Raw genomic sequence first — 71091 nt, forward strand, 5'->3', positions numbered from 1 at the left:
TTTTTTTTCTAGAAAATATTTTTTTTGATGAAATAATTGAGTTCAAAAGATAAGGGAAAAAGAAATCCGGCGACCCAATCAGATTTGGACACGTGGCAGCCCATTAAATATGTCAGTTTCTCTCTCCCTCTCGCAGGCGCGTCACGTGCCTTGTCTGCGCGTGGCCTGCACGCGCCTGTTGGTGGCCAACTGCAGCTCGACACGTGGCACACCGCAGGTCCCTCAACTTTGTTGAGCTTCCTCAACATTTCTCCCCTCCCTCTCTCCTCCACATCACCCTCAACATTCTTCAACAACCACTACAACATCTCAACAATCCTCAACACAATTTTTCAACAACCATTGCTCATGGTCTTATAAAAGTATATTGGTTGAGAATAAGTTGTAAATCGAGTGAATCATTTTCCAAATACACTTTCTTCTTTGTTTGTCTCCGTGAACTTCTTTTATCGCTTTATTTATCGTTTTTCTTTATTTAAATCTAAATAAAACACATATCATGTTTAATACGCTCATCCAACATCTAGCTAGTGACAATTATACGTAGCAACACAATCCCTGTGGAGACGAAAAAACCCGATACTATACTACGATTGAGTCTTAAAAGGGATTTGATAGCAGTTAGTGGAGGAAAACATCTTCATTAAATATCCTTTCATCACATGTCGTGAAAACAACTTCGCATTTTACACGACTTGTTCAAGCGGAAAACATGCACCCAGTAGCGGAACCAAGCTCGCGATGTGACCCAGAGTTACCATATCAAACTAATGTTTGGATCGGATACTCGTCGGATACGTGTGACTTGACGCGGAGAACATGCCATATATCGCGGAATCAAGCACACGCTTAACGAGTCTGTTATTGCACCTTCGTTGTCTGATATTTGCACAAAACTTAACTATTTCCAAGTCCTTACATTAATGAAAGGCATTTTCTTACTTAAACATGTTAAAAACATCACCCACTTTCAAAAAGGTTCGAAAAAGCTCGAAAAAGCTTATGAAGATTAGATTGGGAAAAACCAAACATTGTCACACACATCACAAAACAAAAGGACAGCGGAAAAGGGAAAAGCAAAACACGAAATTGTCAAGTTACAACGCTAAATTACTTGCAGGTTAAGAAATTCAGGTAGCTTCTACGTCACAGGCGGGTCAGGTACCTCCCCATCTATTAGAGCATTGACAAGTGCATCTCCATCCGCCACGAACCTCAGGAGCTTCCGCCAGATGCTTGCCACTCCAAACAAAGAGTTTTGACGGGACTATCTCGCCATCTTCATCATTGTCATCTTGGAATAAAGACGCGCTTCATCCTCATGCTTCAGACTCGGCGTCTTTCGGGCATGTGGACAAGTCGGATTCTTCCCATACATGATGTCATTCATCCAGCTGACGACCTCAACAGGCTTGGACGATCGCTTTTGTTTTAAGAAATTTAGGTGGTCGCCAACTCTCCAACCAACTTAACCTTCTCAGCGGTCAACCCATCAACCCGACCTGACAGTTTACTAACAATCTTCCTGGAGCTCACATCTGCAGCCACTTGAGCCTTCACACTGGCCTCCAGGTTGCCTTGCGTGTCGCGAATCAAGTTCGCATCTTTACGTGACACTTGACGTGGAAATCATGTCAATCTCGTCGGGCGTGCGTTGAACGGCTAAGGCTAGATGCACGTCACTTGGCGTGGAAAGCATGATGCATGTCACAGAGGCAAATCCGCATCCTTACGTGACGCTTCACACAGAAAGCATGTCACATGTCGTGGAATCAAGTTCTCGACGTGACACTTATGTCACAAAACTTACGATATGTCGCGGATAAAAGCTCACGCTCTTGCACGGCTCGCGATGTGACCCGGAGTCACCATATCAAACTAATGTTTGGATCGACTACTCGTCGGATACGTGTTACTTGACGCGGAAAAAATTATTCATGTCGCGGAATCAAGCTCACGTCTATAAAGTTCAGTGTTTCACTTTCACAGGGACCAAATCCAAATATGAAGAACACAAGGTTGTTCAAAATGGTCAAGTGCCAAAAACATGACACCCGTCACCGCTCACATGACACTCGTCATACATTCCCACATGTGACACCCACCACACCAAACAACCGTTGTTTGCCGGCTTAATCTTGCCATCTTCATCATTTTCGTCTTGGAGTAAAGACGTGCTTCATCCTCATGCTTAAGACTCGGCGTCTTGTGGGCATGTGGACAGGTCTCGACCCATAAGGGCGACTTTGGCGGGTCAGGACCTGATGCTAAAGAGTGGATTGTACCACACGGATGATTTGGAAAGGGGAAATAGATCGTCTCCATCGATTGGGGATTTGGCACATGGCCCCTGCGGGCACGCGAGGAATTGACAAGCGTCAGGCTTATGGACAGGACTCGCCAGGGAACCGAGCTGGTCAAGTCAGACGCGCTTCGTCCTACCGCCTATGGACTCGACGTCTTGCGGGTATGTGGACAAGACTCGCCCAATAGCCTTGGCGAGTCCTCATGAGCTGACAAGACCACGAAGACCTAACCTGACGAAGGATAGCGAGTATACGTGTTAGGTTATGTATCCAGGGCTCCTTTGGGTTTACATCCCTTGAGGCCCAATAGACTAAACATCAGGCCCATATGTAATATTCTAGGTCAGGAGTCAAGCCCCACTATAAAAGGCTTGACTCCAATGGAATAGTACAGGTTCTCTTTACTCTTTATTCATTGTCTATACGGCGCTAAACCCTAGGGGATAAACCCTTGACCGGAGAGGTCAGGTGTCGTGTAAGAACATTATGGAATCAATAAAAGGAGTGAAGGGAATTAATATTGATACGCTCGGTTTCTTTCAACTTTCTATGGTAGTCAAATATCTTTAGCATACATTTATGCGGCGAGTTAATTACATTAAAAGTGTATGGTTTCACTGATTATCTTACAATGACGGTTCGCTTGTATGTTAGTGCAAACAATTAACAAAATAAGATAAGTTAGTTGAAATTTCTATATTTTATTTATTAATTTATTTCCATCTCATTTATCTCAAATGTGATTGGATGATAAGTTATTTAACCCAAGTTTTCACATGGGTCATTTAGACAATTCCAAACTTAACCGGTGAGTTAATTAGATTAAAAGTGTATGGTTGACTCAACAGTTAATTAAATTCCATTGTTGTCTCGAGGTCTTTTAATCTTATTTTACTACTTAACTATATTATATATGTTTGTTTGCCTGCTCACTTCACCACAATTAACTCAACTATTGAATATTCAAACTATGAATTTCTCTTTAGGCTTAGTTGTCTACTGGGTCCTTTAGATTCGATAATTGGGAAATAAATCCTATATCAGTTGAGTGATAGAATGTACTTGTTTTTAGGTCGAGAAACAAGTGCTTCCTACTTACTCTAAGAGGATCATCAACAAAAAGAATTTGATTTGTATGATAGGCTTCAATTTGTTTCACCTCTAAAAGGTTATTCACCATCTCTTAAAGTGGTTCTTGATCCTTACCCTTCAATTTTAATGTGCCTTTTTGTTGGCCCAATATTTTGGCCCAAGAAAGAAAAACGCATTCAGCCCAAAACTCTCGAGGAAGTCGAATTCTGACTAAAGAAAGGAAGAGGAAGTTGCACCAAGTTAATGGGGCGGCAAAACTCGACAACAACAATTACTGCTAAACACAGGCACATGTAACACGTGCCACATTGACCAAGTCAAATTCCCCCCACGATGGTCGAAAACATGGCCAGGAAACGGTTGGAGCAGTTGAAGCACACGATCTCCACCACCATGCGCAGAACTTCCGGAGCAAGCATCAGATCGTGGGAGAAACCAGACCCACTAACCTATCCATTGAGAAAAAAAAAAAACCGTCAAGGACACGCAGAGCACGAAACTCTATAAATAGGAGAATCCAATTCAGAAAGGGGGTTGGCAACTGAAAGTCTGAAAAATTCACCAGAAAGCTCTAATGTCCGCATCAATGAGACTCAAGGAGCAAAACGTGATGATGGAGGAGTACGTTGCAGAACCAACACTTTAGTTTCCCTGCATTTCAGCTTGTTGATTTCCAGTTCTTTTGTGTAGTTTGTTTGTCGAAATCTGCAGTTCATGTAGTTTTCATGTTATTTTAGTTTGTTTGACTGTTTTGTAATCGACTCGTATTCAATAAAATCCAGTTTCATCTGAGCTGCTTGTTATTGTCGAAAACACATTCATGTACACACAACACTTTGGCAAAGCGTTTTCTCAAAAGGACCCTGAAATCTAAACTTCCTTTAGTCGAACTAAGAGGATATTTGTTTACCAAAAATCAGTGTAAACAAATTGGCACGCCCGGTGGGACCATTTTTGTGAAAACTAAGTTTTACAGAAGCGTTTTGTGTGTTTTGTTTGCTGCATGCTATTTGGTATTTGCTACTTGCCTTGATTGTGATTTATATGCACCTGAGAAGTGGTAAGACTATAAGTATGGCAAGCAATCGAGGGAGGACTTCCCCTCAAGGGTCTAACGTGGGCAATCAGGGTAGTCCCGGGGGAAGTAGTGGTAATAATAATGAAGAAGTGTCTACTGGAATGGGGCATGGCACCACTATGCCAACCCAGAATGTAGCAATTTCTGCAGTTGCAGAAATGCCTGTATCTACATCAGTACAGGCACAAATTGTTCCAACAGTTACGAGGGAAAACATGCCTTATGGTATGCCTACGTCTATGATGCAAGGCATACAAGGCACGTATTCGACGTTCCCTGAAAATGTTCCCCCATTCAGCATACCCCCTTTTGGGGCAAATGGAACAATGCTAAATTTGGGGAGTCGAGTTAGCCCTTCTATTCCTGGATCTAGTTCACAAATTTATTTATCTACAGGTATGAACACTGGTTCACTTCAAGCCATTAGGCAGCAAGTAGATGATAGTAACCATGAAATGGTTAACATGTTATCTCGACAGATAGGTGAGCTAATCAACCCTGTGCTCCAAAATAATAATGTCAATAATCAGCATTTGGCACGACAGATGGATCGTTTGGCGACAGCCCTGGGGGCACCAGTCGAGATCCAACCGGCGCCAGGGATTAACCAAATCTCGTTGCCTAACCATGTCCCTGCCCCTGTGCGCTATCAGGTGCCGCAACACCAAGAGATGAGGGCAAACCCTTTGTACGAGGCAGTGCAGCCGCCATTGCAAAATGTATATATGGTAAACAGGGAAGAACACGCTGATGGTGTGCAAGAAAGAATTCGACACCAGAACGCTGGGGGGCAACAAAATGTTGCTGCTGTGGTGGAGCAACTGTTGAACCAACATGGTTTCAACGTGGGTTTCGCGAATAGACCCCATTTTGTGTCAGCCTTTACAGAGGAGGTTCTCGAATCAGAACTTCCTCGAGGCTGGAAGGTCCCCAAATTCACTAAGTTCTCGGGGGATTCAGGAGAGTCCACTGTAGAACACATAGCCAGGTACCAAATCGAAGCAGGAGACCTAGCCATCAATGAAAATTTAAAAATGAAGTACTTCCCGAGTTCTTTAACCAAGAAAGCATTTACCTGGTTCACCACCCTCGCTCCTAGGTCAGTCCATACATGGGCTCAGTTGGAAAGAATTTTCCATGAACAGTTCTTTAGGGGAGAGTGCAAAGTAAGTTTGAAGGATCTGGCTAGTGTTAAAAGAAAGCCAGCAGAGTCTATTGATGATTACCTAAACAGGTTTAGGATGCTTAAATCTCGATGTTTCACCCATGTCCCTGAACACGAGCTAGTTGTCTTAGCCGCTGGTGGTCTAGAGTATTCCATTAGAAAGAAAATCGACACTCAGTATATTCGAGATATGTCTTTACTCGCAGATAGAGTGAGGCACATCGAATTACTAAAGGCCGAAAAGTCCGAGGAAAGGGCCAAGACTACTAAGTGGCCAAAGAAGGAGAAGGTAGCGTACATAGACGCGGATTCAGTATGTCAAAATCCATGTGTCTATCGAGAAGTCCCTGCAGACGTCGATTTAAATGATGTCAATCTGGCTGAACTTCAGCCAGGGGATCCTTATGTTTGTAAAGCATTGAAACCACGTGAAAACAAACTTGGGGAGGAAAACCCCAAGAACACGATTCCTGCTGTGAAAACTTATACTTTTGATGTGACCAAATGTGATGCAATCTATGATATACTTGTGTCTGATGGTTTGCTTGTGGTCCCTAAAGACCAAAAACTTCCTTCTCCTGAACAAAGGAAGGGGAAGAAATATTGCAAATATCACAACTTTTTTGGTCATTGGACCTCACAATGTGTTCGTTTCAGGGATCTTGTGCAGGGGGCATTGGACTCGGGAAGGCTCAAGTATGACGAAAAAGCCAAAAGCCAAATGAAGATTGACTCCGACCCACTGCAGGTAGCTGAAGCCAACTACGTGGAACCTTTCTACATTGGCATGGTTGACATTTCTGAGAAGCTGAATCTGGGCCTGACACTCGATGAGGCAAAGGAGGAAAACACGGCTGTCGAAGAACCAGACGTCGTGAAAGAGGTGAGCCTAGAGGAGGTTTACCCCAAGGCAGGGGAAACTCTTGTCGAGTTTTTGTCACGAAGCAAAGATAGCGAGAAAGAGGTCATGCTTTGTCCTCGATGTAGTGCCGTTTTCGACAAGTCAGCAGCTAAAGCCTATCAAGATTCTGAGATGAAGAGGCATTACCAGAGCAAAATGCCTGTGTCTAGAAGGTTGAAGTATCCCCACGAGGAGTGGGTTGAGAGGGATCAAGAACTCGATGGCCACAAAGGCCAGAGGTCAAGAATCAAGGACAAGACTTATGTCCCTGATGCTGGTTTGCCAAAGAATCAATGGTTTAGGCCAGCACCCCCAAGACCAAAACCATACCCCAAGTGGCAGAAAATCGACTTAGGCCAGGGGTCATCTTACATCAACAATTCTCGTGTGTCGCGGAACTATTCCTATGGCTCTGGGAATTATTATGCTCCTGAGCAAATGACTAGAACTCAATTCAGACGTTTCCTGAGGAAAAGAAAAGCTGAGAGAGAAAGAGGTGGCAAGTTCCGTTCATTATGGGACATAAAGCCAGAAGACAACCCTCACAAGGAACCTAGTGTGGCGTCAATCATCAACCAGCTCGACCATGCTATCAAACAGGGAACAGTTGTGCCCCCAAACCCGGCCAAAGAAAAAGGGAAAGATGTGGCTGAGGACGAGGATGAAGACATGCTCGACGATTTCGATGATAGCGATGGGGAAGATCTCAACATCATCTGCATAGTGTCTATCTTACCCGCTGAATTCGACAGGATCTCGGAGGTCACCGAGAATGAAGAAGACTACTACGACGAGGAGGAGCCAGATGACAACCCCTTGTGCTACTACGTGATGCAAAAAGGATCCGTCGAAGACGAAAGAGCTATTTTCCAGAGGCCAACGGAGCAGATGAAAAGCCACTTGAAGCCGTTATTCGTTTGGGCCAAAGTCGACGAAAAAGGAGTCAATAAAGTTCTTGTCGACGGAGGGGCCACGATCAATTTAATGCCTAAGTTTATGCTCAAGAAGCTAGGCAAAACTGAAGCAGACTTAATCCCTCACGACATGGTCCTTTCCGACTAGGAAGGGAAGACAGGTTCTTCTTTAGGAGCAATTATGATGAACATAACCGTAGGAACGGTGGCCCGTTCCACATTGTTCATCGTGGTGCCCTCAAAAGTCAACTACAACCTGCTATTGGGGAGAGAATGGATCCACGGCGTGGGGGCAGTGCCCTCAACTCTGCACCAACGTATTTCCATTTGGAAAGCAGATGGAGTCGTCGAGAACGTGCAAGCAGATCAGAGCTACTACTTAGCGGAGACAGGTTACGTCAGCAAGAAAAATTTCGAAAAGAGTTTAGCCACAATTGCTCCTCTAGACACAGTGGCCTCTCAATATTTCAACCCGTATTCGGAGTACTCGGTGACGTTGGATCCCATCAGGGGTTTAAACCTTAATGAAGCATACAAACCTGATGCCATGAGTGGATGGCACAGCGATGAAGAAAAGGATGCCACAACTGAGTGGCAAAATGAGGTTAAAGATGATTAATTCGAGCTAGCTCGAATTTCGGCTTACGCAGCCGAAAACAGAATAAGGACGGCCTTAGAGGCCGCAAGAATAGCCAAAGAAATGGCTACTGACGAAGCCAATGCCTCAATTCTTCCTGTCGAAATGACATCTCAGGAGGAGGCAAAAGCACAGAAGGATAACACGTGCATAAGGAAAAACGAGCAGAGTGTCGATGAATGCGAATTCGAGGACCTTTGCAATTTGAGGCTAAATTGCATCTACGATGACGGCCCATTAGGCTTCGAAAAGCCAGTGGTCGACATGTCCAAGAAAATGGAAGCACAAGACCCTTTGGAAGAAGTGGACCTGGGTGATGGCTCAGAAAAGAGGCCAACATAAATCAGTGCTCTTATTGACCCAGAATTAAAGGATAAGATGGTGAAATTACTCAAGGAATTCAAAGACTGTTTCGCTTGGGATTACGATGAAATGCCTGGCCTCAGTCGAGAATTGGTGGAATTGAAGTTACCCATCAAAGAAGACAAGAAACCAGTCAAGCAATTACCCAGGAGGTTCCATCCAGATGTGTTGGTAAAAATCAAGGAAGAAATTGAAAGGCTCCTTAGGTGTAAGTTTATCAGAACGGCTCGATATGTGGACTGGTTAGCCAACGTGGTTCCAGTGATCAAAAAGAACGGCAAGATGAGAGTTTGCATTGATTTTCGAGATCTTAACGCTGCCACTCCAAAAGACGAGTATCACATGCCTATTGCTGAAATGATGGTGGATTCAGCTGCTGGTCATGAATACTTAAGCTTGTTGGATGGTTACTCAGGCTACAATCAAATCTTCATAGCAGAAGAGGATGTGTCGAAAACAGCTTTTCGATGTCCTGGTGCCTTAGGGACATACGAGTGGGTGGTCATGCCATTCGGATTGAAAAACGCTGGCGCGACCTACCAAAGGGTAATGAATATCATTTTTCATGATTTTATTGAAACTTTCATGCAGGCTTACATTGATGATATTGTGGTAAAGTCCCCATCAAGGGATGACCATTTATCTCATCTGAGGAAATCCTTTGAGAGGATGAGGAAATATGGCTTAAAGATGAATCCCCTTAAATGTGCTTTTGGTGTTATTGCAGGTGATTTTTTGGGTTTTGTGGTGCACAAAAAGGGCATCAAGATCAACAAAAATAAAGCTAAAGCCATTCTCGACACAAGTCCACCAACCAGCAAGAAGCAACTACAATCGTTATTGGGGAAGATTAACTTCCTAAGGAGATTCATTACCAACCTCAGTGAAAAGACCAAGTCATTTTCTCCGCTTCTTCGACTAAAAAAGGAAGATGTGTTCCGCTGGGAGGCAGAGCACCAAAAGGCATTCGATGAACTCAAGAAGTACTTGTCCAATCCACCTGTAATGGTACCACCCATCAAGGGGAGGCCAATGAAGCTGTATATTTCTGCCACAGATGAAACCATCGGGAGCATGCTGGCTCAGGAAGATGAAGATGGCAACGAAAGAGCCATATTTTATTTAAGTAGGGTGTTAAATAGCGCAGAAACTCAATACACTATGATCGAGAAATTGTGTCTATGCCTGTACTTCTCTTGTGTAAAGTTGAAATATTATATAAAGCCAATCGATGTAATGGTTTTTTCTCATTATGATATAATAAAGCACATGTTATCCAAACCAATCTTGCATAGTCGAATTGGTAAATGAGCTTTGGCCCTAACCGAATATTCATTAACTTACACCCCATTAAAAGCGATTAAAGGGCAGGCGGTTGCTGATTTCTTGGCAGATCACACCATGCCTAGAGAGATCATAACCTATGTGGGCATACAGCCTTGGAAGTTATATTTCGACGGTTCCAGCCATAAGAATGGAACTGGAATCGGGATGTTTATCATGTCCCCGCAGGGCATCCCCACTAAATTCAAATTTAGGATCAAGAGTAATTGCTCGAACAATGAGGTCGAGTATGAGGTACTGATATCAGGCCTCGAGATCTTGCTAGCTCTCGGGGCAAAGAATGTCGTCGTGAAAGGGGATTCTGAGTTGGTAGTAAAGCAGCTTACCAAAGAATACAAGTGCGTTAGTGAGCATCTAGCCAAATATTATGTGAAAGCAAGCAATTTGTTGGCTAAATTCGACGAAGCTGGAATAGGACATGTTCCTAGAATAGAGAACCAAGAAGCCAATGAATTGGCGCAGATTGCTTCTGGGTATATGATAGATAGACTAAAGTTAACAGGGTTAATCAAGATCAAAGAAAAACTGAGTCCTTCAGATCTCGACATTATGGTCATTGATAATCTAACTCCTGACGATTGGAGAAAGCCAATTGTCGAATACCTGCAGAACCCAGTGGGGTCAACTGATAGAAAAGTCAAGTATAGAGCTCTAAGTTACACCATTTTAGGCAACGAGTTGTTCAAAAAGAACGTCGACGGCACACTGTTGAAATGCTTAAGCGAAGACGACGCATTTATAGCAGTATCAGCTGCTCACGATGGCCTGTGTGGTGCACACCAAGCAGGGGCCAAAATGAAATGGATTCTATTTAGACAAGGTTTGTATTGGCCAACTATCATGAAAAATTGCATCGAGTACGCAAAAGGTTGTCAAGATTGCCAAAAACACTCAGGAATCCAGCATGTGCCAGCTAGTGAATTGCACTCTATTATCAAGCCATGGCCTTTTAGGGGATGGGCAATAGACTTAATTGGCGAAATTCACCCAGCTTCATCAAAGCAGCACAAGTATATCATTGTGGCAGTCGACTATTTCACTAAATGGGTCGAAGCCATCCCACTACAAAACGTAACACAGGAAACGGTGATCGAGTTCATACAAAACCACATTGTATATCGATTTGGATTGCCAGAGTCCATTACAACGGACCAAGGCACGATGTTTGTGGGACGCAAAGTGGCAGCCTTCGCAGAATCTTGGGGCATCAAGCTTTTAACCTCGACCCCTTACTACGCTCAGGCTAATGGCCAAGTAGAAGCAGCCAACAAAGTCCTAATAAGCTTGATCAAGAAGCATGTGGGTCGAAAACCAAAAAGCTGGCATGAATCTTTAAGCCAAGTCCTATAGGCTTACCGGAATTCACCAAGGGAAGCGACAGGAACGACGCCTTTTCGACTGGCCTATGGCCAAGAAGCCGTATTGCCCGCAGAGGTATACTTGCAATCATGTCGAATTCAAAGGCAAGAAGAAATCCCAAGCGACGTTTACTGGAATATGATGCTAGATGAAATGGTCAACCTCGACGAAGAAAGGCTCTTGGCACTAGACGTCTTAACAAGGAAAAAGGATCGCATAGCTAAAGCATACAACAAAAAGGTTAGAGATCGATCTTTTATTACAGGGGATTATGTGTGGAAAGTTATTCTCCCAATGGATAAAAAGGATAGAGTTTATGGAAAATGGACCCCCAGTTGGGAAGGGCCATTTACAGTCGAGAAAACGTTACCCAATAATGCTTACGTGATTAAGGAATTGGGCAATCAGAGTCAATGTGTTACGATAAATGGCAAGTATTTAAAAGCATATAAGCCAATGTTGCACGAATGTAAAATCGAATGAAACATGAACGATAAAATTGCCAAATTATATTCATTAATCGAAAAACGTTACAAGTATGGCAAAATACAAGTAAAACTAGAAACCTAAAAAGGAAAAATGGCTCTGTATCCGTCATATTTAGCTTGCATGGGTGCTAATCGACCCACCAGCGCCACCATTTGGCCCTCAAGTCGAGCCTTCTTTTGACGAGCAACCAGGTCTTCAAGGGAGGCTGCAAGAATCGCGACAACTGACTGAACAAGACCTTCAGGATCTTGCTGATCCAAAGAGGCCTGGAGAAAATTGAATTTCTCCCTCCACTCATCTATTTGGTGTTCTTGAAAGAACACCATTACTGAAAGTTCCCGGAACTCTTCAAACAGAGGCTTGGCCTCCAAGAGAAGCCCCTGGAACTCCTGAAGAGGAATTCTAACGCGCGCAACGATTGACCTATGAAGCAGTTGATCAATGAGCTCTAAAAGCTCATCAAGGCCAGCAGAGGAGTCATACAGGTTCTGGAAAAGGTTCTCTTGGAAAGCCAAGTCCTTGATACGACGAAGAATTAGTCTGCTATCCATGGTGAAGAATGAAAGGTTCTTGGATCGCAGAAAGAAGGGAAGAATGGAAAGAAAATAGTTGCTATTGAAAGACGAGTAGAAAACTGCTTCATTTATAGTAGGGAAGTAACAAACAGACGTATTAATGCAAGCATGCAGTTACCAAAGCGTCAGCCAAACACGGCAAGCCACGTCAACCACTACCACAAGTGAAGGAAGTTCTTGAGTCGTTGAACAGAAACGTGATAAAAGCGTTATAAATTATCGTGGTTTTCCAAGAAACTTGGAAGCTGAAAGGTTAGATTAAGCACCAAGTTAAATGGTGAGGCTTAGCAATTCAATGCAAGGAGTAATGTAGCGAAAGCTGATTCAACGATAAAATGCAAATCGAGAAATAAAGCATGTCGAGCATTGCCAATACAAAGTCATTCATTAATTAGAAATCGAATAGAGTTACAGGATAGGAATGATTGTTACAAAGTTGGCAACAAATGCCATAATAGATCCATGGCCATTACAATAAAGCAACAATTATGAAGCCTAAATTCTCGACTTGAAGGCTTCAAGCTGAACCCCAGCAGCAGCAATCCTACAATCCAAGCTTTGCTTCATACGCTGTTCTGCTGCTACTTCTTTAGAAAGTTGAGATGTCGAGAGCATCACGCTCGTGCACTCAGCAGCCAGCGCATTCAGTCGAGAATTCACAGCTGGGCCTTCATCAATCAACATAGCCTTTTGCTTCTCGAGTCTGGCTACCTCCCTGTGAAGCTCATCCAGTCGAGCATCAACACTCGACAACTCAGCTGCAATGAGAGTCCTCCTAGCAGTCAGCTTGAGAGCCTCTTCTTTTGCGGGCAATAGGCCATTGGTATTGGAAACCACTTGTGCCTTTTTAGTTTCAATAGATTGCTCCACTGCAATGGCTTTGTCAAGCGTGGCCACAACATCGACCACGAGAGTTTGCAATTCGACGAGAGCATCTGCCTGAATTTGATCAAGTTGTTGGCTTAAGAGGAAGGCAAGCAGTTCTTTCACTTCTTGGCCTAATTGAGGAGTGACTCGGACACTGCCAATGAAGCCAGTATCGAAAACCAGCCCTTTTAACTTAACAAGAGCCGCTTCAATCCGGCTATCATCAGGCACTCCACCAGACTGAGCAGTCTCAGCAATTTCAGCTTGGCGCGGCGGAGACTCGAGATCCAAAGTACCATCAAAGAAGCTCTGGAAGATAGAAAGAGGATCCTCGACCAAAAGAGCACTGAGCCTTTCACTAGAAGTATGAGAAGAAGCAGCCGTCTTAGAAGAAGCTGAACCTCCCTTAGCATGAGGTGAGATCAAAGCGGCTCTAGCATCTTGTTGAAATCGCTGAGGAGAAAGTCGAGGCTGTTGAGGGGAAGTTTGAAGCTGTCGAGGAGAAGGTTCGGAATGAGCAGAGGCCAGAACATCAGCCTTGGGTGGGGGCATTACGCCAATCACTTGGTCAGGCTGAATGATTGGATCCTCACCACCCTGCACTTCATCTTGCGGCATGCTTTCTTCACGAGCAGGGGAAGGCAGGTTCTGCATATCCTGTGGAGGAAAATTAGAAAGGTTATCTCGACATTCTTTGGTATAATAGGGTTCACAACCAGGATGTTGCCAAGCAATTGGTTTCGAGTTAAAATAGAATGTCAGTTTGTCCCACACAGGGTCTGACTCAGTAGAGTCTAAACTCGAGCTAGAGGACTCTAAACCGCTTGAAGAACTAGATAGGGCAATTGGCGGAGGTTTAGAAGAAAACCACGTGGCCCGAGGTACAGCCATTTTAGACATGCCAACCCTCTGAAGAATCAAAGTAAAAATGATTGAGAAAGAGGAAAAGGAAGCAAATTGAAACAAGATGTGAGCTAATGATTCACCTTAGGGCCAGATGCTCTGAGGGGACTGGAACTGGTTGAACTCTTAGAATGGTGGGAAGAGGAGCTGCCAGATTTGCGACTAGACCTTTTCCCGGAGGTCTTCTTGGCTTGAGCCATCTCGACAGGAATTGGTGTAGTACCTTGAAGCAGAGGATTAGAAGCCTGCTCATCAACACCTTGTTCAACACCTTGTTGCACTTCCTCACGTTGACTGGCTGATTTAGCCGGGGAGGGATTTCCCACAGAAGATTCACCAGCGCCTTTAGCCCTCTTTTGGCTCGCAGAAGTAGTTGGGGTGGCTCCCCGTTTTCGACTCTGAAACAAAAGCAAATGATCACAAAGATATACACGTCGAGTAAAAGTCAGAGTTTCACAAGGTTCAGTATTACCTTAGGAATCTTGAGCTTATCAGCCAAGGCAACATCATCATCATCATCATCCTCCACTTCGACAATCGCAGAGGCCACCCGAGGAGAAGCCTGAGGGGTCGGTCGAGGAATTGGTTCAGCTACAAAAAGAAAACAAAGGAGGATTAAGCCATAAATATCGCAAAGATGCCAGGTCGAAATGATTACCTTGACCAATAAGCGATTTTATCGATATGTGGTTGAAGATTTCAACCGGCACATGGAGAGGATAATTCCATAGGTAACGCTTGGTCCAGGTCACCCGCTTCCGAGGGGGCAGTGCACTGTGGTAAAAGTTTTTGATACTTACATGATCAACCCACTTAGGAAGCACTACCGGAAAAGCCAAAGCATACTTACAAGTAGGCAGTGGTGGGAACCTAAAGCCAGTTTTTCGAATAATAAAAGAAAGGCCGTCCTCATCAGAAGGAAGGCTCAATCGGGTTTTCTTGGCTTTAGCTTCCCACATTCGCCTGAGAACTTGAGCTGCTTTGGCAACCGTTTCCTGAAGTCGAGGACCCGGAAAGTACACTACACCGAAGAATTGTTGAAAAGCGTTGATCTCAGATGTATGCATACCTTTGGTTTTCTTTGGGGCCTGCCTCTGCAAAAGAAAAACGTTTGTTATGCGCTGGAAGCAATCCTCAATTGGCGTCGAAATATCATGCCAATAAGCAGACCACCACGCCTTAAACGCCTGGGTGACGTAAAAGGATGGAGTGAAACTGAAAGGACTAAGACCAAGTAGCTCCTCATTGTTATAGTAACCAATGGTAGTGTCGAAAACACTACGTTTGGTGATGGTACCAGGATAGAGGATGAGGGATTTGTCGAACAAGGTATTGGGCAAATCTTGACTCAGCCCAAACTGTCGAGACACAAGCTGAGGATTGTAACCGCAAAGAGTAAAATCATTACTGGCGAAGTTGATGGTTAACACCCTGGGAGACAATATAGTCTGCCAAAGCTCGACTTGGTGTTGAGAAAGGTTCTCCGAACCGGGAAGATTAGGATATGAATTCCTTAGCCACCGAGGGCCGTAAGAGGGTTTGTGATACGGTGCAAAGCTCGAGCGGAAACGTTTCAGCTCGAAAAACATGGTGAAATACTTCTTAAAGTCAAACTCGAACGTGGAGGCATCATAAGGAGGGGTGAGAGCTTCAAGCCTGAAAGCGTCGATCCTTGTGTTAGACACCACAGGAGGAGAGTTCTTGGCTGGAAGAGATGGTTTGAAAACCGCATTCATCCAAAGCTGAAGAAGCCAGAAAGGACCAGCTGCATTCAAAGACGCCACCTTAGGATCTCGAATATCGGCGATTGCTTCATTGATCATTTGGTAGAGATTACCGAGCACGAGCCTAGCCATGGCGATAATTCGACCCTCGTGCAACAGATTGGCTAAAGGAAGGAGTTTAGCCGGAATCCTCAAAGATTTGGTGCAGAACACATAGGCAGAAAGCCAATACAGTAGAAACGCGACATGCTCAGCATCGGAGACTTCACCATTCTCGACATAATGATCTTTAATAAACTTTCTGAAAGCAATGTTATCTGTCGGAATGGCGATAGGATCAGTGGGAGCAGCAGAAGAATGATAATCGTCACCCACCACCCAAAGGCCAGTGATGGCAGCAACATCGAGAAGAGTAGGAGAAAGCATCCCAAAGGGGACATGAAAGCTATTGGTGGACCGCTCCCAAAAGAAAAGAGAACTCAGAAGCATGGCAGGGTTGTAAGTAATCGGCGACCTCGACAACTGGATGAGGTCGAAAATGCCAGTCACTTTCCAATGCCCAGACTTACTGGCCTCCACCCTGTTGAGCCATCTCAGATAGGCTCCTTCACCAGCAGATGGGTTAGGAGGCGCAGACCTGAAAGCCCTTTTGGGATCTTTCAGAAAAGGGAAGCGGTAAGAAGGTTGGAATGCAAAAATGAGCTCATCCCCACGAATGCTGGGGTGAAAATGCTCGTAGTCCTCAGGGAGACTGTTAGGCCTGCCCTTCTTCGCCTTCTTCAAAGGGCCCAAAATGGCACGTAAATTGCCATTCACAGAAATAGGAATAAATACCTGGGATTTCAAGATAGCCCGTTTCTCCACGTCATACGGCGGATCTGGAATGGGAGTGCGCTTGGCTTCATTCATCTCACAAGCAGCAGCCAAAGGGATGACATTGTCAGAACCAGAACCAGAAGCCATGGAAATGTTCAGAGAATACACCGGGAAAACAGAAACCAAACGATGGAAGGCGGTCACAAGCAAAATCAGGCAAAAGTTTGAGTGTTCGAAAGCTTGAGGATTTGAAAGCGTGAGTGATTGAAAGAACGGTAAAGCTTGAAGAAGGCCAACAATGGCGTATTTATAGGCAAGCGAATAGTCGGACGTGAAGCTGCATTACAGGGTGATGCATAAATTTTTTGAAATCCAACGGTTATTTTATTATATAACCGCAAACCCTAATGAAAAGGCTAGGAAAAGGCCATGATTACTCTAAAGTAGAGACGGCACACGGCAGACGAGGTCAGACGTCAAAGCCTCTGATTGGAGCAAAAGTCAAACGATTGGATCTCTGATGGGACTTGAAATCAGAAAAGGAAAAGTCGCGAACAGCCGTCAAGCTCCGTCGAAATGCACGGGCGAAAAATGCTTGATCTCTCCAAGGACTGGTAGTCGAGAATCAACATTTTTGGGGGGCATCTGTTGGCCCAATATTTTGGCCCAAGAAAGAAAAACGCATTCAGCCCAAAACTCTCGAGGAAGTCGAATTCTGACTAAAGAAAGGAAGAGGAAGTTGCACCAAGTTAATGGGGCGGCAAAACTCGACAACAACAATTACTGCTAAACACAGGCACATGTAACACGTGCCACATTGACCAAGTCAAATTCCCCCCACGATGGTCGAAAACATGGCCAGGAAACGGTTGGAGCAGTTGAAGCACACGATCTCCACCACCATGCGCAGAACTTCCGGAGCAAGCATCAGATCGTGGGAGAAACCAGACCCACTAACCTATCCACTGAGAAAAAAAAAACCGTCAAGGACACGCAGAGCACGAAACTCTATAAATAGGAGAATCCAATTCAGAAAGGGGGTTGGCAACTGAAAGTCTGAAAAATTCACCAGAAAGCTCTAATGTCCGCATCAATGAGACTCAAGGAGCAAAACGTGATGATGGAGGAGTACGTTGCAGAACCAACACTTTAGTTTCCCTGCATTTCAGCTTGTTGATTTCCAGTTCTTTTGTGTAGTTTGTTTGTCGAAATCTGCAGTTCATGTAGTTTTCATGTTATTTTAGTTTGTTTGACTGTTTTGTAATCGACTCGTATTCAATAAAATCCAGTTTCATCTGAGCTGCTTGTTATTGTCGAAAACACATTCATGTACACACAACACTTTGGCAAAGCGTTTTCTCAAAAGGACCCTGAAATCTAAACTTCCTTTAGTCGAACTAAGAGGATATTTGTTTACCAAAAATCAGTGTAAACACTTTTATATTCTCATCAAGGTCTTAGTGGAGAAATGAAAATTTAAAAGATGTGAGTCCTTAACTTCAAATTTGTTCAACATTTCTTGTTTGAATAACTCATTCTCTTTATGTACTTTCTGAACATTGAATTCAATGTGCCATGCATGTCTAGTGTATCTCCTTCAGTATTATTAGCGAACAGGGAGAACAAGTACTACAGTAATCAACTTTGTTGTCAAGTGTAGATAGAGAAATTTGCTAATAGTTGACTTCTATCAGTATATGTAAACTTAATGTCACTGAGAAATTTCCATTCACTGTTGTATGGCATATAGCCTATCTATGAAGTGGCTAAAATTTTCATCTGTATCCAGCATGCTAATCCTTACATACTTTGGGCTAGCCCCAAATTGTTTCCCACTTCTTGTCAAAATCTTATGTCCTCGAAGGAAGCTTTCACAGTCTTCTATATCTCCCTCACACCTCATCCATGCAAAGCCTGCAAAATAAACAAGGAAAAATCATTTCTAGACATAAAACTAGCTTGTGGACATGCATTAAATAGTGAATTCCCCAATCAAATTTGTCAATTGATTTAGGATTTGGGTACCTTGCCCTAGGGGTAATCCTACATTCACACAGGAAAAACTAAGTAGTGCGATCAAGATAGCGGCCCGCTCATATACATAAAAAATGGACAATAGAGATAAACTTAAAATTTGAGTCGTCTGATTTTAATTGAAAGACTCAGATTCCTTAAGTGCGTAAATTTATGGATTGAAGGGAATGCAGATTCATTGATTTAATTACCTGGTTGAGGTTCTGTCACTTGGTCAAAAAAGGTGCAGAATGCAGGTGAAAATTGGGGCAGACTGAACAAACCACCACCCTCAACTGCTTCTCTCAGCAGCTTCCACCTTTGTGCCATGATCTTAAAACTGTACTCGAAAAATGATTCCCCATCTTGAAAATTTTCTTGTTCGCAGCTGTCAGACACTGTTTTCAAAACCTTGGCAGCCCTGAGTTGAGAATCCTTGGAGACACCAATTGTAGCTAGCTCTATGAATTTAGTCATTTTCTTTGCTACCTCTCTGTCTTTCACAAGAGCCCACCTAGCAACAAGTATAATTTGAACTTCGAGAAAATTTATCTGATCTATTAAATTTGATTTTTTCATATAATGTTCTGGACTATTCAATCATGCAGCATAGTGTTACTTGATCACTAGATAATTTAACTTCTATGGGACTATTATCATAGTCAAAAAAGTTATGAATGATAAATGTTTTTATGATGTAATAATACATGATTAAATTGTGTAAGTATATGTTTGTTTAGGTGTTGGTGCAGACGTAACTTCTAGAATTTGGCACGTTGAGTTCAACTTGAACGTAGAAGCAAAATTTTGACACATTGAGTTCAACGTGGATTGGAAAAGCAAAATTTTGCAACGTTGAGTTCAAAAAAAAATCTAAACACTCACTAAATTTTATTGACTCTAGTAAAGTAGTGGAACTAGTGATTTTTACACTAAAGTACACTCCTATACTAATCATGCTAAATGGCTCTCCATATCTTTTTTAGGAATTGAAATCTTCTAGCCTAATTTGTATCGCAATTTATTGTCCTACCAATCAAATTTTGATTTAGCTTCCTCATTTATGTCTTTTTTAATTAACGAGGTAATATTTCATTGATGAAATAGGAAATTGAGATACTGTTTTTGCACATAAGATCTTGATCCATTCTTTTATGTCATAAAGTTTGAGCTGATTTATAAAGGGAGTACTTCATAATTCATATGAATAATTGAGGAAGACAGAGTACTATTATGATGAGCTTACCCTATGCGCATTCCTGCATGACCAGTACTTTTTGAGACAGTGAAAAGAGTAAGGTCATGATCTGAAGGGGATGATATTGGAGTGTACTGAGGCCAATAATAGGCAAGGTCATGAACCAATATTCCCTGGCTTCGGTTAACCACCGATCGCCTTGTATATCCATCAGGGTTATTCGGAGAAGTAACCAGCTCAATGTAAGGACCATCTTTGTCAAAACTCTCTGCATCACCATCCCATTTGTGAAGACCTGATTTCTGGTAATCTACCATTAATGGGTAGGACTGCAAGTAATTCACCAATTCAATGTTAAACCATGAACTGGTCATGCTAAAAACGGTTAAAATAACACACTTCAGATTCTCCAACATTTTCCTAATACTTTAAAAAGTACTAAATAAATATATGTATTTAGGTCAGAGGTTTGTAGTACTACTAGAAAGAAAATTTAAATCATCAAAATCAATCATCCTAATAATCCTACTAATTATAAATAAAAGGAATATTAAATCCTTTTTATGTTCTTGATTCATTCAGTACAGTTAAATTTGCCATTCATATAAAACCTGTGTACTGAATTCTCAGAAGGTGCATTTTTTATTCTTTTCTAAATAACCAAGGTAGATAACCCTTTATCCCTTTTTTCCATTTTTGAATTGTGAGAATGACCATCTAGTTTGTCTCGGTTCACAATGATTCACAATATCAGCTCAGCACATGCCACTGTTGAGCACAAGTGTTCATGTGATCAGGTGCAGGCATGCGAGGGTATGACAGTCAGAGAGAAGAAGACATTGATTATAAGACAAACAACAAAGGACTAAGTACGTGTTTGTATACTTTTTTAGTGCAACGTAAGCAGACTTTCATCCTAATACATATAAAGAGTTTTGTTAGCAAATATCTAGTCGCACTAATACCAACTGGTATCCAATCATAAACTAAAAGATGAGGGAGATTATGTAATAAGTACATGAAAACAGGAAGATTTGCCTACCGAGCTACCGTGTACACTAGCCTGGTCTAAACACCGGGATTTTCCTCACTATTCAAGCCCAATAAACACAAGGCTTAAGGGATTGGAGGGTTGTGTGCCTACTGAATTAGCGCTTACAGTAGCATGGCCTAAACCTCGGGTTATATTCCTCAAAGTAACCCAACTCAGGTCCCGAGACACACTTTACTGTAAATCAATCACTTGGGGGCGCTCGAAGCCCAACAAACATGTACGTCATATATGAATTCAAAACCCACTTAACCCCCCCCCCCCCCCCCAAAAAAAAAAAAAACCCCCCTAAAATCATTATGTGATTTAAAGACCTAACAAAGCACCGCAAAGATAACACCTAAATGACAAAAGCCCAAGAGACACCTTTAATCTTATAAGAGGACCAAAGTTAAGGGGGTTAAGACATCTTCACTCTTACACTGATACTGAGAGTTAGGCGGTGTGTTTATCACTGAGTCTCTCCGAGGTGAACAAAAGATATGCTCTTTTAGTTTCAATATATTTAGTGCTCGTCTTATAATTAATTACATACAATACTTTAGTTAATTAGCACATAAGAGAAATCGCTTTAGCATCAAACAAGTTCAAAGTAGAGAAAAAAAAAAGATGATATTTGCATGTGACTGACCGAGTAAAAGGGTGCGGCAGATACAACACTGATTGGTTGAGCAGCATGTGGCGAGGACAGAGCATAAAGAGCAGCCAATATTAGCTGAGAAGAACCGGTCCCAACAACAACGTGACGACCTTCTGTGACTGCATTGCCCACCACTCTATGCAACCTCAACACTTCCTTCTCAAACTCCCTCTCCATGAACCAGCAAATGCTTGTTGCTCCATCAGAAAAATAGCTCATGGATTGCCACCCCGGAATTACTAAAGTCGTCTTCTCACCCATTCTTCGCCAAAACCCTTCATACATTGTTGGATCTCCACTGCAATGCATAATAGTAATAATAACTAACATTAACAAACTTTCAAATCTAATTAACATCTAATTATCTAATTAGACACAATCTCAGAATAATTGGAAACATGACCATATGATTAAAATCTATAGCTGTAAAGGAATAATATAAAATGCATGTATGAAAAGAAGTACTACTAACATTTTCAAAATAATATCCTGTCCTTTAAATTATCAATTTGTATCATTACCAATAAAGTTGATACTAATTTAATTGCACCATACTTTATATTCAATCAAGCATATAAGATGCTGCATTCGTGTCACTTCTCAGTTCTCACTGCAAAGTGTCCAATATAATATAATCGATCCATGTATATGTAGGGCACGAACTGAGATCAGAATTCAGAAACAACGTGGAGTAATCTTTCTTTTTCCTAGGAGAGTCTGAAATAAGTAGGGTAGATTGCAAGAACAGTGAAGCAGAGTGGGGCATGTAAGGAAAATGAAGGAGGAGAATTGAACCCTCTGATGAGTTATTAAGGACTGATCATGGAGCATGGGTAAGGTCATGGGAAAAAAGAAAATATCAGGGGAAAAATTGGCGGGTCCATCTGTGTCATCCAAAAATTGATTGGATTAGATAGATAGGTGGGCATCAGATCAATGGGCTGTGTCATCCTCAGCTAAGGAAAAACCGAAGTAAGAAAAAGGTTAATTAGACATGGACTTCCATAATCCATTCCCAAAAAAAGGTCCCACCTAATAAGTGATGGTTCGAGAATTCTGGGTAGGTCTAACTCTATTTCAAAAGCCGGTTCATAGTGAGGATTGAGCCGCGATATGCATTAAACTCTTTAGGAGATCTTCACATTGACTAAGAGAAAACAACATAAATAGATTATACACAACATCTTTCAACAAAATTCACAAGATTAAACGAATGAATTATCTCACTTTTATACTCATCAATACTTTCTTTTTCTTTCAACATAACTTTTTACTCACTTAATCATCTATTGCTTAGTGCGGTGACTATGAGACAATGATTAATCTCATAGTTACGGATTGAGATCGTGGGATTGGGATTGGGATGATACATGGAACAACACCACCAATAGGAAGCAGAAAAGGTAAAAGTATACAGAGCTACACATTTGAGTAGGGATGTCAATGGGTACGAGTGAGCATGAATAGTATATACCTACCACCCGCTCCACATGTAAAAATTTATATCCATACCCCGCTCCATACCCACATGGATATCCATTTAGTGGGTTTTAACCGGATTTTAAACTATCCGTGGATATCCATGAGCACTCGACACTCATGAACATAAATGAATTCACATATATTTGTTCAAAAGAAAATTATGTTAAATATAAATTTAACATTGGACTTTACTGTCAATCAATGTGTAAAGGAAAATACTTCTTTTCTACTCTTTTTTGGATCTAAGGGCTTCTTTTTACCATTACCATTGTATAAGTTTACTTGAAAAAGTACTATAACTTAAACACAAATTCATTAGATATTTAATATACATCTATGTATTTACATATAAACGATATTTTAGTATTGGCTTAATTGCAACTTTGGTCCCCGACGTTATGCCACGATTTTGGTCCCTCACCTAATTTAATTACATAAATGGTCCCCGACGTTGTAGGTCGTGTGCAACGTTAGTCCTACCGTTTATTTCTTAATGGAGGAGACTTACGTGGACGTCTAGTTGGAGAGAAAAAAGAGGTATGAGAAGAGAGGGAAGCACGTGAGTATCGCGTGAACTCACGTGAACCTTATATGAACCCATTATACCAAAATCTGAAACCCTAGGGATATAAATCGTGTTACCTTCTTCGTTCTAGGGAGGTCAGGGGTTTGGGTATAATGGGTTCAGATAAGGTTCACGTGATACTCACGTGCTTCCCTCTCTCCTCATACCTTCTTTCTCTCTCCAATTGGACGTCCACGTAAGCCTCCTCCATTAAGAAATAAACGGTAGGACTAACGTTGCACACGGCCTACAACGTCGGGGACCATCCATGTAATTAAATTAGGTGGGGGACCAAAATCGTGGTATTGGTAAACGTCGGGGACCAAAGTTGCAATTAAGCCTTTAGTATTTTATATATCGGGTGAGTATCCACGAGTATGGATACATCAATATCCGTACCCGCCCCATTAATAAATGGATAGTGAAAATATCCATGAAATAAATCCGTGGATACCCGTGGACATGGGTAATTTTACCCATAGCGGGTTTTTATCCGCGGGTATTCACGGGTGTGGGTAATTTTGACATCCTACATTTGAGTGATTCAGAATCGAGGCGGCGAAAGGTTGTAAAGGTCTCTCGTTAAAAGTAAGACTTTTGGTCAATGCAAAAGACCACCAAAAAGGCACATGACACCCACCAACTTCTTCGGTAATAGCTATTCATTCTTCTTCCAAGAAGATCTCTGATATGCTAGTAGTAAAGAGTGTATATATTGCTATGCCTTGTGCTCTTAAATCCCCTAAAACAATACCTACGTTTTTAGTAATTTGAGACTCAGGACTACCTGTCCTTAAGGAACATCATATAACTCCTGCTCATGCTTATAATACATTTAAACCACACAAACAACACATCCCAACCAAAATTCTAAGGTATGAACTGTATGAATCCTTGTTCAAATACTAATATGTTGCTCAAAATGTTAATTTCCATCTAATATGAGACTTGTTACACTTGTGAATCTTTTCCCATCCATGAGTATTAAATCCTGACACTAGAGCTACTTACTACTGCTATTGAATATATTGAAGAAGTAAAGAACTAAAGCAAAACAAAGAACTGAATCTTTTTTTTATCCGATCCATCTACAACAAAATGTTGCTTTGTTTATAAAGCTTAAAAAATAAGGGAAAGAAACTAGAAACTTGCAGGCACTAAATGTAGTGCTCACATAGAAAAAGATATAACTCACTCTAATAAAGTCGAATAATTAAAGCCTCTTCTTTATCACATAACCCATCTTAATTTTATCACATAAAGCAACTTGATCAGTTATGTCCTACATTTTTTTCCTCCATCCCTTCTTTATCTCATCACCCATCTAATTTCGCACTTTCTTTCTTCGTTCTCTATTTCTTTTCAAGCCATGCAAAATAATATATAAAACAAGTGTCCTAATAGAATAACTTTAAAGGGATGTCTAAATGATCGTAACAAAGTTTTGATTAAATCACTCTACACTACATTTATAATAATAGTAGCTTTTAGCAATAAAGGTACGCAACAGGTAAAAAGTGTTGTTTAAATGTGGATTAGGAATCAATTCATATTTGTTGTCATAAAAGGTTCATTTCAAGCAATAAATTTTTTAACATCACTAAAAAGGTGTTTTTTATCTAACAATAGGGATCAATTACTACATAATAATTATTGTATTTCCCTCACAATATGTTACATTTTCTCACAGTATTACCATAGAGTACAAGAAATTATTACAAAATTAAAGAGAATATGTAACACCAGAACATGAGAGAGTCAAAAATCATTGCGTAAAATTTATGAAACATTTTTTATGCTATGGCTACACTTACACTTTTTAGCTGGTGTGAAAAGTAAAAAATGTTTTAGTGCTAGTTTTAGGTGGATCAATAATATTTAAGATAAATAAATATAAAAATCTTAGCCTACTTATTTTAAATTTCATTGAACCATGTAAAACTAAGCAAATAGCTTCTACCCCTAGAGTTTGATTCCTTTTTGCTTGTGTTGACACACAAATGTTCATTTTTCAAAAAATAAATTATTAGGAGATAAAAAATTAAGAGGGCAATGTCACGAAATGTGCGCTAGGTGGATCCCGATTTGACATTAGAAGTATATTGAGTTTTCAAGGTATGGTTCTTTCTACACCCGAAGAAAAAAGTAGGGGCTCTACAAGTATATTGAGTGAGCATGCTTTAAACTTAATTTGTTATCAGATTATGCATTGCAGAATCACATTATGGGTTTAAGTCTCATTGATGTAAGTGTCATTAGGCAATCTTTGAATGTTAATCCTTCCATTGACCAAAAAAAAAAAAACAAAACCCACCCGTCAAGGAGGGATGAATGTCACTCAAAACTAGGGTGGTTCAACTCAAACTTTGTCTAAATTTATTTAGACGACCCCAACTTTAAATATTAATGTTATAATTAGTAATGTTATCATAGAGAATGCTACCAACATATTTTTAAATATATATTATCATAATTGATTTATTGTCAAAAATAATTAATTAAATAATCTTACAAAAATAATTAACAAAAATAATTTAACATTTTAAATAAACTGTTTTAATCAAAAAACATTAAAAATTATCCCTGACGCTGGTCAAATGTCAATAAAAACTGCCCATACATGGTGCTACATTTAGTCATTTATTTTAGGGAATTTGGTTTGGCACCCCACCTATTGGGTTTCGCACCCCACTTTATTAAAAACGGGAATTTAAATTCCGATTTTAATACGAAAAAAACGGAAATTAAAAAACCGTTATGTATTTTAGCATATGTGACACATTTTCAACCGTTCATTGCATATAAAAAACAAATCGGAATTTTAAATTCCGTTTTGAAAACGGAAATTAAATTTCCGTATTGAATACATGGGGTGCCAAACCCAATAGGTGGGGTGCGAAACCCAAATCCCTTTATTTTAGTCTCAAGTCTCAACTCTCAACAGTGTAGCAGCCTAGCAGGAGCTAAGCTATGACTAGCGTAGTGTCTAACTCTAGTGTCTAGCTAAGCTAAAGACCAGGGTGCTCTCTATGATATTTAATTCAGATGTCAAAAGCTTATTAATATCATAGATGGTTTACATCCTCTTATTAATATTCATTGATCTATGAAGTTATTTTTTTATCCCTACCAGTATTTGTAATTCCGGTGAAGAGCTCTCATTATTTCCCCCAACAAATACCGACCCTCCAACTCGGGAACAGAGAGCTGACAAAATACCATCATTAAACACGATGGATGGAGTGTCCCTGTTTGCATCACTATTTTCACAACTAACCTAACCAAGTCCCAATATGCATCCAAATATTATAAATATACTTCTAGTAACCAATTAAAGATATCCTTTTATGCGGTATAAATAAATATAATAGAGAATAAGTCATTTTTTGAATATATTTAAATGATTTTTTTTTGAAACTGATATTTCTTCTATTTATTAGTTTTAAATCAAACATATGTTGTCAACTTGAACAAGATTACCTCGTAGTAGACACATGTCTTAAAAAATCAAACTTGCTCTTTGTTCTTAAATGCAACTTTATTAGAAATTTATTAGTTTCATCAATAAAATGATTTCTTTTATTACGTCTCTGTTTTTTTTTTTGTTTAAATCACAGTAGAGCGTATGAGTTGTCCCTGTCTTTACCAGGAACAAGAGCAGGAAGCAAAGCACAATGAACGACGTAAGTACTGGCCCGGCCCCCTACGTCAAACAGAGATGACCATTCTCTTTCACAAACATAAAAGGAAAAAAAGATGAACAAACATTTCCCTTTTAAAAAAAAAACTAAATAGTGTAAGTGATTATAAAGAAGAGAAACACTAATTTTCTGATGTATAAAAAAAAGGAAACACTTGACTTATATTTAGTTTTAATTTACTCCTGTAAAGCAAAAGCATTGTTTTCATCAAATTGCCAAAACATATATGTGAGATTATCTTATAAAAAACATCTTTAAATTTGGGTTACATCTAACTCTATGGAAAATATAGAAGTTACTCCCCTCTTTATAAACAGTTATTTACTTATATTTGTTAGTTGTTACAGTTATTTACTTATATTTGTAAGTAATGTGAAACTTTTCAACCAACAATCAAACTGTTAAGTCAAAGAATGAAAAGATATTTGTTTACTGTGGATGTGAAGAAGAGAAAGAATAGGGGGGTAGTGAATAGTGATGAGTATATGCTATGCTCAATAAAGCTGCTCTCACCCAAACAACACTAAAATTAGCAACCTTAATGCAGGCATTTAATTAATTTTCACATGATCAGAGAAAGGTAAACAATAACAAAGAATCAAATCTTAGCTTGCACTTACTGGTCAAGGTTGATTACTCTATCTCTGGCTGAGCCATGATCTGCACGAGTAGAGTTGACAACTGCTGAAGCAGCCAAACGCGCTTTGTGTATGAGGTGATTATGCCCCCTTTTCTGCAAGCAACACCAGTTGTTATCTTGTTCACCCACACACAGCATTTTGAGGATCAAACTGACATTCAAAGCCAAAGACAGCACCAGAAAGTGCCTCAAGCAGAACATGGTTTTCAGTTTAACGTTCACCATCTCAAACCTACGCAAAACACAGAACAAACTTTGTGAGGAAAAAACAGCTGAGGAAATTACAGGTCTTTGGTTTTATACTTGCTTTGAAAACCAGTCAACACAGATAACACTTACCTGTGATTGAAGTATATGGCAGCAATTAAAGTGTTTGGTGAAGTTAAAGCTTGTGGTTCCTGTTTGTCAGGGCTTAAATCCTGAAGCTAGAACAGTTACTGTTCTCTAATGAATGCATATTCTAATACCTGTTCAGAGTAAAACTAACTGCTGAGAAACTGAAGAATTTGTAGGATTCTTCTTTGTTTTTGTCTGGTTTCGTATGCCTAGCTTGGCTTCAGAAGAAGTGATGGAGAGTGGAACTTTTGAGCCCATCCACCCTTCAAAGTACTCAGAAACACTCTGCGGGTTTGGATGGCAATGGACAAACCATAAAATCGTTATAAAACCAAAAACATCGACACAAATTAAAAGCAGAAACTTAAAAAAAAAATTAATATTTAAGGGGCAGTATAATAAACAAATAATAAGTGGACTAAAAAAATTATTTTCCTATGTCAAACTGGTCAGCCACGACGACCAAGTTCAGAACTTTCACTCTTCTAATTAACTAGTTTAAGATATAGTTAAGTTGTTAAAATTAGGGTTAAGTCCACTTAAAAAAGACTAAAATATCAAATGTCACCTAAATGACAAGTTGACAAACTATCAACTGTCTCTATAATGGATTAGACGTCCACTACATATATAGATTTGACTGAATTATAACCTAAGCACAATTCATTTTTTCTCTTATTACTCTTCTGAAGTTGAGTTTACTTGAGTGTTAGAATGTGTTTTACATGAATCATCATCATTGTAGATTTTTATTGCATGAATATGCACTAATTTGCATTTACCACCGTGCGGCACTACATTTGATTAGATGTTGGTCTAATTAATTTTTCATAAAATCAATTGGTGTCTTCTATCGATAAATTGTAAATTCATTCAATTATCGTGTTTGATACACACCACTAAATCACGTAAAGACGTCAACACATGTTGAGTAGAAATTTTATTTTGTACAGTTTCATAGGAAAGTTCAATTTCCAAAAACCAATAAGTTTTTTATTTTGCGAGAACTCCTTCTCAACAATAAAGAAGTTTCGAGATTAGAATCCATTATGAGTAGAAATTTTATCATAAGATTTTTCAAAAAAAAAATTGGTAAAGCGAATGGAGATTGACACTCAAATGCTTTCTTTTATTAGAGCCATTAATTCCTTAAATTGCAAAGTGTTATAGGAGTCGGTAAGACCGATTGACTCATTCACTGGACTTACCCTTGGACGATCACCCCCTAGACCGATCGCTCACTCTATCGATCACCTCAAGAGTGGATAGCGCCAACTGGGAAGAGGATACAGATTTCCTCAACCATCCCACCGCTGAGTCTAGACCCCTGCTGCAGGGGCTAGGAGTGCAGCTCCAGATCTAGCTACTAGTTACTAGGAGCCCCTGGCCGTTGGATCTCTGAGCACAGTAGAGACCTCTGGGAGATTCAAAGTTTGATTTTACTCTATCGTATTAATGCAGCGTTGCATTCTTAGGAACGTGATATTTACAAGTTATGTTTTCTGAGCTTTATTCATCCATCAACCATGGTCATTTTACGCGCATCTCCATCACCATCATACGTTTACACCACTCATTCATTTTTCATTAAAATATGAATTTCATAAGATAAAGTTAATTGATAAGTAAAGTAAAATCTAAAGATGTAATATTTACCTTGAATAACATGATAATAATCTATTAAATTACTTAATACGGGTACCATACCAAAAAACAATTCAGAATACCACATAATTTACCTTTTTTGTTTTTATTCCTTCAATATTGATTTTAATTTTTCTTTTAATTGATGTAGTGCAAATGCATGCTAACTCGTCCTGTTAAACTTGTTTTGCAGTTTGATTAAAATGAAAAAAACTACTCACATGCTACCTAAAGAATGACGTATATTACTCCATGGTGGAAGTAAAATACTCACGCAGTATCATCTCATCTCAGGTGGGGTGGTAATGGCAGTGGATCCATTAAAATGGTAATATTATTAAAGTTGGTACTAGTAATGTTCTTCCTAAATTTGAGTTAGAAGACGCTCTCAATTTCTTGTGACGCTCTCAATTTCTGGTGGTGGTGCACGGTCTTAATGGTTCTTCCAACACGGTGGCATATAGCAGACATGGTAAGGGAACATACCTGACTACCTGTAAAGGAACTCTGACGTTTAAGCCAATATTAGATCAAAGAGATAGATAAATTCAAAGTCATAGAAGAACAATGAATTAGTAAAAGAAGTAATGTTATGTAATATGAATGATCAAGCGTGTATTTATAGGCATCATGGTGTGAGTAACATTCGATACGTTGTGCCTTAAGAAGTCGTTGTGTATAGCTTTTGAGGTGATGATTACCATTGAGTATCTTTTCCATTGTTAATAAATGTGTTGTAGTTCCGCTTGTTAACTATTGGATGAGATAAACCTCACTTTGGTTGTTCCAACTTGACCAATATGGTGTGTTCACTTAACTGTGGAACATTTGGACCGTCTAGGACGATATTGAGCATTATGGTCATTGCTATTGAAATATGAAGTGTTAAAACAAGACGTATTAATCTATCAAGAAGTGGAATCACTGTCGTTTATCTAGTTTCAACTAACACTTAGTAAAACTCGGATAAACTGGTTTTCCTAAATTAAAATCTATGGAGACATTTGAATGACAATGTCTTAGCTCAAACTGTAATTTCTTTTTTTTTCCAGCTCGGAAAAATCATCTTCATAACATTTCTCAACAAGCTTACATATTTTCTCGTTATCCAATGATTTAAGAATTTTCCAAGGATTTAAAGTTGAACTAAGTATAAGAAATTACGTTGCCTCAACATTAAATCTTCTATTTAGTTCAGATAGTTGTAAATTAATTGTTGAATAAAATATATTTATTCTACAAAGTTTGTGAAGGATGACAATAGAAAAAGTTATAAAAAGAGACAATGAGTAATATGAATTTCCACAAAAAAAATACTTATAATCGGTAAAATACTAAAAAAATTTGGGGGATGTGGCCCCTGCCTAACCCTGTTGGATACGCCCTTGTGATCGTATCTCTAATCACTTCATATTTCTCTCCAATAGTCTACATACACGTAAAAAGTGGTGTTAAAATGAAACTCAAGATGTAATTTGTTAGGGAGTCTATCTCATTACTATATTAATGATGAAATTAAAAAGAACAATGTTGTGTGAAGCCTAAACAATTTATTACTCGCCAAAAAATTCAGAAATTTTACGCAAGTTGTGAACAGTGAGGTCCAGCTTTGGGCATGAAATTATGAGAGAGTTTCATGCCTTTTGCTGTCACTTTAATTAAGCCACTCTCCTTTCTCCTTCCATTCATTCTTTCCCTCTCAGGAATTAAGATGAAAGGGATAACACAACTGCATTCCTAGAGAACAAAGGGCCTGGACCTATAGCAGATCTTGGGTCCACCAAATCAGCCCCTCTCAATGGAGGCGCACAGGCCCTGGACCAATTTGATTATGGCCACCATTGAGTATTGCAAGCTCAAGCACGCCAATCTTGGCAGAATTTTTTATTGAAGAATAATTTTTTTCCAAAATATATGATAAAATCATTCAAAAGTCATTTATCTAATAGTTTAAGATTTTTGGATAATTAATTTATGGCATGGTATCAGAGTCTCTGTGACTAAATGATCTAGAGTTTGACTCTTGTTGCTTTTTTTTTGAAACTTTGTTGCTTTTGTTATTCTAATAAAGAGTGGAATTTAAGTCTATGGTAAGTGAGATTGTGCTTTATACATGCTTTAAACCTAAGTGAGCTCTTACGTTAGGGGTATGTTAGAAATATAATATAAAATTATTTAGAGAGAATAAGATTGGAAAAGTAGAGAGATGAAGAGAAAATGAGTGAAATTGAAATGTGAATGAATAATAATTCTTTTTAAATAATCAAACTTCCCGTCACAACATATTTAGTTTCACGTTTAAATCTCTCAAGCCTACCAATAAGGACACCTTAGTTGGGTTTGATGGATGTGAAAGTCTTTTCCTCCAATCATACTCTTTTATTTCCTTAAAAAATGTGGCTTTTTTCTTTAATAGAGAATATGATAAGAAAAGTAGAGAGATGATGAGAAAATGAGTGAAATTGAGATGTGAATGAATAATAATCCTTTTTAAATAACCAAATTTCCCGTAAAATATTTAGTTTCACGTTTAAATCTCTCAAACCTACCAATTAGGACACCTCAGCTGGGTTTGATCGATGTGAAAGTATTTTCCTCCAATCATACTCTTTTATTTCCTTAAAAATTGTGACTTTTTTTTCATTGAATGTGTGGTAATGTGAATTAAAAATTTATCTAAATACTCACTGAATGTGTGAAAATACTGAAGAATTTCTAGATTTGATCCCGACACAATACTATCGAAGGAGAGACAAAGAGTCTTATATGTGATCATGACTAAATCTCAATTCCAAAATTGTGGTAGTCCAAAAGCGACAAAATAGCGGGTGGTTTATACCAAAGAAAATCTGTGAACCCAAGAATTGATTTTAAAGATGCAATTAATTTGAATTGAGTTTAGGTTTAACATTGGTGCCATCAATACGGGTTGCTGTCTCCTCCCCAACTCCCAACCAGTGGTCCACTATCTTAGACATTTGTGAAATTTAAACTTAACATAACAAACAAACCCTTTGATTCGGTATTTGTTTTTAACCATCATCATGTTCTTATTCTCAAGTTGCTCACACGCCTTTACTCTGTATTCTATAAACTTCAGTTCCCATACTCACACTGGGATCCAGCATGGCAAATTGTTACTTATTCCACTTGGGGTACTCTAGCTCAAACTTTATTTTAATGGCCTTTGAATAGTTCTTTAATCCAGTGACACTGTACAAGTAATTAATTTAAAATATACAATGTATTCATATGTAAAATGACTAACAACTTACAAATCGTGTAAAGATGATACAAATATCGTCTGAAATCTAATGACATCGAAGAAGAAGCTTCAAAAAAGGAATATTGGTCACAAACAACACTAGGCAATCATGGCTCCCTTGAGTTGGGTATGTGACATCCTCGTTGTCCAGTCAAATAGCTACTGATTAGAATGCTTTATTAGCTATTGGGTTAATCTCACGTGGCTAATACATCTGGCATGAGCATAAACATTCTTGAAAAAGGAAAAGAGAATACATAAAGTGGAGTTCAATTCATGAACTCAATCGAAAGATTCATTTCATGATTAATTAGTTTATTGAACTCATCTTTTCAGAAATTCAAATATCATAAGAATATTCCTTATTCCACAAACTATGCAGTTGTTTTTATTTCTTTAGTGGAACGTGCATCTTAGTTAGACTTTGCATCATGAGATTCTGTAGCCACTTATATGGAAGGCGTTGAAAAGAAAATCCAAAACTCCTGTGTTTTCATTAATTCAGAGAGCACCACCCATGTTAGTGAAAGTTCTTTTATTCCAACAATAGGAAATGTTCAAAGATTTTATATTGATCACCAATATAATCCACATTCTCATTTTCAAGCACTTTCAGAGAGACTTTGAATCTTTGATGTCATCTTTTTCTTTTTATATTGGCCTTGACTTTAAAATTCTACATTAAAGTAATAAAATTTCCAATTAGTAGGTGGGTTGAAATAATGGTTGGTTCGGTACTTTGCCCCTTAAATAAGTGATTAGTAATTTTAATTTTAATTCTTGTGAATGAAAAAAATTTATTGGTCTGCTTCTACCACTTAGTACGTTGACTTGGGGTAAAGAATTAATCTAACCACTATTGACTGGGAATATTAGTAAAGAAAAATAAAAGTAATAAAGTTTCCACTCCTATTCTTCATGACTTTGAGCCGTATTAATGACAAGGACAACCATGTTAAATATCTTTTCCACTCCTATGATTAAGATTTAAGTAGCAGTTCAATTAGATCTCTAGAATTATATTTTAGGCATAACCAGTGCCATCATCTCGACTGGCTAAGGTAAGTATAGGTAAGCTGTAAAGAAGACCTAAACTTACAAGTGCCTAATTTTTTGGGTCCCATTACATCAATGCATCAAATTGACATGTTAAATCACTTTCTGCCAAGTGTAAATCAGTGATTAAGATTCAAAGCTTTCTACTTTTCCACGGTCAAAATGGCAAGAAATAGACCATAGATTTCCAGAACAGACAAAAAGGATACTTGGATAAAAAACCAAGTTGGGTTGTTTTTCTTTTGCCAATTCCAGATTTTGATCAATGACATCAAGCCAACCCTTCCCAAGACTAAGGTAGAGAGACACATGATGCTTCTACCATGTTTGGATAAGTTCTCTTTTTCCAAAATCAATTCTGAAACACAGAAATTACTTACAGAAATTTTCCTTGAAATTGATTCTGACTATAGAATCAATTATATAAGAATTTCCAAACATCTAAAACTGTTTCCACTCAAACATTGTGGGCATGCGGCAAGGTCAGTTCACTGGTTGCTTTTGATGTGTTGAGCAGAACACTGCAATCTGAGCACTTATTTATTTTGCATCCACTAAAAACAAGTTCTTAGTGAGTTTCATAGCAATCTCGCACATTGAGCAACAAACTATTAACAACTCAAATATATTACAGTAAATATAACCTTGGGAGCCAATTGTCTCTATGTGCACCCCAAATGTTGAGGTAACTATCACATTCACACAGGGCCGGCCCAACCGTAAGTGAGGCCTAAAGCGAACTTTAAAGTGAGGCCTAAGTGATGAATTTTTGCTTACAAAATTTTTTTTATTAATTATTTTATTTAAATTTTATTTTTCGAGCTTTTTGAGATGCAAAATCATTTTTTAAATTATCACAATCAATTTGTATTGCATCCAATTCCAATTAGTTAGTACTTTACGGTCCTTTTATATTGTAGAAAAAAGAAATTTTTATTGTATCAAAACTCAACATAACCATGAAACCATCACAGCAAAAAGGTTAGAGTGTAACTACTTACAATAAAGGAAGTTTTGTCTTCCTATTGATCTTCTCTAGTTCTTCTCAATGGCTAATCAAAGAAAAAATAAGTTATGGAGGAGTATTCTTTTACAAAGGATATGAGAGTTTGAGAGACAAAGACTTTATTTTTTTCCCTTTGAGGCTTTGAGAAACTGAGAGAGTGACAGAGAAAGTAGAAATGTTATTAGGATTTAATTGAGAGAAAATGGGAGGTTAGAGAATAAAAGGTGAAGAAAAAGATTAGGTAACATCAATTAAGAGCATTTCCAATGGTAGTATCTAATGTTAAATACATACTCATATGAGTATCTATTACCATTGGAGTACATATTCAATTCCAACATGACAAAAATGAGTATGTGAGAATAGATACTCTACACTAGACCTGAAAAATGAATTTGTATTTATTACAAGGACTTACAATTAATATAATTAGATTAAAATGGAGATAAATATTAAAATATATAAATACGATTTTTTTTACGTTAAAAATATACAAATGTGATGTTGATTGTGGGATCCATTATAAAAACTTTTAAGAGTTGTTGGGTTGGAGTAAAAAATTCATAAAGTGGTGTAGATGACGTGGCACTATGGAGAATTATAAAAAATGAAGTGTAGATATTTTAGTGAGTATGATGAATGTAGATGCTCTAATTGTCGATTAAGACTGCTAATTTCTAGTAATTATCAATAAAGGTTTTTTGAGAAAAATTAGGGAAGAAACTACTAACAAAGTGGCAGGTAATGGTGAGTAATAGTATTTTTTTTAGGCCTTATTTGTAAAAATATGAGGCCTTTTTTACTTTGAAAAAAAATATTTTTTTTAGGCCTAAAGCTCTTGCTTGGATCGCTTGACTCTTGGGCCGACCCTGATTCACACCTGTCTCATCATGAACATTAACTGGTCTAACACCCCCTCTAGCAACCAAAAGCCAATAAATGATAGCCTCACTAGTCACTACTACTTGTCTCATTAATTTGGACTCCTGCGCCCTTAATAAAGACCAATTCCTAATTAAAAACTGCATTGTCATATTTTCATCTTTGAATCTCAAAATCAGTAACGTTAGTAAATATGGATCTGCCGATCAGGTAGATATTTCTGTCTCAGTTCTGAACGTTATTAATGTAGCCTGAGGTATCCGTCAGTCAAAATGTTGTTTAGGTTGATTCTAACTTACAAGTCTCACATTGCTTAGATTGGTGAAAACAAAGTCCAATACTGCATATAGACTCTAATCCTTTGTTACCAATGCATGAGCACCATTGAACACTTTAAGCTTGCATTTTTTAGATATGGTCTAAAGTATTTGTTTTAGGGAGTGTGTACTGAGGTCATAATTGTGCTCCTGCTTTTAATTTATCTATCATTTCCCAACAAATATAACCAAACAACAGAAAAGTAAAGCTTTGTTTTTTATAAGCAAAACTGTGTTCATTGCTAGCACGGGGGTGCTAGAACCCAGATACAATGAGAACTAAGAAAGAAGCTTAGTATCAATACAAAGACAATAACCAGAGTGTTTATATGGACAATACTTAGACTCAAACAACTTACTTTTAATTGTTTAGGGATTTACATATACTACCAGTCACAAAGTTTTTTACAACAATCTAATGTTGAATAGGAGTACCATGTGTCTACAAGAGTCTTCTTGACACAAAATCAAGGTTTAGAATAAATACTCAACCACAGACAACCTTGAAGAACCAGGCCATGGGACTTGGAGCTTCACCATGCTATCACCATAATCAAATTCAACAAGCTCTCCATCAATCTTACAACTGACTGGCTTCTCTGATGCAAATACCTTCATTTCTCCATGTCCCTTCACCCCAATCCTCACCAAGTTGTCCTGTTTATCAAATTCCACTGACAGAATTGATCCCCCAGAATTGAGCATGTTAACCAATCCAATGGGAGCAAATTGGATTGAATTTTTGGGCAGCACAACCACAGGAGAAACGGTCAATAGCTCAAAACTAAAAGGCTCAAGTGAAACTTGCTCACACTCTGTGTACTTGAGGAAAATCAACTTGTCATCCTTAAACATGTACACAGCAAAGACTTCTACCCCTTTGGTGCAAATTGGGTTTTTCCCTTTGCTCCATTCAATGTCTTTAGGACTTGCAAAGCATGTCACAGAATGTGAGCAATCAGAGGCACTCTTGTTTCGCCGCGTCTCAGGGCACCACCCTCCTCCTTGGCAATTGAACAAACCCAAAACCCCACTATACTGCAATTAGCAAAGAAAAACACAAAAATGAGACTAAAGGTTAAGACTTTAGTGTAGTCAAAATCGGCTCATATATTTCGACAATATCAGATAGCAAAGATAAACTTAAAATTTATGAAACCTCATAATCTAAATTCAAATACTGGCAAATTGGATTTGAGTTCTCTGTAGTCCAGATTAGTTCATATATTTCATCAAGATTAGCAAAGATAAACTTTAAGAGTTGTCCAGTCTTGATCGAACAGCTCACATCCATTAACTGTGTGAATTGATGAATTGTAGGGAATACAAATTCAAATTACTAACAATAATATGACAAGGCACAAATAGGACTTATATTATCTTACTTTGTTGAGGTTCCAAATTTTAAGCATGGTTTTGCCATCATGTAAAGGGTCTTCAAATAAGCAATCTCTGGTGGGAAGTGCATAATGTTGGCACCTCAAAATGGAGCCATCAGGCAGAACCAGCTTCTTAAGCAACTTGAAGTTGTGGCTCCCGACAGAGTCACTTACATAAACCGGTCCGCCAGAAATGGCACGAGAAGCGGCATGGAATTCGGCGCATGCATGATCAGATTGGAACATATCCCAATCCGGGTGGACAAAGTTTCCCATCCACAAGCTGTTGTAGGCGCAGTGCACCATGTGACACCCTTGCAGCCAATACGTGCCGTTTGGATCTCCGGCCGGGTCAGTGCACCAAAAATCATCCCCTGCATGAATGAATGGATAAATCTATAAACACTGATTGCAGTCACAGCAGTATTAGACACTCACAAGTCATTGTAATTAGTAAGGACTAAGGAGATTGAGTTAGTTATTCGGTTATTGGTTAGTTACACAGTTAGATGCTAAGTTAGTTATTCATGTGATCAAAACAACACTTGTATATATTGTTTGAAGATTTACCAACTCGTCCAAATGATATTGTTTCTGTGCCAAGGAACATGAAATCATTGCACTGTTGCATGCTGGAAATAACACCGTGGCCTTTGAAATGCTTCCTCACCGAATCAGTGAGTGCTTTGTAGTATGCTTTCGCAAGTTCAACACGACCACCATATTCCTCTGAGACCATCTCTAGAACCTGTCACATGAAAATTAATAAAATAGTAATCAGTACTCTTTTTTAATTGCACGAGAACAAAATAAGTAGTACTCTGATCTGATTTTCTGAATCTGTCTCTCTGTGTCTCTCTTTCTGATTCTCAAGAATTTTAAATGGTACTCTTCTAAATCACACTAAGTAAATATGGAGTTAAATCATCCTAATTTAGGTGGTCAAGTAATATTTTGACATTGTTTTGAGAAATTTCAGCTCATGTCACAGTGCTAAAATATCACTAACGACCTAAGGCTAAGTACTTTGGGTGATTTACCGAAGCTCTTCTTAAACACATCAAAGTACTAACATCTGAGATGCAGCTCATTTTTTTCTTCACCTCTCTCGGAAGTCATACGAAAAAATATTGATAGACATATACTGTGACATTCTTTAGACATATTATTTTATGACGGTTTTTAACCGCTAAAAAGTGTTGTGGTGGTTAAAAACTATCATGAAGTCATATGTCTCAATGATGTCTCATGAAAAGTGTATGTCTATGTATCATTACATTAAGTCATTACTCATCATTATATTACATCTATTTCCTCTTTAATTTTAATTTGGGTGTCACAATCATTCTCCTAAACTAAAACACGAAAAACTAAGGGAGTTGACGAAGTGGTTCAACACTTCATCATTTAAGCAATTGGTTTGGGGGTTCCATTCCAAACTCTTGTGAATGGAAAAAGTTCATTGGTCAACCCCTACAGCTTAGTGCGCTGACTGTGTGGCGGAAGATTAATCTCATGGTTATCGTTTGTGAGGATACTTTGACTAAAACATAAAAAAAAAATATTAAAACCTGAATAACAACAAAGTGTCGGTCTAGTAATAACCAAGTTAGACCCTTGTAAGAGTGTTAACACAAGCTCGACCCCCGCAAAAGTCATTTTTCCGAATAGGTGAGAACATCGGTGAAAGACAACATAATATAGCCAGCTTTATATATTTTCTGGGCCCAAAGCCAGCTCCATGTAGATGCCCAGTCCCGAAAAAACATTTATTTGATTAATCCATTCAAATAAAAAAAAGTCTGAATCCCTCATGTTATGCCTCTCGGCCCAAAGGTTAGAGCCCAAGCTCACCTCACAAATATTTGACTTTGCTATAGATGTTGTCATGTTGCCAAAACAGAAATATTTATCATGGGAAAATCTCTGGCTTTGCCAACCAGTTGTACTACCCTTTTGGGTTATGGGCCTGGCCCATGTTATTAATGATATGCTTACCTTTGACAAAAAAAAATCATGGGAAAATCTCTAAATGGGGGATTTAATTGAAGGGTATTTTTTTTGGTTACATAATTGAAGGGTATTGAGAGGATATTAGATTAATCAATACAAATACAAATATATCAAAAAAAATTTAAAATACCATGTAACTTTATAAGGTCATTTCCTAGCTCAAAATAAAGATTTAAAATTTCATCATTTTATAAGACGTACAAAAGTCTTTCCTCTCAAATTATCCTCTCTTGCTCCTCACCCGATTAATTTAATACTCTTCATGACTTAATATAGTTACTAAACAAAATATTTGAAAAATGACAATAAATAAAATACATCAATTAAATGTCTCGGTAGTCTATATTCCTTGAAGTTTTTTTATTCAATAAATAATTTAATTGTGTTTTGTTGGATTTTCATTATATTGAGAATGTGTAGAATGATCCTTTTTATATATAAAAAAATATAGAAATAAATTATTATGATTAGATCGAACCTTAATAAGTATGATCTGCTTAGTTTGCTGACCCTTACATTTACAATGAGATATTTTCTAAGTCCAAACACAAACTGATGAGCATCCAATTTAACCATTCTCGTTTTTTTTAAGGTCCACTTAAGATTTAAAACTAAACTCATTGTAGGATAACTTAAGTGGTAGGAGCTAGGGACATATGGGTTGGGTTGGGGGAGGTCCAGAGATCGATTCCTGGCGGGTGCAATTTATCTTTCCGATGTACCAAAAAAATAACAAAACTATATGAGTTTAAAGGATATGCACCGTCGGTGTAAAATAGTTTTACACTGACATCCAATCAATGTTTACCACGTGAAAGGGAGAGTTACATTCATTTTTAATTTTAATTAAAATAAAAACATATTTACTTATTTGGCGGAATTCAATTGGATTGGCGGAATTCAATTGGATGTTTACCCCTCAAAGTGTATATCCATTAAATTCAAACTATATACACTAAACCGTGGTAAATTCTCCCTTTCAATTGAAGCAAGCTTTGAATTGACTTTCAACAACATAATCAAGCTGAAATAGATATGTGTATCATATAGAATTGGATAAACTCGAAGACTTACATGCGTGACGTCAATCTTGACCCCATCAATCCCCACTGATTGCAAATGCGAGTGAAGTCCCTCGTACAACATGTGTGCCTCTTCCGGTGCCACAAGTCCGACCCCATTCTCCACAATCTTCACCACCGCCAAATCCGTCATCATCATCTCCGCCCCTGGAGAGAGCTTCGTCGCCACCACCTTCGCCTCCGGCATCCCTTTCACGCCGGGCCTAATCCCACCCCAGTATCCACAAAACGCATGCCACACATAAACATGCTCCAACGCACCAAACTCCTCCTTCAGCTCCCTCACAAAACCACCCATCCCTCCTCCGCCGTACCCCTTGAACTTGCGATTCTCTTCAAAACTCACTAGCCTCCCCAACATCTGCTCACCCGGCACCGAGCATTCTAAGCTTAGCCCGCCGTGCTCCTCCGTTACCGGCTCGTCATCGCGATAAAAGGTTTGCCAACCGTCATCGATGATCACAAAGCCCGGAGGGCACCCACCTTCCACTAGGCCCTTCACACCTTGCCGCACTCCATCAGGGTGTACCTATTAGAAAGAGATGACAATAGATAGACAAATGAGAAATGTAATATAAAAGGAGGTCTAGAAAAAGTTATCTTATGTTAGTTATGTACACCTGAAGTGACATGATGATATGTGAGGTGATAAAAATGTAGAAAAATTAAAAGAAAAATTAAAAAAATAAAATAGAAGATAAGGTAAAGTGTGAATATATCAAAACTCAAGTCTACCCTCATAAAAACCGCTTCAAGTTTAAAATGGTATAAAATTGGATCGTGGAACAGGACATATTTAGTTCACATTCTCTAGATTTTCTGCAAATTAATTTTAATAGGTTCATTAAATTAATCTCTTTTTAGCATCTATTGTAGATTGCGAATGAAAGAGTATATAACTGAAATATTTTACTACCTTGAGGTAGAAGGCATCCCAGGTGCACCACCCGAACTTGTCCACAATAGCCGGTGGAGTTTTCTCTTCTAGAAGCCGGAAAGTTCCAAGATGAACTCTGATCACTTTCATTGCTTCGTTCATTAACTCATAAGGGTCATGGTGAAGGTGAATATACAGGGCGCTTCTGAAGGTTGATTCAGAGACGCGCGTGGAGCCACTTTCCATGCAAATGTCCACGTAATCATCGGAACCTGGTTGCAGAGAAGCTCTGAAAGCTCCTTCGATGAGTGGCAAGAGGAGGACGTAGGGACGGCCCTTGCCGGTGTCATTTTCCAAGATCATGAATTGGGTTTCGTGCTCCACGTCGCGGCCGTTGGTTCCGGACCAGTGGGTGCTCCACCAGAGCTTGAAACGGAATATGCTGCTGAACCTGATTCCCTTGAGCTTGCCCATGGAGACCACATGCCGGCTTCGCGGCTCGTCGGTATTGAACCCGACGAAGCAGCCGGCGGTGATGGTGTTGTTTGAGGGAGAATCGTGGGGAGTGGTGCAGGTGGTTATGTTTGGTGGGACTTGAGTGAGGATAGGGTGGTTGTTTGCAAGGAACGTTGAGGCTTCAAGTTTTATGGAGAGAGGTGAGTTGTTAGCATGGTTGAGTCCCGTTTCTTTGAGGGTGGTGGTTAAGCTTGGCGCCATGGAGAATACTGATCTTCAATAAGGGAGGTTTTTGGGCATTTGGTCAATCAGCGGCGAGTTGATAATAGAGATGGAGCTGTACAATTAAATAGAAGATTAGACTGGTGATTTTTCTACGTTCTTTCTTCAAATTCAATTCACATAAAATATTTCACTTTTCTTATCACATCTTTCAGTTTTTTCAGACATAAATAAGAAGAAAGTAAATGGTGTCACATAAAATAAAATGAAAGAGTACAAATACCAATATTCTCATAGCCACTAAATGTGAGATTAAATTTTCATCTGACAATCAATATATTATACCGTAAAAGGGTGGTCTTTTTCTGTCCATGAGAGTTGAAAATTGAACCTCAACCACTTACATAAGGAAAAAAGTGTTGATGAACCATTATGCGCGATTATAATTTAATCGCTATTTAATTTAAGTGAAACTGCATATTTATACATAGTAAATTAGTAATATGATAATAATTTTGGTACCACAAGAATTCACAAGGAATGGATGACATTCAAACCTTACGTAGTACGCTGATTTTTTCTAAATTTCTTCACACTTCTACGTGGCCTAGAAACTTCCCATATAGCTTGAAGTTAATTTGAACAAGTCCATTTAAAATTTCAGATAGATCAATTAATTTTTTTTTTATACATCAGAAAATAGATAGATCAATTAATATTACGCCAACTACCTCAATACCTCTGGTATTAACGTAAACACTTGTACAAGGAAAAGTGATTAACCGTGAATGTAAAGATATATTTTGTTGTAAATGTATTTTAAGAATCTTGTTAGTTAAATATATTGAAACGTAAGCTAAGAAATTAAGAAAAATATATATATGATAATTTCTTAAAAAAAAGTACATGAGTGATAAGAGATTGATTTTCAGACAACTGAAGAGACTTCGGGAAAGTGTTTAACAGATAACGGAAGTGTAAAGGATGAAAAAAAAGGAGGCAAAGTGATACACGTGTGAATTGAAAGGTTACGTGCATCAGAAACAGATCAAGGTAGAGGATAGAGTTTAGAAGCCTGTCACGGCACATGCTACGCGAGAGTTCTAAATGAACCCAAGTTCCAAAGCTCAGTATTTTAAGTTTTTTAGGCGGTTAAATCTCTTTCAATAAATAGCAAAATGTCAACCGCCTAAAGATAATGGTAAACTGTTTCTTGTTAAGCAAATGGATAGCTTTTTGTTTCTAACATGTTTCATGTTTAATTTACTGTATTGTTCATGAAAAAACAAAATCTTTATGGGGCAAGGTCGAGGGGAAACACCAAGAAGATCTTGGACACCACATCTTAACCCAAAACCTTAAGGGATTAGGTTATAAACTCTCCTTCTTACCTTGATTTCTCCAATGTGGGACTTGACTCTAACACTTAATTCCAACAAGACAAACACCGCTCACGCAGGCCCAGGTCATCATTATCTCACCTCCACACAACTACAATTTCTTGACAATTCAAGTAATCAATGATTTACCAAGACAACCACACGCATTTCTAACCAAAATTTCCAATTTATTAAAGTATTGGCATAAATATCTAAAAAGCTATGATCATCATCCCCAGCACCATAGAAGCAACGACCGTTTAAATTCCATATGGACAACTGAGATAAGTCCTTGTGCACATTCACAATTGCACATTTGACACAATAACATACAACTATCCATGAAAACTTGAATCAACCGCTCCCGACAAAATTTTATTAGTCTAGTTAGTGATATTAGTTAGCGTCTTCCGCAGGTATCATCTCACCATTATCTTTCCCATTAGCTGCTGCTTCTGTGCTCCCGTTCTCCATGCAGCTTTCTTGTTGCAACTCAGCTTTCAGTCTTTGGATCTCCTGATTCTTCTCTTCTAATTTCTCTTGCAACATAAAAAGCTGCAGTAAAAAACCACTTAAGTTGGTTACACACGCTATTACCATACACAAATAAACACGAATAAAGCAGTCAAGTTAATCCGAAGGAATCCATTACAGTTTTCTAAAGGTGTATTTTTCAATATACATAAGCGTTTATCTATTCCATATCAGTATTCTGGATGTAATAGAAGTTTTGTTGAGATTTTTAAACATTGATTAGTAAAGAAGAAACAAAGAATAATGGCAACATAAAACATGCAGTGAAAATTTCAAATAACATTAAAATATTTAAATAAGGATAAGTGAAAACCGTTTCATGGGATCTGTCCACATCATTTGTCAATCCACCCAAACGCTTCTGCAAACCTGTAATAAAAAATTACACAAATTGCTGGTGCATGGAGAAATAACAATAGAGTAACAATTGCATGACACTTTAAATTTAAATCCCCCCAGTCTCCAACCTTATAGACAAACAGATCAAGGATTCCTCCCTAGCAAACATTTAACATGTCAGCACATTCACCGATAACAATATCTCAAGTATACTACTTTCAACTTCAGGTGTTCAGTGTTACAGTCTACATAATATATATTAATTAACTACACCTCTTTAATTAATGAATAAGATAACGTGACACAAGAAACTACAAGATGCCAAAACTTCACACGATGAAATCACTTAACAACTAACCTTCAAATTGACTTCTGAGTTCTGCATTCTGGTATTTCTGCAATGAAAGTTTCATTGCCAAGTCATGGATCTGCAGACCAAGAAAAAAGAAGCAAAAAGAAGACAATATCAGCACAAATTGAGCAACAACTATATTGGGCAACATTCAGCTTTGTAGTTGTGTAAATGTTAATATGTTCAATGTTACCTCCAGTTACTATATACCACAAACTTTTTTTCCCAATCAGTTCAACATGTTAACTTATATGTATTCAAAAACATGGTAAAGCAGGATAAGGGAAGAAAACCGACTCCCAGATGAATGAGTTAAAAGTAGGGGAAATGACAATTGGTAATTGGTAGCATATAGTAAATAAGATAGCAGCACCTTGCCCTCAGAAGCTTGATTCCCGATCTCCTCATTTTCCTCTTGCAGGGTTCTACATTTTGCCATGAGTATTTTCCCCATCTTGCTTTGGGGAGTAAAATTAACAGCAGCAATGTTATCCTGCAGCTCCTTTACTTTTTTGTCCTTTTCCTCAACTAAATTCTAGATGATCAGATGAGAACACTTGTAAGAAACGCTCAAAGGTGTAATCACCAATGTAAGTGATATGTCAATAAACTAATAAAATATTTTTCTCATGTATGAAGGAAATGAGGACATGTAACATATAAATGAAATTAAAACTTCAAGAATGTAAAAGAATAAATTTATCTTAAGCCACAAGAAAAAGCAATTAAGATATAATAAACCTGCGCTATAAGCATCAACTTTAGACTTGCCTAAAAGGGAAACACATTCGAGAAGCATTATTAAACACCCTCTAGATTGATTACAGAAATTTGAAAGCAAGTGTTACTAGATGCCAGCTGACAAGCCCATTTATACATTTCATAACACCCTCCAGCCTCGAATTTATCTTCTGTCCCAGTGCTTTGTATATCTGAACTGCATACTCAAACTAGGAAGCTTGTCTACTATCTTCTCTACTTCTCTTTTCTAATAGAAGACATTATGACATCTTTGAACCATTTTGTTGACCCTATAGATGGGGAAAGGCTTTGGTGGTGGTTGTTTTTGTTCTATTTCACTTTGTTATGTTCAAAGTAATAAAATCTCTTAATAAGTCCTCCCAATAAAAAAACAAAGATGGAAGTAACACTGAAAAAATGCTTTCTTCACAAAATGTCAAGTGATAAACTACAACTGGAACAATTTCCTTGGGGAACCTAAATTATTAAACATAATCCCCTCTTCCGTATGTGATAAAAGACTAAACTTGAAGAACAAACCTTTAATCGTATGAACTCTTCATGAACCGCTGGATCCAGTAACAACCTCCTTGCCTGCAATTATTGCACAAATGAGAACAAAGAATCAACAGTGTTCTAGATATACACTTAAACAATCTTAATGTAAAGATTACCTGCATTGATGCTGGCTTGAGTTGAGCTTTCAAGTCCCGTACAGCAGACTGAAAAAGATTTAGGCATTATAAACTAAAAACAATAAATAAAATTTAAAATATATACTATTAAATTCTGTAAAATGCAAGTGGCTTTCAACTTTCTGATCAAGATAACACTTAGGTAAAAATCATATGACAAGGTTAAATTGGTAAGAACAGAATAGAACACTTTTCAGATTTTCATGATTTTTCTTGAACTTTAACAGAACCACACCCTCCCCTTATTATATTCTCTCTCAAAATTTTATTGTTGGGCAGTGCAAATATTATCTAAATGCCAACCAAGTACATAAAAGATATTAAACCATTCATGACTCAGATTTTATAAATCTTCATAGCAACTTCAATTAAAGAAGCATTGAAACCTTATGAGCCTCGTATAAACAATATTTTTGGGACAAAGAAAGTCTTTTTTGGTGCAAACAAGAGTATCTACCGCCGGCAACAATGACTAATCCCCTCACCGCAGGATAAAGAAAACCTTGTTTGCATAATTATTTAATGTTATAGATGTAAGTGAAAGAGGAAGAAAGAAAGACCAAGTCCACCCTAGATTTCTTTTTTATTCTGTTCATAGTATATTTTCTCTAGGGGGAAAAAGGAATTTTCTCTAGCCTTCTGGTAGATGCGAAATAAATACAATAACACATGCACATGCTATATAGAGCAAGAACCTCATTCTCAGAATATTACTAACTACCTACCTTCAACGCTGCTATCTCTTGTTCCCGTTTTGCATATGTTACAATTAATGCAGCTTCCTTTTTCTTTGCCTTTTCAAGCTGACCAGCATAAAAAGAGAATGTGATCAATAGATTAATATCAAGTATAATGAATCAATTTGAAGCAATGGATGGAAGATTGGATTCTGAACCTGGTCTCTTAAAGACTCTTCATTTGACTTAAGAGCTTGAAAATAATTAATCACCAATTTGGGAGCTAGTGAGTAGAAAGAAGAAATAATTGCTCAGGTATATAAATTTAAAACCCAGAACACAACAGTAAACAGAACTAGATTGTGAACAATTAGTACATGTATCATTTGCAATAAAACAAGTATAAACTAACCAGGAGGGACCCCAGCTGGTATGAAAGGTTCATTCTGAAATGAAGTGCGCCACTTCTGAATCTCAGATCTTGCAGCATCAAGTTCATTCTAGAATATGCATAAATTCAGTAAACGTTCATCGGAAATGAAAAGATATAAATCAACCTATAATTTCATATATGGAACTTTGGGGTACCTAGAATACAGCACAGGACAGGGATCCATATGACACAGGAAAGAAAGAAAGAAAGAAAGAAAGAAAGAAAGAAAGAAAGAAAGAAGGTACAAATCAATCTAGACTACCATCTATGGAACTTTGGAGTGCAGTCCTACAAAGCACTGACATGCGACAGATATGATACGACACAACACAGACACATCATACAAATTTTAAAAATTATAATGGCATGATGCTGGCAGTAAAAAGAAACTTAAGATGCTATCAATAGTCTAAACTCTAAAATGAAAATAAAAAACATAAATCTCAAATAAAAAGGACACTCCACTCAAACAGCTTAGGCTCAGCTATGAGGAATCTCTAATTTATGATGGGTAGGTTCTACAAGCAATTGAGCATTCTACAACAAAGCATTCATAGTGGTAACATAAGAAATAAATAACCACAAAGCCAATTTTCCATGTGAGCCATACACGAATCCAACACTTAAATCATATGAATAATAACCACAGCCCACTTCCCTATATAACATAAGTTCAAATTCTCAGAACAAACAACATCCATTCACCATTGTCAAAGGGAAAACGTACCTGGCATGCCTCAAGCGTATCCTGACAGTTCTGAAGACTGCAGAAAGCAAAACCCAGCAAAAAATTCAGTCTCAAATCAAACAGTTCACAACAGTCTTAAGAGAGCATAATAATTCGTTAATAACAAACATTCGACAAAACACGAGAAATACCTGTCACGGAGAGTCAAGATCATTCCAGTGGTGACACCAGAAGAAGCTTCTTCACCATTCGGTTTGACCTAAATGACGAAACACCACAAACAATTGTTCATATTTTGAGCAAACCATGACTCAAACAATTCGATAGAGCAAGTAAAAATCATTGATTAACTACCAATTTCACCTTCTTGTGATCCTTATCGAAATCTCCACCATCAAATTCAGGAGATGACCTCTTGTTACCTACAACATCCATTTCATTTCAGCACAATCAAACAACAAAAAATCTGCAGAAATTCGCATATGCGTTTGATAACAAGCACAAAACCTGAGCGCGCTCCAGCAATTTCGCCGCCAAAATCAAACTCCTGTTGCTATGAGAAAGAGCAAGATGATAAGAAAATCACGCGTGAGAGAGCAAGTAGCGAGAGATGATGATAATGCAGAGACTTACTTCTTCGAATTGAGCAGGGGAAGAAGCCATCGTCGAGTTGAAACCCTAGAAAGCTGAGTGATGCAGATGCAGGGAAGAGAGAACGAATCGCAGTGGCGAAATCGAACCAGAATCAACACTGTTGTTCTGACGCTTACTTCTGCTGCTGCTGCTGCTGCTGCATGTTGAATCTGCGAGATTTTCTGGATTATATAGCTCTTCCCTCTCCCTCGATTCTTTTTGGGTCAATAACATGGACTCTTTATTTTCTTAGGCCCATTTCCCATTTGTTCAGCCCAACCATCATTTCTATACATTTTGTTTGAATAAATGGCTGAATTTGAAATTGGTTTTCATTTATATCACTCCTTAGTCCTTACACTAAATAAATATGAAAAAAATCATCAATGATAACTAATATGATTGATTAAACATAGAGATATGATTGGGAATAAATAAGTTGAGGATCTTTATTCACAAAACCTGAGGGGCAATGTGGGCTTTGTGTAAGCTCTTCCACTTAGGACTCGATGTTGTATTTTTTTATGGAGACTCGTAAAAAAGCAGCTGAGATGTAGAGGATAAGTGGAGGTGGTGATTTGTGTGTTTTGTGGAAGGAGAAGGTTGGTGTTCAAGTGCAGTCATTTTCTCATAATTTTATTAATGCCCACGTAACATGGGTCTTCTCTTGCTAAGATTGTTAGAAGTCTCACATTGGCTAGAGATAGAACATTAGATAGTCTTTATAAGGGTTGTGCAAACCTCAACTCTTGAGCTAGCTTTTGTGGTTGAATATAGGCCTCCCAATTTCTAATAAAGATCATTGATTCATTGTGATGTATGGTTTTCAAAAGTCGCAGCATAAGGCATGGGAAATGGTTAAGTTGTTTGACATGCGCAGATGGTGTGCCTTGCCTTTGTTGTGGCGATTTTAATGATGTGTTGTGCCCATCACACTTTTTATGAATTAGATAAAAATGGATTAGTTAACCCTCCCCCCCTGCAATTAGCAAAAAAAAATGGATTACTTAAAAGTGAGCTATAAATAAAAAGGCTTAAAAGCATTTCATGCCCCTGATGTATCATGATTGTGCAAAAGTCGCCCCTACTCTTTTTTCGTCTACGTTTGTACCCTTCATGTTTCTAAAAAGTGCACCGAATGCCCCTCCATCACTCTAGAGATGGAAAAATATGGGTTTTAATGTAGTTGGGGATGAAGATGATGAAGAAAATGATGAGACAATGAAGATGATGATGAATGAGTATGATATAAATAAAACTTTGGTCATGATATAACAAATTGGTTGTGTAGCTCAACTGGTAAAGTGTGTGTTTTGTTAGTTCAAGGTCTTGGGTTCGAATTCTTGACCCCATTTTTTCAAGTTCTGTTTTTTATTTAATGACATGTCACACCACGTAGGACGCTGACGTGGTCCATTTTTTAACGTCAGAGTGACAGAGGGGCATTCGGTGCACTTTTTAGAAACATGAAGGGTATACATGTAGACGAAAAAAGAGTAGGGGCGACTTTTGCACAATCATCATACATTAGGGGCATGAAATGCTTTTAAGCCAAATAAAAATTGTTATTAGTACAATAACTGTCAATTTTGGGACACAAGGGAGCTTAGGGTGCTAAATTCTTTCTGTCAAATGTAAGATTGTGCACATCACTGTTGGGGTTGATTGCAATGTAAGTCCCACATTGCTAATGAAGGGGAAAAAAGATAAAGTTATGCATCTTGGAGAAGTCTCACATCGCTTAGATTAGTGAGGGGTGGAAGGGTCCAAGACTATATATAGGGATCTCAAGCTCCTTGTTTCAACACACCAAAACACCAAAGATGTAGCACCTGAAAACACTTTAAGTTTATATTTGTGTTTTATTTTTCTCTTATGCTCTTGTTTTAGAGTATTGTGAGATGTAGTTCAAATATTTACTTAGGAGAGTGTGGGTGTACTAGGGTCATGGGGTGGTTGAGAGTGAAGTCTATGTGTTGTAACAATTTTCACATAGTATTTATTCTCTGGTTGTCGGTTTTGACAACGACTGTGGTTTTTTCTCCGGTTTTGGAGTTTCCAAGTTACATTCTTGTATTGTTGATTGTGCTCCTGGTTTATTTTGCTTCTTCAGCTGTGTTATTTCCTAACAGTGGTATCAGAGCTTCCGGTTCGATGGATATCACTTTGTGTGGTATTGCGAAGGTGCCGAAGAAGTGTGACATTGTGAAGTGCTGTTTTGAGAGGTTCTGGCTGGGAACCAACCTGGTGCACGGTTTACAATCGGTCTGGAGTTGCGATGATGTTGTGACGGAGGAGTTGATGCAATCATGATTACACAAGGCAGTCTAGGCATGAAATTGTCTAGGTGGCACACAAGCATTGATTGATTTAGATGCAAGGTGTGTGATGATAGCGTGCGGGCATTGGTTGGCATTGATGCAAGGTACGTGGTTATGTCGGTGACTGATGAACTTCCGGAGAAAGCCAACATGGAAGTTGCACCATAAATTTTCAGTAAGGTTTCGGCATGTGGAAATTCTTGGAATGGTTTAGTTCCAAGTGAAGAAAATTCTTAGGATGGTTTAGTTCCAAGGGTAGTGTACTCTTTTATGGTGGAGTATGATAATTTAATTTGTCGGTATATCGACAATGAAAATTATGTTTGTCGGTGAAGACAATGATTGTCGGTGTAGACAATGAAGATTGAAGACCATTACAATCAAGTTGGAGATTGTTGGGGTTGATTGTAATGTAAGTCCCACATTGCTAATGAAGGGGAAATAAGATCAAGTTATGCATCTTGGAGAAGTCCCACATCGCTTAGATTAGTGAGGGGTGGGAGGGTCCAAGACTATATATAGGGATCTCAAGCTCCTTGTTTCAACACACCAAAACACCAAAGATGTAGCACCTGAAAACGCTTTAAGTTTATATTTGTGTTTTCTTTTTCTCTTATGCTCTTGTTTTAGAGTATTGTGAGATGTAGTTCAAATTTTTAATTTGGAGAGTGTGGGTGTACTGTGGTCATGGGGTGGTTGAGAGTGAAGTCTATGTGTTCAGCGGCGGAAGCACAGGGGTGACTTCCATGTGCTTAGTCACCCCTGGCTTCTTGAAATTTCTAAAGAAATTTTTTTTAAGCAAAGCATTTAAAGGTAACTAGGCAAGAGGCAGAGAGAGTAATGGTGTGTGAGCACCACCGTTTACACACACAACACCGGCAGCTCCTCTTTTTATTTTATTTTTCTTTTAATAATCACATGGAATGGGACACACACATCCAAAGTTATAATATTTGAAAAACATAACATTATGGGGAGAACCTAATATGCACCATTTTTAGGTGGTGTAATTTTACACCACCTACTTTGACCGAGTATAACAGGTCAACACATTATTTTTTTTAAGAAAAAATATCATTAAAAATTTGTCATATATTAAATTTCTTTAAAAAAAGATGTATTGACCTGTTATAGCAGGTTAAAAAAAGTGATCTAAAATTAGACCACTTTAAAAGTGGTCCACATTAGGGGTCACCAACATTAAGATAGTAGTGAAGCCGTGTTTTTCTAATGGAAGAAAACAGAAGCAGGAGAAATGAAAAAACAAGGCAAAGAGAAGAAAACTTATTGCCTTGTTTGGATTTGCTTAATTAAAAAAACAACATAAAGAAAAAGGACGAGATTCTGCTTAGCTAGTACAATATTTTAGAACCTCTCAATTTTCTCTCTTACTCTTCACTTTCTCATGTAACTTTTTATGGATATTCAAATTTTCATGAGTTCAAACTTGAATTTATTGGTTCAATTCTCTTTTTTATTGCTTAATTGGTCTGATTATATGAGATTGAATTTGTAGTGTTTGTGTTTTGTGAAAAAGAAGTGATAAAAATTATGCACATTTACTGTTTGTAAAAAGTTTCCTTTAAAATGTAGTGGTTCTTCTCTTCAATTATCTACAAGATAGTCTTTTTTGTTCTCACCAGAATACTTATGAGCCGGTTAGTATCTCTTGCACCCAAACTAATATGATATTTCTTATGCTTATATAAAATATCTCTTACATTTAAACTAATTTTTTATTCTCACTAATTTTTTTTTTCGCTTACCTAATTTTGGCAATTTTTATTTAATAAAAATTGAAATTTTCTTACAAAGATCTCAGTCCCCACCTTCTGAAATTCCTGGCTCCGCCCCTGTATGTGTTGTAACAATTTTCACATAGTGTTTATTCTTTGGTTGTCGGTTTTGACAACGACCGTGGTTTTTTCTCCGGTTTTAGAATTTCCACGTTATATTTTTGAATTGTTAATTGTGCTCCTGATTTATTTTACTTCTTCAGTTCAGCTGTTTTATTTCCTAAGAATCATTTGTATTTTGCCTACCTTTATTCTTTTTTCCTGTACTGCCTCATTACCATTTAAGTTGCCAACTGCTATACAAAATAGCATGAGAAATGGCATGTAGTATATGTAGTTTTGCATGTCAAGCTCACACCAATAAATGTTTTACATCGATAAATTAAGTAAGTGGAGCTACTATTGGTGATTTGACATAAGTGATCTTGAGAATTTGAGACAATTAAGACCTTAAATATGTTGTTAGTGATTTTTTTTTTCAGAGTTAGTGCTACAGTCTTGGAAGACAAGACAGCCATATGCTCGTGTGGGGTTTAACGATTTTCCCATCCTCTTAAAAATTAGAAAAGCCTGCTAATGCTGAATGATCTCAAATGTGAAAGGTCTCCCCACTTTCTCTAGATCAAGTTACAGACTCTCAAATATAGTCAAATGTGAAAGGTCTTCCCACTTTCATTTGCATATCTCAGGCGATCCTTCTTTCACTAACCATAAAATAATATAAAGAAAATAAGTAATTGGAATATGATATTTGATCAATTATTTTTCTTTAATAATTAAGTAAATGAACTTATAAAATTTAGAGTAAAAGTTAGAAAGTAAGAGTGTAAGTCAACACCAAGATTCTTAATAATTTAAATTTTGAATTTATGATAGTAATTAATCAATATTTTTGAAAACCACTCATCATCCCCTAATGAAAATATTATGTTGGTTCAATTTTTCTAAATGCATATCAGCACTTCATTTTTTAAATAAGTAGTTGCAGATTCGATTCCAGCTCTTGCAAATGAAAAAGACTCATTGACCAACCTCTTGCCTAATAAGCTTACAATGATATAAAATTAGTCTTACAACTCTTGGCTATTATTATACCTTAGTTCACACTGAAAAAAGTGAATACTAAACTTAATTGAGTTGACGCAATTCAACACTTCATTACATAAACAAGTGGTTAAGATTTTGATTCGCAACTCATTTAATTTTACCCCATTTACAACTCCATATCTCAAACCCTTATTTACTGAATCCCCACGACTACAATGCTTTATCTTCTATAGCAACTTTAACAAGAACAAAGTCATATTTACCCACTTTACCTTTTGTTTAATGGAAGAGAAGATGCCTTTGGTGTTGTCCAAGCATGTATGTCAGCATATGCATAATGCATGCACCATATATTCATGCCACATAGTACATATTCAGATTTACTGATCAGAGCTTTTCTAGGCGCATGCCAAGCACAAAAGGAAATTAAAGACCACACGAAGGGTAAGTAGTATGTAGTGCTAGAAAGAATTTGTGGCAGGTGAGGAGATGGTGTTGGCAAATTAGGAAACAGAATGGGACCCTTATGCCACAACTCTTACCTCTCAATTCTCATTTCACCACTCCATTGTTGAAGGGTCGCTCTCATTGCCTAACTTTAAGTCCCTCAAACCCCCAACACCGCCCATCATGATTCTCAAAGTGCCATGAAAGATGATAAAGAGAAATTGGACCTTATGAAAGAGCTAGAACGACGTAATTAATGGCCACCGTGTGCACGCAGTAAAAGCATCTTAATTTGTCTGTAACGCATTTGTGCGTTTCTCTGTTTTGATTTGATTCCTTTTCCTTCTAAATCCTCTGTCGAAATTCAAATCCTCAATATATGCATGCTAGCTACTATCATTAGTTCTTCTAGATGCACACGTGCTAGGATGCATTCAGGTCATACCATCTTTCTCATGCAAGCATCATCAGAGAAGACAAAATGGATATTGATTAAAGACATTATAATTACTAATTACTGTTACCTTAGTTGAAATTTGGAAATAATATTAATATAGCGTATATCTTGCTAAATTGCGTTGTAAAAACAAAAGGTCAAAAACTACTTTTGAAAAATAATAAATAAAATTTAACGTCAAACATCTTTTCAAAAGAAGTTAGGCAAAGGAGATCACGTATCTTGCTGTGCAAGTGCAATAGAACCTGGATCATATTGTCTAGTTGTCCTTTCTTCCCTATTGTGCCGACCATCATAATATGGTCTTCCTTCCCTCAAGATTACGTTCCATCACAAATATACACTACAACAAAGACTTTTTTAGAGCAAGCATTGATCTTGACATTTACGCTAATTTTTACTTTATAATCTCGGTTGTGCTGGTTTAAAGTTTTGATCCATTAAACAGCATTAGCCAAATTAAATCAACGCTAATTAGCATTGGCTTGCCGTTCATTAGCATCTGACCTAATTGATTCTAAAATCATCGGTCAATTTAGTATTACAACACCGTCTAGCGGTCTAATTTGAAGTGGGTAGGAACCATCTCATAAGCCCACTAGTTAGCGTCGCTTGGCCGATGCTACATTTTCTCCAACTACAAGAAAAACTCTGATTACTAACGGCTAAAAGTCATTGGCCAAAACTTGTTAATATTCAAGAAAAATACCATCAATAATACTTAATTACCGCCCGCCAAAAAATCATGAGTATCTGGTCTCATCGGAAATTTTTTCGATTGCTTTCAAAAACCATTGATAACTTACCTACTACCTTTTATGTCGATAACTTACTAATACCTCTTTGGCAGTGAAGCGAGCGAGGTTCCCCTTCTTAGTCATTCCCGGTGTGGCTTCCGCGGAGTTGGTCGCTGGCTCTCGGCTTCGAGCGAGAGGTTGGGGGGTTCTGGGTTGCTGGGAAGGCACACGAAGGGATGGCTTGAGATTTTTGTCTTCAAGGAATGTTCTGGTTGGGAACTCGTCGATCCATGATGAGACCTTATCCTTGCCGATCGAGGAGAGGCTGATTTTGGTTAAAGATTACTTTTGTGATATGGGGCAAAGGGTCTCATTGGAGGTTATCTTCCCGGAGATATCCTTTTGGGGTCTTAGGGATATCGCTCAGATGAACAAATGTTGGTTTGCTGATGACGACTTTGTGGAGGAGGGCCTCAATATAATCGATTGGGGTGGTGTTTGGACGAAGGTGGAGAAGATGTTTTTGGTTTGGGATCTTGAGTTGTTTAAACATTAATTTGAAAGCTATCCCCAATGTTCCTTATTTTGGAGACACTTTGATGCTCAATGTGTTTCACAAGGGTTTCATCTTTCCCCGTCCTTGAGCTAGTCTTCTTGGTATATGTTTGGATCAACCTCTAGTACTACGAGTTTGTCTGATTTATGAGGGATGCTCGGAAAAATATCCCCTCTCTCAATGAGGCTATATTCAATAAGAAGGGTCATGTCGTGCAAAATGAGTTTTAGAGATCAAAATGAGCTCTTCTCTTTTTATGCTCTTTGGAGGTTTTGTGTCCCTCTTTTTTGTTGAGCTTTCCTCCCCTTTTTCCTTGAAAGAAGTTTCTCAGATTTTTTTGATAATATATAATCTTTTTTCTTTCAAAAAATAACTCACCCGCAATTATTACTGTTGTTAATTACCGACCGCCTAGCCTCCACCTCCCCCGTTGCCACCCCACCTCCTTGTTTTCCCCCCTTGCCACTGCGACTTGTTACCACAATCGCAGCCACCCCGTAATTGTCATTGCAACACCTCCACAATCATCGTGAGTTCTCACACCACTGCGACCATTACTCATCAACGTTTGTGTTTTCGCGACTATCTTTCTGTTGACATCATTGCCTCATCTTGGTTCTCTCTAGGCAAGTCTCTTGTTTTTTTTTTTTCGAACGTAAGTCTCTTGTTATTATTCTACATCTTTGTTTATGTTTCCTAGAGGAGGTTAGGGATGATTAGTCAAAAAAAAAATCGATAAGTAGGGATGATGAGTCAAATAGATTTTTTGCTTTTACTGTAAAGTTTAGCAAGTTTATTGAGTAACTTATTCAAATTATAGATTTTTTTCAGGGATTTGGTTGCTTCTCAAAATTGGTCTCTTTTTAAGGGATCATATTAGATAGACAAATCCTACTTTTGTTAAATTATAAGTCAATTCTAATTTATTTCAACAGTGTACATACTGTAAATATGGAAGACACTTGATTGATGTACCTTTTTTGTTCTTGTGTTCTCTCTTAAAGCCATTAGTTATTGCGAAAATTAATTTGTAAGGATTTTGGAGGCGACTGTGGTGTCACTAAGGTAACAGTCCATTGTCTGGTGGTGATATGACCTATTTAGGGGTTAATTAAATAATTACTTTCCCTCAAATTCCACAATTAATTCTTCAATGTGGAAAGATAGATAAGAAGATCATTTTAGATGGAAATTAAAAAGTACAAAAACAAATAATAACCCAGACAAATTGGTTACCTTACCATAAGGAAAAAAGTGAAAGTAAATGGTGAGAACCATTGTTACAACTACCAATTACATCATTTAAAAGTAAGAATTAGGTTTTACTTGAGAATTAATCTTCACATAATTAATGATTCATTGTTACTCTTAATCGTGCATGATTAGGTGCAAAAAGCTTCACGAAGAAAACATCAAAGTCCATAGCCCACTGAAAATGCAAGCCACTTAATAAAGACAGGCAGTAATTATGAGAAATGAAGACCGGAAAAGCAAAGGGAAAAAGAAAAAATGCTGCAAATAGATGTTAGTACTATTTTCAACCATCAAACACGTATATCAACTGACGAGATTGTTCTACTTTAAACAGAAGCTTTGAGTTTAAGTTCCTGTAAATGAAGCTGCATTAAATACTTAGTACTTGGTAGAAAGAGTTTGGTCGCTTATAATCGTCATATGCGACTCGAACAACATTCTCAATAGAATAGATGATACTAGTGATTTAAACAAAAATGTTACTGTTTTGATAATGTAATTAATGTCAGACCGTTTTTGAAAGGTTTAAATTTGTGGACCACCTCTCTTCTCCTTACTAATTATGTTACCAAGAAATTCCTAGGTGCTCTAAGAGGAAAGAACCTTGAACCATTTAATGGGGTGCCAACTCAACTATGTTTCACCAAAAATTGTAGTGGAGTGGTCTGAGACTCTGAGTTTCATGTAAAAAAACTCTGTCAATTATAATTATAATTAATACTAATTGTGAAGAACTGAAGATCATTAACTTAGGGTGGTTGAAGTCCAAGGACTAAATGGAAAATTCCATGGCATAATGTGTGTTGAGTGAGTTATGTATACTCTCTATATATATAGATATTGGTTTCTAGTTCCACACAAATATGCTTTTTTCCTTGTGAGATTCTGAAGCAGGGCAATCCATGAAGGCAACACTAAGGTACTTAGCAGGCACTGCAGGCCCTAGTGGTTTTGGCTCGAATTCAACTGCAGAGCAAGTCACTGAAGATTGCTCTTCCTTGCTCCCTTCAAATTTAACAGCTCTGATCACAGGTGAGTCTGACATAGTCCCTGATAGAATCATGATAAAGTTTATCACCATTTGTGATCAAACATTTGTCCCTCATAGAATCTTTCTTCTGAGTTTCACCATTTGATTTTTCATTGCTTCTAGTCTGTTTTGTCAGAAGCTGATAAGTCATAAGTGTGAGTGTGGCTGTGTCATCCATCACTTGATTTTGAAAATTCTTGTAGATTTTTTTCTTGTCTCGTTCTTTATATCTATGTCACTGGTGTTTTCATTTGTACTTTCTTGGATCCACATTTTGTTTTGTTTATGATAGAAATCTCTATCCAAGTTTTTACTTAGGACTTCATTAAATTTGACTTTAATCTACCAGCTAAGCTCTCACCTAAAAATATTTCAGGTGGTTTTCTTACTGATTATTTTTGTGACTCTGGGGAAGGTTGAGTCTCAAGAGTGGTGTTTCTTTTTGGCTGCATGAAGAAGTGGTTGTCTCTTTAGTCTTTAGTATATTGTTCTTTTATTTGTTCATACTGGATAACCCCATCTACACTACATCCACATCCACATCCACCTAGTTTGTGTTGGATTCATTCCACGCTTGGGAATTGATTGACGGGAATCATTTTTAGATGGTTATATAGATATTTGACAGTCGATTAAGAGAATTGATTTTAATCTCAAACTCAATTCTGCAGAGAAACTAGGGATAGTAGCTTCTCCGGTGAATCAAATGTGAGATTTTATAATTGTATTTCACAACATTACCCCGTGGGAATTACTTTTCCAGTAAACGGATCCAGACGTAAATCACTCAAACTTTAACTCACTTTTACATAATCAACTTTCCTTAAATCAATTCTCAAAACGTTGATCCAAACACACACACTAGAATCTCACAATCGTCTCCTTATTTACCCGCATCAAGAATGATAAGTCTCAAGAATATTCTCTATATACTTTTAATGTGGGATTAGCTTTATTAATTAAGTTGTTATTTGTCAAATTTTTAATTGAAGGAGCTACTTCTGGTATTGGAGCTGAAACAGCAAGGGTCTTAGCCAAGAGAGGAGTTAGAGTTGTGATTGGTGCCAGGGACATGAAAAAGGCAAGGGAAGTGAGAGGAAAAATCCTAAAGGAGAGTCCAAACGCTGAGGTTATTCTATTGGAGATTGATCTTAGCTCTTTTGCTTCTGTACAGAGATTTTGTTCAGAGTTTTTAGCTTTAGAATTGCCCCTTAATATTCTCATGTAAGTTTTCATTTAGAATTTTCCCTCCTTTTCATTGTATATTCAGTAAGAAAAGTGAGATCATGTATATTCATGCTGTGCTAATAGTTGAATGCACATATTTCACAGAAACAATGCAGGAATATACTCTCAGAACTTGGAGTTCTCTGAAGAGAAAATTGAATTGACATTTGCTACAAATTACTTAGGTACTTTTCCATTGAATTCAACTTTGGCATGAACAAGAAAGGGGAAAAGCTTTCATAGTTTCATAAGTTTTCTCTTCTTAAATTGCAGGACACTTTTTGTTAACAAAACTGCTACTGGAGAAAATCATAGATACTGCAAACAAGACAGGCATTCAAGGAAGAATCATAAATATTTCTTCTGTGATTCATAGCTGGGTGAAAAGAACCGGTTTTTGTTTCAACGACATGGTCCGCGGAAAAAAGTACAACCACCATCACTTGCTCCCTTGAAAAACAAGCTTGAATGCATCAAATTTTGGATATTAATCATTGTAATTCTCTTCTAATGCAGTTATAATGGTACACGCGCATATGCTCAGTCAAAACTTGCCACAATTCTGCATGTGAAGGAAATAGCCAGACAGTTGAAGGTTAAAATGAGAAATAACCCCAACAAAGTTTCTATTTTTGTTATCTGTGGTGAATGCTAAAGTAGAAATTTTCATGACCCACTAAAATTTTCTTGGAAATTGGGTGATAATGATCACAGGCAAGGAATGCAAGAGTAACCATCAATGCAGTGCATCCAGGCATTGTGAAGACAGGAATTATTAGAGCACATAAAGGTTTAATAACAGGTAAGTACTAATCTTAATTTCATAGGAATTAGGAAACTCATCCTTATTTCATTATGAGGTTAATTCCACTAAATATATGTAAAACTTGCTTACAGATTCCTTGTTTTTCATTGCATCAAAGTTGCTGAAATCGATATCACAGGTTCGTTAACAAAGAGATCCTTGGAATCTTTCAAACTAGATGGTTTCAGTAAAAGCTAGTACAAGTCAGGGTTTTAAATTGTGTTCTGCAATGCAACGGCAATTGTATCCACAAGTTCTCACAATAGCATTGCGACCTTAATTGTGGTCATATCAACCCGCATTTGTCCGTAATTCCATGCTGCAATTGCAATTTAAAACCCTGCTATAAGTTGCCAAAACCATAATTTTGGGATCTCAAGGCAAAAACTAATGATTTACATGAATATGATGTGTGTATGCAGGGCGCATCAACTACTTGTTATGTTGCTCTAAGCAGCCAAACAGAGGGGGTGAGTGGGAAGTACTTTACAGATTGTAACGAGAGTGAATGCTCGAGTCTAGCGAACGATGAATTGGAAGCTAAAAAGCTATGGAATGACACACATGCCTTGCTTCAGAAGAGACTAAGACAAGCAGCAACTAGAAGAAGCCCTTTTCTAGCCTTGTAGTCTAGACACCATGTGTGAATGTATCTATGTATTTATGTGTATATGGCAAACCAAAACCACACCATAAATCCATAATCAAAGGGTTTTAGAGTTATACCCTTCTCTCAATAGCTCGACAATGATTTCTAATTTATTGTACAAAATTACAATGATTTCTCACATTGCCAGTTCTTCAGAATCCTTTGTATCTGTTTTCTTGTTCATAATAGGTGTTACGTTGTAATTTGCTATTGGTCAGTGCACTTCTGAAATGCAGCAATTTTTCCATCACGTTCTATATGGTGATTGTATTATTCAAGGCATTCACCAATTTAGGAGAATTGGCAAGGGTGAACTGGTTGCAGGCTTCTGTGATCTGTCCTCTCACCTGCAAAAAGCATCAATCTTGTTCTCTAAATAAGCCTGATTCGTGTTTTATTAGTTCTTCTGTTCAAATTCAAAATTGTAATGATGTGTTCAAATATGACAATAGATTTGGCCATTAGTTTGGAAAAATCTCTAACTCTTGGGCATTAAAATTCCATTTTCATTACCAAGTTCTTGGTCTTCTATTCCATGTAATGTGTAGTCCACTTAAGACAACTTGACATGCTTATAAAAAAAAAGACAACTTGACATCAATAAGGCTTTGCTAAATTGTGACTTGTTTGTGACAAGCTTCAAGACAATGGTTCCACAAATTCTCCTCTACCGTGCTTACACATGGCTTCACTTAGTCCAACAATTATTGATCTCTGTTAGGTTATTTTTTATAACCCAACAGCAAAGAAGAAAAGACATAAAGGATTTAGAAGTCCAACAATTATTGATCTCTGTTAGGTTATTTTTTATAACCCAACAGCAAAGAAGAAAAGACATAAAGGATTTAGAAGAGAGAGAAGTGAGAATAGAGAAGATATGATACACAAAATAAATCCTTATGGATTAACAAGAAGGAAAACCTTCCTCCAAGGGTTTACAAACTCTAATACTCAAAATCCTAAATCTAACCTAATGAGAAAACTCTTTTTTTTTTGGTCGAAAGAATACTCTTATTTACACTAGTGTAACCATACTAACTAGATAAAACTGGCCCAACCCAAATAATAAAGACAGACTCAGCTAAACAGGCCTAAAAACTAATTGATATGGTCAAGAACTAGCACAGGCGCAGGCCCACAAGGCTGCAAACTTTATTTAGAACCCTAACAACCTCTCTTCACTACTGGATCTGGAAAAAGTTCGGTCATTTTGTTAGTCTATATGATGATAATAGGTGCAATTGTTGTTCCTTATCAAAATTCAACCACAAGGGTGCAAATGTTGGTGATTGTTGGTCCTTAACAAAATTCAATCACAAAGGTGCAATTGTTGGTCTTGATCAAAATTGAATCAGCAAAGGTGCAATTGCTGCCTTCAGCAGCCTATCAAATTGAAGATCATAGTTGATCTTGAATATTTTCTTGGCCTAAAGGGAGCTAAATCCTCAAGGCATTTCACTGCTTGTGAATACTAGTTACCTCACCTCCTAGCCATAGAACCTGCCCATAAATCCAGGGTTAAGACTTACTTCTACAGAAAGAGCACTATTACCTGATGCAGCCCCAATATACAAGACTGATGTATTTGGCCATATCACCCTGGGCCTTAATGCCTTATGATGGCAAGATGTAAGCAGCTAATACGAGTCTCATAGTAGCAATCTTTCTGCTGCCACCCTCAAAAGTTCAATAATATACTGTATACAGCTAATGGTTAAAATGATATTTTAGAACACACTGCAGAAAAATAAACATGGAAATCCATGTCCAATACACTTGCATCATATACATTGCCAACAAAAGATACCAGCAGTACAATGACTGATTTTAAATTAAACAATTCTGCAAGTTTGGCAACGGGAAAATACTAAACATGTACACACAAAATCATAAATACATGAAGATTTTTAAATAGATTACAACGAATCTCCTGTTTCCCAACATAGTTTCAACTTCTACAGTTCTACCCATTCTGAGAGGAAATCTTCTGATCTGTTATATACAGGTTCAGACATCTAGAACACAGACATCTTAGGAATCAAGTGTCAATTTGTTAGCACTTAACAACCAGAGTTGCGTGCTATGCCTACAAGAGCACTTGAGGCACCTCAGCTTGTATTGTGAAATCAGGCGGCAAGCATCCTACAAGTCCACTTCATTTCCTAGCCTGTCATATATGAGAAATCAGCATTAGCTGATGTTCTAAGAAAGAATCGGTATAATTTTTTCCAAAAAAAAGTTAGGAAACATGACATTAAATGATGCCAGAATGCAGATTATAACGATCCCCTTGATCTAATTCATCCAGGGCCCATGAATGCATCAAAGATAAAACCTCAAAAATAAACTTAAGAACAGGATAGGTGAAAGCATATTAAGATTGTTTATGCATATTTTATTTTTCACCCCTAAGAAACCTTTTAGGTTTAGTTTGGAAGAGCTTATTTGAGTTAATCTTATGCTCCCTCCGTTCCAAAATATAGGTTGTTTAAGGTTATACACATTGTTTAAGAACTTATCATTTAATAAATATTTTGATTGAAATACCCCTATTTAAAGTTGTGTTAAGGAGAGAGAAATGTTATTATTGGTTAAGAGCATAGTGAGAGTTGTCATAGGTGAAAATTGAAGGTGGTAATCAAGAGATATAATATTAAAACTTAAAAGAGGGTATATAAGTAAGTAAAAGAGAAAAATGCTTTGGGTTTGCAAAACAACTTACATTTTGGAACATAGTACAAATGGTAAAACAATTTATATTTTGGAACGGAGGGAGTAGTATACAAACTTATGCTAGTGTTTGGATAAACTACATACCTACAAGTTTTTTCAAGCTTATTTTCATAAGCTTTTGGATAAGCACTTGTACGGTTTTACCTGTAAGCTATTTTGAGTTTATTTCAAATAAGTTTATGAATAAGAATTTATAGCTATAAGAGCTTGATAAGAACCTTGGGAGAACCATACCACAAAAGATAGCTCCTGTAGTTGGAGAGCCCAAGGCCTTATAAACCACACATTAGAATCCCATACTTACAATGTGAGAGACTCTAGTCCCATACATTGCAATTGGGTCCTAACAGAGCTTAATTCAGTTGTTTACCCAAATGCATTGTTAATCCAACATTTATAAGAAAAATGTCCCAAAAGGACGAGTAGTATACTAATGAAGACCAAATGGCCAATGCACATAACTTTGGCAAGTTAGTTCTGGCAAGTTTTCTAGCATTCATAAATTCATAATATATTTCCAGAATAACATTTATGATACAGATCCAGGGAAAAACAGGTATAAAAGAAAAACGCAAAAAAATAAACATGAAACTGCGCTACTTAACGAGGGGGTAAGAAATTTCCCTGCCCTATGCCCCAAAGTTAAGTTTTCTTCACTTTTCTGTCCAACCAGAACTAGAAAAGAAAAATGAAACACAATCAAGTTGATCAGAATGTCCACTTTCATGATCATGATATTGAAAATTATAGGCAAAATCCACTTCAGTTCCAAAAAGCAAAAACTGATGGGGAAGTCAAAGCCACTTGTTTAGCTAATTCAAACAATAGACGTTAACTCGTTAAGCAATGTTAATTAACAATTAAATCACAATTCTAAATTTATCAGCATCTACAGTGCCTTCTATCCAGCAATCAGTCTATATGATTATCTACACCAACGATCGCAATATGAAAAGGTCATTGTATAAAGGTACTTCCAGATCACACGCTGATGTTAAAAAGTACAATAGATAACACCAGATTTGGAGAATATCTTCTACCAAGAAAATGATGATCTTGGGATAACACCTTGCGCAAAAACAGGAAATTAATTGAAGAAAAAAAGTGATTAATTCATACCTTCAAACGAGGAGATTGACGAACAGATGATGCAGATCCAGGAGATAAAACTCCTGATTTGACCCTTCTGTGAAGCAATTGTTTCTTCTTGATTTGTGTATCACCCTCCGCAGGTTCATCTCGGTGCTCATTTTCCTTGGTTGTAGAATCACTTCTAACAGATGACATTGATAAGACTGGAGCAGATGCAGAGATAAATGCAGATTCTTCATGTGCAACTTGACCCCTGGTAGTAACATCTAATAACCATGCATAAAAGAAACAAGTTAAATCCTTTATTCAGACTTGGGCTGTCAAATCCAACATTGGCGCCAGAGAAATCTACAGAATGGGCAATGGCTTACTGGTTTGACAGAAAAATAGCTGCTTTAGTCCTAGTTTTCCTTAATCATGATTCCAGTTTTTAAACAATAATCAGACTAAATAAAGGGCCAATTCCCTTGATTTGCAACTGAAGTGGTCAGTTCAGCCTACAGGGTCCCTCATCTTATGAATGCACTAAAATGAAAAGATATGGTACCTTGCCCCACTGCTTCTTGGAACTTCTTTCTCATTACTCTGACAAATTTAAACAGATCATTTGTCTTGTTTAATTCATGGATCAACTCTTTGATGTCATCGGTGGAAGGTTCACAGTTTAACACTGCAAGATAAAAAACAAGTTAAGATTTCAATGAGTGTATCCGCAATATTTTAAGATCATAATCAAAACCGGATATGCTACTTACACGTGTAAGTATTGTTTTGATGGAAGATAGTAAAAAAATACTCCTCATTTGGATTGTTCAAATTTATATTCTTGAATGTGAATTTTACCCCTGAAGAACAGAACCAATAAGAATATCAGTTTTGAGAAGAAGAATAATCCTTGCACAGAGAGATAAACATCAATTACCACGTCCCCCTTTGACATGAAAGCCAAGGACCCTGTTGTACCAAGACATGGCCTCCTGAGTTTCATCTTTCTGCTCAATGCATTCATTTAACTTCCCTTCAGATGCTGCCAGAGCTTTACATGGAAAAGAGAGGAGGAGCTTAGAGTAGTTCATAATATGTCTCAAAACGCATATTTCCATGTGTAGTAAGTTGAATAATGAAAACAAATAAATGGAAGGAGAGACAGAAACATAATCCCAAAGATATGCCATGCAAAAAGCAACTAATGAAGCCATTATGACAAAACCATTGTAAAAATATCCTGTCCTGGTAGTCCTATGCTGCAGTGAAAAGGAAAAAAAATGCACATAGATTACAAGTCGAATTAGCTACGTAAAGATCAGCATTAATGTCTATACTCTACACCGGACAAAAACATGTAACTCCAATGGTAATGCAAAACTCTGTGGGCGACTTTAACATATATATTGTGTGCATAATTACATATCATTTTAACCAACATTATGCCCTGCAAACAAATAATCATGTAGACTTGAAAATATTGCAAGATACAACCATGTCAGATTATGATAACTATTGGGGGGGGACCAATAATGTTTTACACAATATAATAGTTCAAATAAGTAAACTGAGGCAATGTTAAAAACTTTCACTTTTCCACATTAATTGAATCATTATCATCAGTCAGTTACAAAAATCCATACATATAAATGCAAAACAATAAAAAAGGTAGAAATAGCTGCATGCATTTGCAAATGGAAAAGGTTAAAGGTACAATACCAAGAGATTGTTGAGATAGAAAAGCAGCATACTCCTGCGTTTTGGCTCGGTGCTCCTGAACACTTGTGCTGAGTTCATCAACTCTAGACTTAGCAGAGGCAATAGCATCCAACAAAGCCATTCGCCTGGCCTCTTTACGAGTCTTAACTGCGCAACGAAAACACACAGAAAAAATGACACTTTCCATTACTCAAATTCAATTCAAAATCAAAACTTCAAAAAATAAATAAACGAATCTGCAAAAGGGGAAGTTTTGAAATTTGAAGTGACCTGAGAGTGCTTTGACCAAATCATCCTCCGCTTCCCTGAGTTTGCCTTTAACCTCTTCCAATTGAACTGACAGAGAAAACGAGAGAGTGAAAATGAAAACCCTAATCGGAAAAAGCAGTGAAATGAACAAGGAAATGGAAATTGGAAACCCTAATCGGAAAATGGAATGGAACCTCTGTGTTGAGCGGTTTGTTGTGCAGTGTCTCTGAGGGATTGAAGAGATTTGGCGTGAGAAGCGGTGAAGGAATCGATGGTTTGCGTTTGAAGAGGGATCTCTGTGTCGCAGACAGAGGTTGGAGACTCCATCTTCTTCCTTCGCTTCGCTCTCTCCAGTGTCACTGTGTTGAGTTTGAGGTTTTTGAATCAAACTTTTAAACCGCCACTTTTGCTTTGGCTTTCTTCGAAGTGCGAAGAATGATTATTTTAGTTGTTTTGCAAGACCTATAGTGCACTTGCACCGGATAAGTCACCTTATTCGATTTATTAGTTTTTCATAAACATCTCGGAAGGATGACATGTTACTTGGAATTTGGAAAATTGAAATTTCAAACTTTATAATAAGAAATCTAAAATTATAATAAAGTTTTATCTCGTCTTCTTCGTCAAACTTCATCCTTCTATAATCGTTAAACCTTCAAGTTTCATCCTTCCATCTTTGTAATCATATTTTTCGACCACCCTATTTTTCAGTCACCGCTTTTTTCAACCACCGTATTTCATTCCACCCATGGCTGCAATGTTCCTAATATGTCTTAGCTCCTCGAAGAAATTATAACTGTTTCGTGGTAATGGGTCTTCATCCATTAGAAAAAGACTTCATTCTTCTTTACATGACCACACACAAATAACTAATTGAACTTTTCAATGGAGCTTCCATGATCCCGTAAAAACTCACAACCCATGATTCATTTTTTTCTAGTGGGAGAAAAGAAAATGAATAGACCAAGAGGAGAGGGGAAGGGAAGGGAAAGAAGGCTCCTAACTCAAAATGGTAAACCAATCTATGCCATTTGGTCTTTCATATTCCACCAACAATTTTCCGTACACCATGTTCATATGTTCCTTGTACTCTCTCTTTATCATTTGTCCTTATGAAAAGACCAAAAACGTCCCTTTCTGAGATATAGGATAATGCAGTTATTAAAACTGGGTCGGATCGACTGTTTGAACCGGTTCGACCGTGATTCAGATCTAACATTGGTCCGGTTTGGTATTTGGATCAGACATGCAATTTACTCGGTGATGACATCACCAAACCCGTGGTTGAACCACCAAATCGATGGTCGAACCGCCAATCATGTGGTTGGTTTTGTTGACTCGTTTTAAACTTTTAATTGAAAATAATAGAGGAAGTGGCTTGGGAAAGTGTCAAACTCAGGCACTTCAGATAATAGAGTTATACGCAAACCACTATGCCAAGCAACTGGTTTTTATTAGTACGTACCATATTTAATATAAAAAGAAGTTTTAAAAAGAAAGATAATTTAAGTACCTAAGTGGCACATGTTCATTTTAATTTTTCACATGTAATTTTTAGTTTAACCTTTTTTATTCAAATAATTATATATTTAGTTATTAGCACAATATCTACTATTTTAATTAATATGTTATGAATTTTTTTTGTTACAAAAGAAAATACTATGTTATGAATTAAAATACTCATTCTATTTAATATTTTTCATAAAATGTACTTAATTTAACATTATTCATGCTTTTATTTTATACAAAGAGTTAGTATAATTTTTTAAATTTTTTAACACACTGGTTTAAACGGTTCAACCAGTGACCTAGTGGTTTAACCATCAACCCATTAACCCAGTGCCTCAACCGAGTCGATGACCAGTTCAAGTTTAACAAAACTGGAATTAGAGCTGGGTAAGCGGGCTAAAGTCTGCGGGCCTACCCGCGTAACTCGCGATTCGCATGGCCAATAGCCCGGTGTATGGTGGTTCGCTTAAATGCGGGCCTATCTGGGCTGGCTCGTTTAGCTCGCAGTTTAAATGGGTTGAACCCGCGGTTTTGCAGGCTGGTCCGCGGGCCATATAATTACATAAAAAAATTAGCTTCATAGTCCATGAACTACTTTACTTGATCTTGATAGAGTGGCCCAAAACAAAACCAACCCAAGAGACCCAAGTGAAGTGAGACACTAATCACTTACCAGACAAGTTACCTTACGTACCCTACTTCTCTTCTCTTACTTTCTTTCTTTTCTGGTTTCCGTCTCTCTCAACTCTCCCACCTCCACCATGAAATCTTCTTGCTTTGGATTTGTGGAACATTTTAGAGTTTGATTATGTAATGTGGAATTTGGAGAATTATTTCGACAATCAGTTTTTTTCTCTATTTTTTTAGGTTTTTTTTTGCTTGTTTTATTTTAAAATCTAATAGTGGCTCGCGGGCCAATTTGTTTATCCGCGGTTTAAGCAGGGCAGACGCGAGCTAATTTAAATACAGGCTCATTTATTTGGGAGCCTACACAGGCAAGCCTGCTAACGTGCGGACCTATGCGGGGCAGGCTGGACCGCATACCCAGTTCTAATTGGGATAATGATGGATAAAATTTGTTCACCATATTTATACAATAAGCGGTCGTTTGTTTGTAGTTTTCAAAACAGTTTTCAACTTTTAAAAACTAAAAACATGTTTGATACGACCTGTTTTCAATTTTTAAAACTAAAAAACTAAACAACTAGAAGATGTTTTCAGTTTCAGTTTTTAGTTTTCAAATATCAATTTTCTAAATGGTAGAAAACATGTCATTCAAACTGTTTTCTTCTTCTAAAAACTATTTTAAAAAACTGCTTCTGAAAATTATAAAAAATGAAAACTAAAACTGCAATCAAACAGGTCTTGAGACTTTCAAAGAGGAGAGGGGTATTGGCATACATTTGGGAGTCGTACGGGATGGTGCTGACATGTTGGGTTTCTTTGGAATAAGAATAGTAATATGATGGCAGGAAAATATGGTGGTGATGAAAGAGTGGGCTTGAAGGTTTGATATTTATGGAGTATGAAGTTTGAGGAGGAAGAAGTGATGGAGCTTTAATTGCATCTGCATTCACAAAAATTTGATCGACAAAACTCTTCATACTAAGTATTTAATCCATCTGCATTCACAAGACTCCAAACCTGATATATTTATTTAAGCTAAAACAACCTTGTGTTGGTTGATTTACAATGGTCGTTTAAGTTGCTCTAATGGCGAATCCATAAAAGTAGCTAGCTATAAGAGGTTACAACCATATTTGTAACTTTTTGCAGCTTAGTCTTTCAAATTTAAGGGCTAGTTTGTGTGGTTGAGATTTTTTTTAAAGTATAATTTTGAAAACAAAACGTGTTTGGAGAAAATAGAGCTTTAATGGTTTTTTTTAACTTCATTTCAAAATGTTTTCACCCTAATTTCTAAAATAAAAAAAGGTTTTGTGATTATGATTTTTGGTTTCAAGAACATGTAAACCACTTCCACCACCACTACCATTGCCACCACCACCACCTCATCCATCACTTCCACCACAACCGTCACTGCCACTACTACAATCACCAACACATCGAGGGAGAGAAGGAAGAAGGAGACATGTGTTGAGGGAAAAGGGTTAGGGAAGATTAGCTTCTCGGTGAAGGAAAGTGTGAAGGGAGGGGTGGAGAGGAAGTTGGTGTGTTCGAGAGCATCAGCAGCAGCGGACCAAGCTCCGACCGGTATTGAAAATGAGGGAATCCAATTTCAAGTGGAGCTAAATCACAATTAAAGGAAATTATGGGAATACTTTTTTATAATTTTAGTAGGTAATTTTTTTTTATAATAGGCAAAAATGATATTTCATGGGTGAAAGACCTAATGGACACATTCACCTTAGAAGCCAGCTTTATTTAAATATACACACATCCAGTTGAATACCACAGTTATAATTTTCATTTACTAATTGAATATCATTGAAGACATGTTATGATAGTTTATATTGTTTCTCTTTTGAAATAATTTAGATTCCTCTTTAGCCTAGCAAACCTGGACTAATCTATGACCATTATCTCTCGTTGAAACCATGGACGCTAGATTTTGTGGTAGCAAACTCAAAGATCAGCACAATGGTAGTGTCAAGTGTGGATTCATATGCCATGCCTTTAGTTTCAATTTTA

The 71091-nt window shown here is 37.6% G+C and overlaps 5 protein-coding genes across 10 annotated transcripts; 1 reads left to right on the forward strand and 4 right to left on the reverse strand.

Moving 5' to 3' along the window:
- Positions 1 to 18163: 18163 nt before the first annotated feature.
- LOC130714032 (tryptophan aminotransferase-related protein 2-like) lies at positions 18164 to 28535 on the reverse strand. 2 transcript variants are annotated; one of them, XM_057563882.1, is made up of 6 exons: positions 28163 to 28535; positions 27804 to 28055; positions 21427 to 21733; positions 19793 to 20073; positions 18759 to 19039; positions 18164 to 18447 (listed from the first exon to the last, which is right to left on the reverse strand). In XM_057563882.1, the coding sequence occupies exons 2-6, from the start codon at positions 28046 to 28048 to the stop codon at positions 18263 to 18265; spliced, it is 1299 nt and encodes a 432-aa protein (XP_057419865.1). In that variant the 5' UTR covers positions 28049 to 28055; positions 28163 to 28535; the 3' UTR covers positions 18164 to 18262. The 2 variants fall into 2 exon arrangements, with proteins under 2 accessions (XP_057419865.1, XP_057419864.1); XM_057563881.1 differs by having other exon boundaries at positions 18759 to 19060; positions 28163 to 28528.
- Positions 28536 to 36527: 7992 nt separating this feature from the next.
- LOC130711497 (galactinol--sucrose galactosyltransferase-like) lies at positions 36528 to 42549 on the reverse strand. Its single transcript, XM_057561158.1, has 5 exons — positions 41720 to 42549; positions 40796 to 41332; positions 38279 to 38456; positions 37715 to 38082; positions 36528 to 37367 (listed from the first exon to the last, which is right to left on the reverse strand). Exons 1-5 carry the CDS (start codon positions 42395 to 42397, stop codon positions 36804 to 36806), a joined length of 2325 nt encoding a protein of 774 aa, XP_057417141.1. The 5' UTR covers positions 42398 to 42549; the 3' UTR covers positions 36528 to 36803.
- Positions 42550 to 43904: 1355 nt separating this feature from the next.
- Positions 43905 to 48998, reverse strand: LOC130711498 (FKBP12-interacting protein of 37 kDa-like). 4 transcript variants are annotated; one of them, XM_057561162.1, is made up of 14 exons: positions 48830 to 48998; positions 48704 to 48743; positions 48560 to 48618; positions 48388 to 48455; positions 48236 to 48272; positions 47488 to 47575; positions 47294 to 47358; positions 47124 to 47201; positions 46378 to 46425; positions 46244 to 46297; positions 45336 to 45497; positions 44969 to 45038; positions 44585 to 44640; positions 43905 to 44292 (listed from the first exon to the last, which is right to left on the reverse strand). In XM_057561162.1, the coding sequence occupies exons 1-14, from the start codon at positions 48857 to 48859 to the stop codon at positions 44134 to 44136; spliced, it is 1014 nt and encodes a 337-aa protein (XP_057417145.1). In that variant the 5' UTR covers positions 48860 to 48998; the 3' UTR covers positions 43905 to 44133. The 4 variants fall into 4 exon arrangements, with proteins under 4 accessions (XP_057417145.1, XP_057417143.1, XP_057417142.1 ...); XM_057561160.1 differs by having other exon boundaries at positions 48551 to 48618; XM_057561159.1 differs by having other exon boundaries at positions 48551 to 48618; positions 48704 to 48749.
- Positions 48999 to 58016: 9018 nt separating this feature from the next.
- Positions 58017 to 61412, forward strand: LOC130715135 (short-chain dehydrogenase TIC 32 B, chloroplastic-like). The gene is made up of 8 exons (XM_057565180.1): positions 58017 to 58476; positions 59467 to 59698; positions 59807 to 59886; positions 59975 to 60128; positions 60218 to 60296; positions 60416 to 60503; positions 60599 to 60645; positions 60929 to 61412. The coding sequence occupies exons 1-8, from the start codon at positions 58347 to 58349 to the stop codon at positions 61133 to 61135; spliced, it is 1017 nt and encodes a 338-aa protein (XP_057421163.1). The 5' UTR covers positions 58017 to 58346; the 3' UTR covers positions 61136 to 61412.
- A 1454-nt stretch (positions 61413 to 62866) lies between these two features.
- On the reverse strand, positions 62867 to 67605 carry LOC130715454 (kinetochore protein SPC25 homolog). Of its 2 annotated transcripts, XM_057565550.1 has the most exons (8): positions 67128 to 67590; positions 66955 to 67020; positions 66685 to 66831; positions 65903 to 66016; positions 65736 to 65825; positions 65528 to 65650; positions 65008 to 65246; positions 62867 to 63322 (listed from the first exon to the last, which is right to left on the reverse strand). In XM_057565550.1, exons 1-8 carry the CDS (start codon positions 67258 to 67260, stop codon positions 63311 to 63313), a joined length of 924 nt encoding a protein of 307 aa, XP_057421533.1. In that variant the 5' UTR covers positions 67261 to 67590; the 3' UTR covers positions 62867 to 63310. The 2 variants fall into 2 exon arrangements, with proteins under 2 accessions (XP_057421533.1, XP_057421534.1); XM_057565551.1 differs by lacking the exon at positions 62867 to 63322 and having other exon boundaries at positions 65002 to 65246; positions 67128 to 67605.
- Between the last annotated feature and the right edge of the window lie 3486 nt (positions 67606 to 71091).

The sequence above is a fragment of the Lotus japonicus genome, chromosome 4 (genome assembly GCF_012489685.1).
Source record: "Lotus japonicus ecotype B-129 chromosome 4, LjGifu_v1.2".
In the NCBI taxonomy this organism is placed as follows: domain Eukaryota; kingdom Viridiplantae; phylum Streptophyta; class Magnoliopsida; order Fabales; family Fabaceae; genus Lotus; species Lotus japonicus.

Bases quoted from the DNA above. Each gene is read 5' to 3' on its own strand.
- LOC130714032 (XM_057563881.1), bottom strand. From the start codon at position 28,048: ATGGTGAACGTTAAACTGAAAACCATGTTCTGCTTGAGGCACTTTCTG. The intron at 21,734-27,803 runs GTAAGTGCAAGC...TATGCATTGCAG, and splicing joins AGAGTAATCAACCTTGACCA to TGGAGATCCAACAATGTATG. The intron at 19,061-19,792 runs GTAAGCTCATCA...ACTTGTTGCTAG, and splicing joins CATGCAGGAATGCGCATAGG to GTGGGCTCTTGTGAAAGACA.
- LOC130715135 (XM_057565180.1), top strand. From the start codon at position 58,347: ATGAAGGCAACACTAAGGTACTTAGCAGGCACTGCAGGCCCTAGTGGT. The intron at 60,129-60,217 runs GTACAACCACCA...CTTCTAATGCAG, and splicing joins GACATGGTCCGCGGAAAAAA to TTATAATGGTACACGCGCAT. The intron at 60,504-60,598 runs GTAAGTACTAAT...ACTTGCTTACAG, and splicing joins ACATAAAGGTTTAATAACAG to ATTCCTTGTTTTTCATTGCA.
- LOC130711497 (XM_057561158.1), bottom strand. From the start codon at position 42,397: ATGGCGCCAAGCTTAACCACCACCCTCAAAGAAACGGGACTCAACCAT. The intron at 38,457-40,795 runs GTAAGTCTTCGA...TTCATGTGACAG, and splicing joins TCAAGATTGACGTCACGCAT to GTTCTAGAGATGGTCTCAGA. The intron at 38,083-38,278 runs GTAAATCTTCAA...TCATTCATGCAG, and splicing joins AATATCATTTGGACGAGTTG to GGGATGATTTTTGGTGCACT.
- LOC130711498 (XM_057561159.1), bottom strand. From the start codon at position 48,859: ATGGCTTCTTCCCCTGCTCAATTCGAAGAA. The intron at 47,576-48,235 runs GTACGTTTTCCC...TGCATATTCTAG, and splicing joins ATACGCTTGAGGCATGCCAG to AATGAACTTGATGCTGCAAG. The intron at 47,202-47,293 runs GTTCAGAATCCA...TATGCTGGTCAG, and splicing joins AAGAGTCTTTAAGAGACCAG to CTTGAAAAGGCAAAGAAAAA.
- LOC130715454 (XM_057565550.1), bottom strand. From the start codon at position 67,260: ATGGAGTCTCCAACCTCTGTCTGCGACACAGAGATCCCTCTTCAAACG. The intron at 65,826-65,902 runs GTAATTGATGTT...TCTGTTCTTCAG, and splicing joins TCATGTCAAAGGGGGACGTG to GGGTAAAATTCACATTCAAG. The intron at 65,247-65,527 runs GTACCATATCTT...CATGGTTATTAG, and splicing joins CCAAGAAGCAGTGGGGCAAG to ATGTTACTACCAGGGGTCAA.